This window comes from Astatotilapia calliptera, chromosome 17, assembly GCF_900246225.1.
Source record: "Astatotilapia calliptera chromosome 17, fAstCal1.2, whole genome shotgun sequence".
NCBI lineage: Eukaryota > Metazoa > Chordata > Actinopteri > Cichliformes > Cichlidae > Astatotilapia > Astatotilapia calliptera.
This window is the reverse complement of record NC_039318.1, coordinates 30,137,357-30,209,445: the sequence shown is the minus strand read 5'-3', so window position 1 is coordinate 30,209,445 and position 72,089 is coordinate 30,137,357. Positions and strand designations below refer to the sequence as shown.

Sequence of the window (72,089 nt, the reverse complement as noted above, 5' to 3'; positions counted from 1 at the left end):
CTAAAAGGTTGCTGTGTTAAATGACTAGCTCGAAAGCAGTAAGGGCTACCATACTGCTAACATCTTAATTATTTCAGCAAGACAATGGAAAACAATAGGCACATGAGTGCCAGTGTAGTGCACTGAGTGGAGCAGGTGATCTATATATTGAAAGGCTACTGCAGGGGCCAGGGTTCAAGTCTCCTTTGAGTTTATTGCCTACTCCATCTCCTTGCTTTCCTGTCAAATTAAAGGCTAAAAAGCTGGAAATATCCTTCCACTTAATAAATAAATAAATAAGGGCTTGGTTGAGCAGGTGACCTATATTCTGCCCAAGATCATTTGCTGCATGTCATTCCCCCTAACTATTTTCCCATTTTCCTGTCTGCTCTCTACTGTGACTGTCTAATAAAGCCCCAAAATGACCAAAAAATGTTGATAAACCACACCATGAACTGCCAGGCATCCAGATGACATCCTATATCAAACAGGAATTGGAAAACATTTTGCTTTCAAATCTACATGAGTTGGTCTCAACTGCTAAAAAGTAATAATGAAGAGGTGAATACAGTGAAAAATTTGCTCGTGGCACAGGTTTTTTCAACTTGATGCTGAAAACAAATCTGAAGTAAAAGTATGTTGGAGATTTTTAGTTTCTACATTTCATGTCTTGATGCCTGCTAAATCATCCAGGTAAGTAAATCAAAGGTCGATTCTGAACATCTGGATGTAGCGTTTTCAATAGGAGAAACGTTTCGTTACTCATCCAAGTGACTTCTTCAATCTTAGCTGACTGCAGGTTTGCCCAACATTATAAACAGTACATTGCACAATAACTGAAACAAGCCGACTCATCAATGGTCTTTGATCAATAGGCTTTGATCAGTGGTTGTTGATCAGTGGTCATGACAATTTGCATATTAATGATCAAGGAACTAGCCTCACAGCCCACTGTTCATTCGCGAATTTGCAAATTTTGAAAATGGAGATTGACATTCATAGAGAAAGATGACTTCACTTCCATTTTTTTTAAATCCTCCACTATTCCTGCTCTGGAAGCTACACAACAAGGCCTATCCACTAACCCTAACCAGTTATGCATAACCCAGTGTGCATATCAGGCCTACAGCAGAGTGCCTTTATCGTGGAGCACCTGGGCAACCTGCATATTGACAGAGACAGATTTCTCTCTCTTTCTTTCTGTGAGCATCTTTCTCTGCTGGCTGTCAAAATGAATTATATGCATGGGAAACAGTGGTGGTGTGTGTGTGATATATGTGCCGGAGAGCTTCTGGGGGTGGTGAATGTTCTTTATTCAACTGTGTTTCAAACAGTTCTAAGACTTTTCCTTAGCTTTGCTCTTTTTTTATTATTATTAAAATGTAAAAGTTGTTGTCTCTCTAACCAAGTGTCAGAACAGGTATGGACATAAAGTATACTGGATTTTCCATTGTGGATTGTCTCCATGATACTTGGTACTTGAGGTTGACAGCTCAGTAGAATATAGAATCTAACATCTAGAATGTCAAAAAAGCAGTAAAGAAGGTTGTTGAAGGTAAAATGTGTGAATAATATAATCTAAGGATGAGCTCTGTAATTTTTTTTATCTGGATATTTTGTGGTTCCCCCCGTGAGTTAGAAACTTTTACAAAGCATACTTTGAAGGACACACAAAAATTCTAAAACCTTAAGCGCAAAAATAGCAATACACCTTTTCAGTGCGTGAGCTAGTTACTGTGTATATATGTACAATCATGTGAAAGTTTTCATTGGACTTTGTGCGAACATCTTGCAAAGACTGCATTGTAATAAACAAAATAACTCTCTGGGAATTCCTTAAGAGGCTTCTTGAACATTCACTAAAACATTACTTTTCCAAAGTTCCACCTGAACAAAGCGCAAGTCTTCAGAAACAATATCTTTTGGACAAATAAGACCAAAAGTGTGGATGTTTTGCCATAATGCAAAGCACAAACACCTAAAGGCAACTGTCAAGCATGGTGGTGGAAGGGTGATGATTTCGGCTTGTTCTGAATCTAGTGTCTAGCAGACAGTTAAAGCTTATTTAAACTGTGTCATGGAACAGAAGAATGATTCCCAAGCAAAGCATCAAATCTACAACACAATGGGTGAAAAAGAAAAGAATGAAGGTAGTGCAATGGTCTAGTCAAAGTTTGGACGTCAACCTGATAAAAATGCTGTGACGGGACTTTAAGAGAGCTGTACATAAAAGAATGCCTGCAAATCTCAATATTCTGAAGCAATGTAAGAGACTGATAAAATCATACAGAGACTGTTACTTCAGGTTATTGCTTCTCAAGGTGGCTCTAAGAACTATTGAATCTTTCTGGAAGCTTTCTGTTTTACAGATCTGTAGCCTTGGATATGTTTTTAACTGGGGAAGAAGAAGGGAGTATTGGAATGGAGACTACAGTAGATATCAGAGTGCAGTGAATTTCTGGTTTTCCAAACATGTATATCTTAAACATAGAAAGCAAAATAACAGGAGAGAAAAACTGAGCTGACAAAGGGATTGAATGAGGTTCTCAGTAGTCAAGTAGGTTCTCAATCATCCACGTCATGGAAATTTAAGGAGCTTGGAAAGAAAAGTTAGCCATAGTGGGAGTTGTCCCACTATTGATCATCTGCCTCATGTACCTCATGATCAATAGTGGTTTGGCTCATCACATAAGATCACATAAGGGACAGCTCCCACTAAGGCTTAAGTACCTGGGACTCTCCACCATTTGGTCTTAGAATGGAAGAAGCTTCTCTGACGAGAGGTGAAACGTCTTCCAGAAACTTAAAGAAGTCCAGTCGCTTTTCTTTCCAAGCTCCTTCAATAACACAAAAATAGAGCCTGCATCACAAAAACAAGAGTTCCATCTTGACACAAGACCAAAAGGCAAGGAGGGGATGTCCTAGTTATGCAATCCAAAGTCTGAGCCCCTGAAATATACTGTTATTACGTCTAAGTGTGTGTTTGTCTGTAAAAACAGTCATCTGATGATGCTCCAACGTATGATTCCAATCTACTAATTTCAAAATGCAGCAAAGTGGGAGGCAACTGAAGAACCACAGCACCATCTGTTGGCTGTCAGCGGTAACAGAAGTTGACTGCAGCAACAGTGTTGGGTAAAGCACCATACCTACAAAAAACAAGAAACCCCTCCCCCAGTTGAGTAATAGTAAAGCTGCTCTTATTCTGTCTCATTTGAATAATCCTTTTATATCAGCTAAATGGGTTTATATACATTGTAGTTTTATGGTGAAATTAATAGTCTATAGCTTCATCTTGGACTCTAAGCCTTCAAATTAGGACTTAAAGTTGCCTCTAGTCTTATAGGATTAGAGACAAATTCAGAACACTGTACAAATACCTGCAGAGTGCAGCTCATTGTAACTTAATAACGTGGTGGGGACAGTTGTGTAATTTTTTTAATCATTTCTGAAAATTTCTGCATGTGAATCAATTTCTCACATTTGTATTTTACTGCCATAATGAATTTTGTTGTATTTAATACGCAGGTATATTGCCACAAGTGTCTCAATCTCAATTTGACTGCTCTCTCTACTGATATTGCTTGTATCCACATTTCCTCATTCATCCAGCTCTCTTCCAGCTCCTACCTCCAAACTTAAGTTCAATTCTCATTTTCTCGTTTCCTGTTTCTAGTGTTGCGAGATCGATCAACTTTAGACCAGACAACAAACTACGGAGGCTCCGGAAAAGTGCAATCAAACGATGAGTTTTATTATCACAGGAGAACAACCAACCGTCAGCATACGGATTGTTTTGCTCTGACAAGAATACATTGGGTTCTGGTTTTATAGGATAAAATATCACACCTACGTCAATACAGTTCAAAAATACATGGTGACAGACGGGCAAAAGTTCAACCTGTGCAGACAAGGGTACATCACGTACACTTCATACACCGACATATAACTTCTCCTTTCTACATTACTTGCCTTTTAAGGTAATAACTTCAGGTCTTAGCATCTCTGAGAGCTAATAATGGACCCTCGTCATTAATCACTAAGTAGAGTACTTTGCAGCCAGTCTCAAACTGAAGCAGAAGACGCTTAGGCCTTCGCTCAGACCTGCTACTAGATTAATATGTGTATCGTAAGCGTGCATGCAATTAACCTGCTATGTTCTCATCTCCCCTCAGCATGTATCATCTGGACACTCTCACCAGTGAAGCTTAAAACCTTCTAGAATGGAACATCAACTCTAACCAAGCACATTTATGCATTGTGTATAAAATGAACTCAACCTATAAAAATAGAAAGGTCAATGTGATGACAGACATATGCAATGCAATATAAACCCTGTAGGAAATATTACTGATAAATGATACTGTGAAACATGTTATTAATACATTCTTCATAAGGCAAATTATATGGTAGCAATAAAAGAATCTCTGAATCCCAACACTAGCCTTCCCCCTTTTAATCTTCATCATTACATCATTTATGTGGAGGCTTCGTGGTGTAGGGGTAAGCATATTTACCTTTCATGCAAAAGATTTTTGGTTTGAGACCAGAAGGTGATGCAAACCTAGTCTCAGAGGAAACAATCTAGTGTACTCCTAGTGCCGGTCCCAAGCCTGGTATAACATCTGTGTCAATTCAAACGTGTGCATCTATCTGCAGTGGTAAATCTCTTGGGAGTGTGGGGGTGGTGAGCAGTCTGAGGACGAGCACGTATACTGCACTGTGCAAAAATCCTGAGCCACTCCTTTCTTTATATTTTTCTAGTAAAATAGGTGCAGTCATTTACTATAATGTGCAAACATGGAAGTGTCATACATGAAGTATAAACAGCGTTTGTACAATTCTAACAAACTTGAAAGTCAATATTTGCTCTGACCACCTTGATTCTTTAACACAGCCCGAACTCTTTCAGCCTGACAAGCTTTCAGGTCATTTAAAGGAGCTTACAAAGATAAGCGTCTGGACTTCTTTAAGTACTTCCAGATGCTTTTCCAGACGCTTTTCTTTGTAAGCTCCTTTGACTACAATGACCTGGATGACTGAGAACCTTCACAGACATATTTCAGGTCGTTTGTTAGGTACTGTAGTCTTCAGGAATAGTTCTCCAGGCATTTGAAGCTCGTCTTTGGATGCCCTCTGTTCTGCTCCTACACTTTAATCATGTTGAATTCCAAGCTCCAGGAAAGCCAGTCCATGACTGATAGTGTTCCATTGTGTGCTAATCTATCCAGGTAAGCTTTGACTGCACTGGCAGTGTGTTTGGGGTCAGTGTCATGAGGAACAAATGAAACTGTTGTTAATCAGATCCTTTGCTATTCAAAGGGTATTGCCGCTGATTTTTACTTCTTGTGTAATTTGGCATACCTCATTCTTTTCTTCCCAATTCCCTTTTTTAACAACAACTTCTTTACAGCCACCTGACGAGGACCATTTATGATAAGACTTTAACAAACAGTAAATAGATCAACAGAAGAACCAGATGCATCTCGCCTGTCTTGTGTCAGGTCTTTGCTTCATTTTTTCGTATTTCTTAAAGACATTATTTTTTACAGACGCTGTTCATCTGCTGTAGGTAGTGTTGTAGGCTTGCCATGTCTTCTTTTATTCTCCACTTGTCCAGATTCTTCAAATTTTGCTTTCAGCAACCCCAAGTTAGATGTTGGCTTTTCAGAAAATACCTTCCTCAAATTTTACAGATGCCTTCATGTTGAAGCGCCTTGAGGCGACTTTTGTTGTGATTTGGCGCTATATAAATAAAATTGAATTGAATTGAATTGAATGTTGAAGCACAGTGTACTCCCGTATTTCTACACATGTTGAATTCATAAAAGAGGAAGTCTGACTCAGTTTCTTCCACTTAAGCTTGTGGAGCCACAGTCCAAATGCAAACAAGCACATTCACATTGTTCAGACGGAAGTGCAGTTTTGACATTTTGATTAATAGCAGGATTTGTTCGAAGCGTCATGAGACATTTCTTTCCTGCCCAGTTTGGCAAAAAAAGTTTTATTTGACGATGAGGCTCCTACAAAGCTGACACACGTGCGCTCAACCACACTGGCTGATTGCAGAGGGAGTGACTCATTCCCTCGCTGGCCAGTTACAGCATGAGCACGGTAATGTGCTGGAATTATTGATCAGACAAAAGGACCCGACAGCCCTGGCTGGACTGAAACAAAAAAGAAATCAATGGTTATTTTACCCACTGGACCACACACAAAAGCACTCACACTAATACTTACATTTCTCACAATACAGAACCTTTATCCACCTGCTGCACTTCATCAGCATTCATGCTCACATATACAGGTATCTTACTCAGTAAAGACAAAAGTGCAGCAGGTGTTCAGCTTCGAAATGAGGCAAATATTCTAGTTTTAGAATGTGCTTTAGAAAGAATGAAAATCCCCATTGACAGATCACAATAAATACTTATTCAAGATCTCCAGATACACACAAAGGTCTTTGGAAAGCAATTGAGAGGATTTAGGTTATTATTCAGTTCATTTAGTTTATAAAAGGCCCCTCTGCTTTTAGCTTTTCTGCTTCACTGCTCTCTGCACTGTTACTTCACCATCCAGTTCCCACTTCCTCTGCAGCTTAACTATGAAAAAGTGTTTCTCCTTTCCAGTTTCTGATATGTACCAAATTAAAATGAAAGGCTCCTCTTTGTTTCCTCTCCTCACCGTAGTAAATATAGATAAGAAGTAAATCATTTCTTAGATTTAACAATCAATTTTTTTTTCTTTCCCCATCATCTACTCTTCCGTTATTGCATTTTGTTTCACGATCTTCCAGCGCTCCACACACCGAATGTGTTATCTTCTGAATGGGTTTAGGCTGTATCCATCTAGTTTTGTTCTTGAGGCTTATTCTCTTGTCCCTCTGTTTTCTTCTTATTTCTGCTCCTTTTCTCAAGATTAATTAAACAACAAAAGCACACAAACAGATGATATATACACACATACAGTGCTTTAAACATGACTAGACCACTACCTAATGTAAGGCTTATGCCACCAACTGGTTTAAATAAACAGTACTGGTAATTGCCAAAATCATTTTTTTTATGTCTCTGTAATAATCCAGCAGTATCCATACAAGCTCTTTAATCATATTTTAATCCTAAGATATAACTGTTGTGATCAATTAATTTTCACATGTACTATTTTAAATAAAACAAAATAGTGAAGCACAGTATTATTTTTTTATTAGGATGGGAAGTTAAAGTTATTTACTTATTGTGGGCGACCGTGGCTCAGGGGGTTGGGAATCGCATCTGTAACCGGAAGGTCGCCGGTTCGATCCCTGGGCTCTCTGCCCTGGTCGTTGTGTCCTTGGGCAAGACACTTTACCCTACTTGCCCACTGGTGTTGGCCAGAGGGGCCGATGGCGCGATATGGCAGCCTGGCTTCTGTCAGTCTGCTCCAGGGCAGCTGTGGCTACAACTGTAGCTTGCCTCCACCAGTGTGTGAGAGTGAATGAATAGTGGTATTGTAAAGCGCTTTGGGTGCCTTGAAAAAGCGCTAAATAAATCCAATCCATTATTATTGTGTATTATTACTGAACAGAAAAACCTGTTTTTATTGGTTGTTTTCTTGTTTTTATTGTCAATTCTGTCATCAGTTTGTTAATTCCAGTAGATACAGTGTCCGTATTGCATGTAAATGCTTTCAAAGATGACATGACATATAAACAATATTGTGTAACACTATAAATCTAACATACAAATAACCACAGACATATATGGGCATGGAGGTTTGAATGTAAACACACAATACAGTTACACACGCACACACAGAAACACCCGGGTGATGAATGCAGCCTGATAATTGGCAGTAGGTATCAATCGACCTTTTCTAGCTAGGAGTGTATTGAATTTCTGTCGTTCCCTTATTAAGAAGGGGATTGAAGCCAGCAAAGATATCAAGGCTGAGACAGATTCTCTGATGGTCTCTGCCACTTAATAGGAGCTTTACTCCCCACCCTTTCTCTTTAAAGGATTTTTCTTCTTCTGAGAGAGTAGGCAGGTCTAAGGACCAAGGCTGAGATGGGACCAGAATCGAGATTATTAAAATCTTCTTTGCACATTTTAGAAGTGTTTACAAGTACATGTTTAAGCTCATTTTGCTTTGTCTGAAAACCAAAATGATTGTAACAGCATTATTGTGGGATTATGTTTTTCCACCTAATAAAAAAGTAAATCTCTGAAAGTGGTTGGGTTTAAGTTCCAATTAAATGGAGAGTTTGGGATTTATTTATTTATTTATAACATTTTTACATTACATTACGTAGAATAGCAATACAAGGTGTTGTTTTCTTAAGAAATACACACAATAGCAGTGCATATGTATTTATATATCTGCATGACCCACACAGCAAGTGATAATCCTTTCTGACCCAAATGTCACATGGTCACAAGTCTGCAGCTTGATAGGGTAATGCCTTCCTTTTGTCCTTGTGGTGTAAGTACACACACCAACACCCACTCACAAACACATATGAACCATTTGGTTGGTGTTCTTTCAAATGTCAAAGAATAGAATAGAATAGAATAGAATAGAATAGAATAGAATAGAATTCAACTTTATTGTCATTGCACATGCACAGGTACAGGGCAACGAAATGCAGTTTGCATCCATCCAGAAGTGCTTTAGTGATATAGATATATTACAATATATATTAGCAATAATATAGATATGTGAGTATATTACAGAAATGGGTCTATTATGGTATGTTATAATGTACACGGTATGAAGTAAGTTGTGAATATTCTATAACTATAAGTATGTACAGGCTGTAGTGAGTACAAGCTATGTACAGGATATGAACAGGATATAAATATGAAAAACTATACAGAATATGAAATAAATAACTTTACAGAATCTGGGATATACAGCTATACAGAAATGGGAACTATGCAAGTTGTAAACAGTTGTAGGATTAAAGATTATCAAATGTACAGAATGATTATTTACACAGAGCTATACATTAGTGCAGTTAAGATAAGTGAGGGTGTAGATAGTTTCTACAGAGGCTATATAAAGTGCTAGTGGTTGTGAGTGGTGGTTCAGTCCATGTTATTATTGTGTTTGAGGGTACAGTTGTCCATTGTGGGTGTGTGTATGTTCAGTCCATGAGTTTAACGTGGGTCAGATGTCAGGAGGCAGAGTTCAGGAGTCTGACAGCTGTGGGGAAGAAGCTGTTCTGGTACCTGGTGGTTTTAGTCCGGAGGCTCCTGTGGCGCCTCCCAGAGGGCAGGAGGGTGAAGAGTCCATGTGATGGGTGACTGGGGTCTTTGATGATTTTCCCAGCCCTTTTCAGACACTGCTTCCTGTAGATGTCTTTTATGGCAGGAAGTGGTGCTCCGGCGATGCGCTGGGCAGTTTTCACGACCCTCTGCAACGCCTTCCGGTCCGAGGCAGAGCAGTTCCCGTACCAGACTGTTATACAGTTGGTCAGGATGCTCTCGATGGTGCAGCGATAGAAGTTCACCAGGATGTCTGAGGACAGGTGGTTCTTCCTCAGAGTCCTCAAGAAGAAGAGGAGCTGGTGAGCCTTCTTGACCAGCTTGGAGCAGTTGGTCGTCCAGGTGAGATCCTCGGAGATGTGGACTCCCAGGAACTTGAAGCTGCTCACACGCTCCACAGCCGTCCCCTTAATGTGGATGGGTGGATGTGGGTCAGCATTCCTCCTGTAGTCCACGATGAGCTCCTTGGCCTTCTCGGTGTTAAGCAGCAGGTTGTTTCTGTCGCACCACTCAGCCAGACGATCCACCTCCTCCCTGTAGGCGGCCTCATCGTTGTCACTGATGAGGCCAATCACCGTGGTGTCATCTGCAAACTTAATGATGGTGTTGGAACCATCAGCAGGTCTGCAGTCGTGGGTGAAGAGGGAGTAGAGGAAAGGGCTCATCACACAGCCTTGTGGTACACCGGTGTTCATTGTGATGGTAGATGAGCAGCGGTTATCCAGCCGGACATGTTGGGGGCGGTTGGTCAGGAAGTCCAGTAACCATTTGCAGATGAGGGAACTGATACCCAGGTCTGTCAGTTTCCTGATGAGTTGTGAGGGGTGGATTGTATTGAATGCTGAACTGAAGTCTATAAACAGCATTCTGGTGTAGGTGTTGTTGTTGTCCAGGTGTGAGAGGACAGAGTGCATTGCGATGGAGACTGCATCCTCTGTGCTCCTGTTCCGGCGGTATGCGAATTGGTGGGGGTCCAGGGTGGGGGGGAGACAGGATTTGAAGTGTGCTAGGACCAGTCGCTCTAAGCACTTAGTGATGATGGGGGTGAGTGCTACTGGGCGGTAATCATTGAGGCAAGATGGGTTGGAGTTTTTGGGTATCGGGACGATGGAGGTGGATTTGAAGCAGGCCGGTACCACAGCGTGGGCCAAGGACAGATTGAATATGTCTGTGAGCACTCCTGCAAGCTCCCCAGAACACGCTCTGAGAACACGCCCGGGGATGCCATCAGGGCCTGCAGCCTTGTGGACATTGATCCTGCTCAGCACCGCTCCTACATCGGTGGGGGAGAGAATCATAGGTTGGTGGTCTGGCGTCATGTCTGCTTTGGTTGTGGGGTTCCCTCGCTCAAAACGAGCATAAAAGTTGTTGAGCTCGTTGAGGAAGGAGACATCAGAGGATGCGGGAGAGGGTTTGGTGGTCCTGTAGTCTGTGATGGTCTGGAGTCCTTGCCACATGCGTCGGGGGTTGGAGTTGGAGAAGTGTTCTTCTACCTTCTTTTTGTAATGGTGTTTGGCTTTTTTGATGCCCTTCTTTAGATTAGCCCTGGCTGTACTGTAGGCGTGTGCATCTCCTGACCTAAAGTACAGCCAGGGCTAATCTACGAAATCTACGTTATATCAGGACAACCATTACCGAATACCAATACTTTCAACCCTCAAAGGCTTATGGAGAGGTGAGCATTGTGTCAAATCCTGAACACATTTTAATGACCCCTATATCACCTTTTTAAGGGGCGATCGTGGCTCAAGAGTTGGGAGGTCGCCTTGTAATCGGAAGGTTGCCGGTTCGAGCCCCGGCTTGGACAGTCTCGGTCATTGTGTCCTTGAGCAAGACACTTCACCCGTTGGTGGTGGTCAGAGGGCCTGGTGGAGCCAGTGTACGGCAGCCTCGCCTCTGTCAGTGCGCCCCAGGGTGGCTGTGGCTACAATGTAGCTTGCCATCACCAGTGTGTGAACGGGTGGATGACTGGTTGTGTAAAGCACTTTGGGGTCCTTAAGGACTAGTAAAAGCGCTATACAAATACAGGCCTTTTACCATTTAAACATTTTTTTTTAACTTTTGACAATAAGTAATTAATACAATAAAGAAAATCTATCAGCTTTTTGTGTATTTTTAAACTTTTTTTTGAATGTGCATGTCTTTAAAACCCTTTGGGTCAACAATCAACACAAAAGGTTTCCTAAAAATAATTAATTTAACACGTTTAGGATGGCTGCATACTTAGACTTAGAGGAAAGAAACAAAGTATCAATACTATCACGCTAGTATTAATCCTATACCAGTACCGACGTTGGTATTTGGATCTGTCTACCCACCTCTACTGCATGGGCAATGCAGTCTCATGGCAGTTTGTGACTCAACCTTTAATCTATTAATCCATGTTCTGGACAGAAATGTAAAAAATATATTTCCGAGTCTGTCACTGTGAACAGTTCCTTATTAAAGTTTTTTTTTTCATGTCCCTGAACGCAACTTTTCAAAAGTCTGCTCTCATATGTCCATGTACACAAAATTAATATTTTCCATTTGTAAAGGCAAAAAGCTCTGCAGCTGAAAGCTGGATGGATTTCTGTTGGACTGAATCACTTTGCCATTCATGCCGTGGATCCAAGTTTGAGTCATGAACTTTACACATTTTTACAAATAGTCTTTATTCATTTTAAAGCATGTTGTAATTAAATTTGCTATCCCAATGGCTTCCTGCCAGAGGCCGAAGCCAGGAAGGCTTTTAAGTACACGAATGACATTGTGAAAATATCTATTTAAAATAAATAAATAAATAAAAAACTCAGTCGTTTTTTTCCCCGGTCCATGTTTTCTTTTGGTTTCATTTGCTATTAATAAAATGGGGTGTTTGGTCTGAAAAGTTTTTCTACATTTTTCAATTTCCAAAGGGAAACCGGATTTGTGTAAAAGCCAGTATCACAGTATTTATATGAATGTGTCCCCCTGTGCCTAATCATATCAAAAATGTACCTTATATTGAAGTGAACAGTTTGACATACATGAAGTATGCTTATTTGTTCTCTGGAGGAGACTAAAAGGTGACAAATCAGGATTACAGGATCCGAGGGGACAGGAGACCTTTAGTATTATTATTACAAGAGTCATGCACAGAATATCAGTCAGCATGAAGACGCATACTGAGTGGCTTACTGAACACAGGTGAGGGGAAAAAACTAGCAGGGAAAAAAGATAATAAGAGTAGCTGAACTCTATGAAGATGGTTGATACAACAGATGACTTAACAGAGATTTAAAATGTGTTGGTTGACATAACACTTATATTCGCACTAAATAAGAAGATTAAAGCAGAACAAACGGCTCCTGGCACTATTTCATTTTTGCTCTGATATGCCATTCAGCACAACACTTTTTTGTCTAATCTCATACAGTAAATTCAATAAAAGGCATTTCCAATATCCAAACAGGAACCCTAATTAAATACTAAAAAGAATTGCTCAAGCTGGCCGATTAATACAGTCAATTATACAGTTAATTTAACAAGTGCGAGACAAAAAACCATACAAATTCACAGCAAACTTTTGAGCATGTGCAATTCAGGCAAAAATGTTGCTATAATGTGTGGCCAAACTCCAGCCTCAGATTAACAGTAATAAGCTCTAACTATCAGTTAATAATGATGAGATGTTCTCCAGCTGCATTAGATCAACAAATCTAATGTAAAGTAGCCAAAATTGCCATTAATGTGAAACATCCATAACCATGTGAGAAAAGGCTAAATGTTATCCTCGCTGTAATTTAAAACTATCTGCTTTTCAGTACACACACAGGGCATAATTAACATAGCCCTTGGCAGGCACTCAACCAATCTGGGAATGATAAAATTACAGCAAGCCACACTGAAGCTAACATCACTTTTTCCATATCATGAAGCTGCTGAAACAAATGCATTGTTTTTAAAGTGTTTAACAGACCCAAGTCTTGGACCTTGTTCACTCATTCACTGTAGAGGCACTCAGCCATTTTATAAAAAATTGAAATTTCAACTCTCAGTTTTGTGTATTTTATGGACCACTTCGAATGATCATTCAAAGTAACCCAAGGATTTGTGGACTAGTGCCAGCAGAACTACGTCCAGATCAACACAAGTAAAACCAAGGAGCGGGTGGTAGACTCCTGCAGGCACAAACATCCTCCACTGCAACCAATAAACATCCAAGGTATGGACATTGAGGCTGTGGATAGCTACAGGTACCTTGGTGTTCACCTGAACAATAAACTACATTGGACTCACAATTCAGATGCCCTCTACAGAAAAGGGCAGAGCAGGCTGTACCTGCTGCAAGATCTTCTATGACTCTGTGGTGGCCTCAGCCATCTTTTACGGCATGGTCTGCTGGGGCAGCGGCATCTCTGCTGGGGACAGGAAGAGACTAAACAGGCAGATCGAGAGGGCCAGCTCTGTTCTAGGATGCCCTCTGGACCCAGTGGAGGTCGTGAGTAACAGGACAATAGTGGCTAAGCTGTCATCTCTGTTGAACAACATCTCCCACCCCATGCAGGAGACTCTGACAGCGCTGAGTAGCTCCTTCAGTGGTAGGCTGCGGCACCCACAATGCGGGGCGGAGAAGTCTTTCCTTACTGCTGTCAGACTCTACATCTTCATCTATCTTATAGATTGTTTATGGTTTGCTATCTTGTAGCAAACCAAAAGGCAGATTTTGTGGCTTTTCACTAGGACTGACCACATTCTGTAGTTTGCGATAATCTTTTATAAGTTTTATCTTGCGATATCAATGATATAGCAATGCTTACTAGTGTGCAAAACAGTGACACAAGTCCAAACATGTCTGAAAGCGAGAGCAGCATGTCAGCCTCAAATGACAGTTAAGTACCTAAAAGGGAAACTACTTCACCAACTTCCAACAAAGAGCAATACTAAATAAAACAATCAGTGGGAGAAATCACTAGAATTTCAGTTTTATTATCATTAAAGTTATAAAAGTGAAATGTTAAAGCATTAAGCAGTTATTTCATACTTCTATTTAAATGCACAGTGTATACAATCTCATCACTAAATGTAAGTAGATTGCAAAAAAAAAAAAAAAAAAAGTAGATTGCAGATTGCAGTCAACTGAATTCTGTTTTCCTACCCCTTAATTTTTTATTTTTTTATTTATTTTTTTGCCTGTCCCGTTTGGCTCTTTTTTTTTTAATCAGAATTATTGTCTAAAGGTGAAGAAAGATGCCCAACGGATTTACTTTACCAAATGTACCATCCCAGCCTTGCCGTAATGGTCTATTTGATTCACCTTTTATTGTTTATTTGATTTTTTATTTTCACTTGCTAAATACAGGACAGACTTGACTGAGGAAAAGAAAGGGGAGAAAGAAAGAGGGAAAGAAAAACAGCGGAGAAGAGGGACGGGGATAAAGGGCTAAAAACAAAAACCAACAAAATAAGCAGACAAAAAATACATATATCAATCACCTGGATCACCTGTTGAGAAAGAAAAAAGAAAACAAGCAGAAGAAAAAGACAGCAATAGAATAAACAACATCATGATGATATATGGGAATATAACAGTAAATACTAAATATTAAACATCATTGTGACAGCATCATTGTACACCTGTGAGCATGAACGCACTTGTCTTTAAAAGGTTCCTTCATGTAATGATCTGCTAGAGGGTGTGGGGAGCCACAGCCCCATCCACCAGGCATGAAGCAGGTATGGAGGAGATCAAAACTCCAGACATCCAGAGGCCCTCAGATACCCCTTAAATTTAAGTGCAAAATACTAGCTATGGTAGGACAAATATAGAGTACAAACATGTAATTTTTTACTGTACATCATAACGACCATGGCCTGCCAATTTGCATTTCCACCATAATGGCTGTGGCTGACCAATGTGTCTCTACTAGTTTTTGTATAAAACACTTAACACTAAGCAAAAAATAAGTAGTAAAACATGGATATGTGTCAAAGAATTTTGCAGTATTAGCCACCCCAGTCTATCAGTCCACTGTCAATGATAAAACATTCTGCTTTTTTTCTTGTATATCATCATAAATATCACCACCAATTTACTTATAATAGTGTGACCCCATATTGCCTGCCCCTGCTGTACATTACCTCTGTTTGCCTAAAAGACCACACATTGCCAGTGATACTTTCTGTGTAGCCTCTCAAACCTTTATGTTAAAGAGTCATCAGATACAAAGCTAATGTGATTTCCTTACCCACTCGGAGTGTTTTGTGACCATAATCATCCACACTCAAACCACCAAATGATTCAGGAGCTTATCTTCTCCTCTGCCTTAACAACAGCCAAGACTATTAAAGCTATTCCAACTCTATTTGAGATTTAGTTATTGCTTTGCGTAACCCGTAAATATGTTAGCAATATATTGATAACTGCTTGCTTATGAAACGATAGAAACATTTTCTTAAAAATAACAGCAATGAGGTGCATTTTGCCTCAAGTATGGTGCAAATGTCCTGCTGGTGTTTGAGCGACAGGCATAATTAGGAACTCTCAGAAACAACACTCTTTGTAGTGTCACAAATCCATCAATAGCTGTCTGCACTTGGGTCCACTATGTAGCCAATAGTATAGCAGTGATTAATATTTGAGTTGTTAAACTCAGTCATAAATTTCAGACACAACTGTACTGTGGCATTTCGGTAACACTGTAGGTGTTTCTTTAAACCTTGCAAGCATATCGTAATCAAAAATACTGCCTAAGGATACCTGCTCTAAAGAATTATTTGTGGGTATGAAAGCATGCGCTTGTGGGGGGGAACACAAAATGATGTCAGTTAGACTTTCTGGGAAGTTTTATAGGTTCTCATTTGTACAGCTTTTGAGATGCCTCTAAACAAGATAAACAGCAGAGAGGTGGACAGACAAACTGAGTAATTCAGCTTGATTGTGCTTCGTACTTACTCATCCTGCAGCTGCTTTTCACAAAAAGCCATAACGTGAATGTGTTTAATTTCGTTTCGGTCATACTGGCATCAACATCTATGATATATTCTTGATGAGTCATTACTACAAAGGACGTAAATGCCGTACACAGAGAACGGTGTGGGTCATTTCAATAATGACTCCTCCTTCAGGTGAGGGATGAAGCTACGGAGAGGAAATGCATTCAGCACAATGACTACTTACACCCAATTTGCATGCATCAAACTCTCAGGGGGATTTGAGTCAGTCACACTGTAGGTAACATTTTCCTCCTCACATCTTTTGTGAAGCCTTTGTTAGGAATGACAAATGGTAATGTGTGATAAAAGTCGTCCTCATTTAGTGGCATTGCGAAATTGTCTCTGTGGCAGACAGGATTAAATGTTGGATGACAAACACCTCTAAAGCGCCTACAGGCAGTAAAGACCTGAACTAGCACTACCCACTTATCCCTAAATGCTTTACCACGAATCTGACCTTTTAGAAAACCACTTCACATCCTGTTCCAGATGTTACGAGCTATCATCATGTTTTCCACTCTAATCCCCTGCCGCTGTCGTGTCTTTACTGTCACCCGATTCCATTTTGTTGTTTCTCCCTTTTTACTCACGCACTTCTTTTTCCCTTCCTTATTTCCCTTCCTTTCATCTCTTCACACTTCATCTAGTGCTTCAAGCATTTCTCTTTATTTCACCAACATTCAATTGTTAGACAAGGACTCCTCCTAAATAACCCAGTTTAACCTTATTTTGGTGAGAGGAAAAGATCGCTTATTCTGTCACTTGTTCCTTTGTATTACCTTAGATATCTTTATTTGTCCCATAAGGCTTTGTGTAGGTGTGCAGTCTTAAAAACAGACTGTACACAGTCATTTTACATGGTATGTGTCTTATCTATAACTTTGCGTTTCCGGGTGCATTTGAAATTTCTAGCAGGGTCTGGAGTAGGGGTGGGTATTGATAAGATTCCGATTCCATTTTCGATTCTGTTTAACGATTCGATTCTTTATCGATTCTCTTATCGATTCTTTTTTAAAAAGGAGAACACTAAGGTGTTTAGCTTAGAACTTTGTTTTATATCTTCTCTTTGAACAAGATATAAATTTAGGAGTAACATGGCCTTACAAACACAGCAGTGAGATCTTAAGAGATCCAGCCTACGGCTTTTCAATGGGGCGTCACAGGGTCCCCAGGAAAAAAAATTGTAAATGTAAAATAACAAAATAAATATTATTCTGTAGCAATAACAAAGTATAACATAAATTAATCTGTAGCAATTACACAAGAATATCCAGTATAATGTCCCTGCCTACAATTAAACACATTCACTTGCCGAAAATCGGGCGCATCTGCTGTGGCAAATGGGTGCAAACCTTTTACCACAAACTTAGTCACTGCTTCGTCTATCCTGGCCTGAAAGGACACCGTTAGACTGCAGCAACAACTGCCAGCATCTGAGCCAGCCAGACTCTGTCTGTCTCTCTCATCATGGTCACCTAAATGCACAGTAATGGCAGGTTTTGTAATAAGACAGATCGCGCTAACATGATATGCACTGTTAGTTGATTATTTACCTGCCGCATTAACGGGAGAGGACATGCAAACGTTACCGCTGCTGCTGGGTTGAGATTCACGAGTCCGGAGCGGAATTAAAAACATGACATTCATTTAAGGTCATCGCGTGTTTTGTGAGCAAATGCTTTTGCATATTCGTAGTGTTTCCTCCCTTAAATGAAATATCCACTTTGCAAGTATTGCAAGTTGCCCTGTTGTCATCCGTTCTCGTAAAGTATAATCAAACTTTTGAGCGTTTGAGCCGCTTAGGCGCCGTGTTTCCTGCCAGGTAAATGACGCTCCGCAATGTGGTGACATCATTCGGGGCGACTGGAATCGATAAGGGAATCGTTTGCAAAAATGACAAACAATTCAAAGGAATTGAAACAGTGGGAACTGGTTCTCAACAAGAACCGGTTTTCGATACCCATCCCTAGTCTGGAGGTATTTTAGCAATCATTCATTAAATTGTTTTAAAGCCAACATAAAAATGAAACTTTTCACGGTAGTCTATGCAAATACATGACACGATTTAGCAACTTGTAGAACCCCTTTAGCAGAAATAACTTGAAAGTAACTTATATCTGTATCACTATCATTCTGCTGTAGATTACCAACACTTCGTACCATGATTGACAGCCAGTATGAGGTGTTGGTCCTATGTTTGGTTTTCACTAATTATGATGCCATGTTCTATGGACAAACATCTCCCCTCTGTCCGAAGGACAATGATCCAGATGTTTTGAGGTTTGTTTGTGTCTAACGTTTCAACCCTAAGCTGTGCTGCTATGTTCTTAGAGAAGAAGAGGTTTTCTCCTGGCAACCCTTCAAAACAAATTATCCTTGTTTAGTCTTTTTTCTAATTGTACTGTTATGAACTTTAACATTGAATGTGAATTTGCTGGAACATCCACTCCTGCAAATACAAATCTTGAATATTCCAGACCAGCAAAATGCCAAAAAGTTTTTAAACAAACAGAATTACATTTGCTGATGATCTATTAATCAAGGGCATGAGGTTAGCAGCAACTGGCTGCTGCTTACCTTTTTAATTTCTGTGAAAGCAGCAAGGTTGTATTCAGGTATTCAGGTTTTTCCACAGGAACAGTACACAATATTGTGTATCCTTCAGGAGGTTGGCTACAATAATGAAATCAAAAATGGAGCATACATCATTTTGCTTTCACGATATATTAACATTCATATTAAAAATGAGATTGATGCTTGATGCTTACTTTTTACATTTTGAATTGCCTTTAAGATCATTGGTTGGGGTGGAGTGGGGGGGGGGGGGGTCGTAAGTTTGTCTGTTTATAGCTTCTGCCATATGCCTTGTTTAAAAAACAAAACAAAAACATAAATATTATTGTATTTAATGGGTTTCAGCTGAGTATATCTTGCACAAGTATAACTTTTGAGCATCCGCAGCATCACAGAGGATTGGGGTTTTGTGCTGTTTGCATGAGAAATATCAAGTAACTGTACTTATTGTCATCTTTGTCAAAGTGCTTTTGTCCTCCTGATGATGTACTTTGTCAAGGACTGAAAATGAATAAAATTGTGCCTGAACTGAATTCCGGAAACCATGCTGTGTTCTCTCTACTGTATTAAGAAGCCGGTTCATCTCCTTCAATTTTCTTTCCTACAGAGATGTATTAAAAAAACATTAAAGAGCCCGTGCCAGATTGTATTTCTGTGTAGAATTTGATGAGTTTTCTTGGGAAGAAAGTTCTCCATCCTCCAAACTTCTCTCAATCCAACATCGCCTCTCTTCACATATCGCCGCCTGTGTGTTTGTGTGTGTGTTCTCTATACATTTCATGACCTGTGAATCTGAGCACGACACATCTGTCAAAGCTCCCCACCGCAGCACCTCTGTTTCAGCACAATTTATCTAAACAACATCGCTTCTGTGTATGTAGACAGACAAAAATGCTCTGTTTCTTGCTGCAAAAGCCTCTGCAATGCAGCAACAGATGCTTCACAGAAGGGTGAAGGTTACCCACAGCTGAAGTACATTCAGGTATTCAGACTATTCTCTGTTTACGTGTGTATGTGTGTGTGTGCGTGTGTACTGACTGCTCAGAGGGGGAATTAACAAATTGATTAAGTGTCTTCTACTAAATTTTTAAAAGAGGAAGCACTTTCCCTTTAAATACTTTTCTAAGAAGTCTTTTTAATAATGGGCCTTCTGTTGTATTTTGTACATTTCTTCTTCATAATTGTGTGTCCTTGTAATATGATTTTATAATTTTCTTTACTTATTTTTTGCTTTCTTCTTTTTTCTCCCTTTCTTTTTTCCTGTCTGTCATAACAACTACCCAATTGTAAATACTGATTTACCTCTTTATGAATGCCTTTGCGGTCAAAAAGATGTGACTGCATCCATACTAGCAGCCCAGTAAGGTCATAATTACCCCAGTATGCATTGGACAAAAATTCTATCTAGAATTTTGCATCACCACATTGTATCTTTGGAGCCAGAAGCAACCTTATTAAGACCAGAGGTTGGCCTGCTAGGTTAGCAAGCCTGATTAGATGATGTATCTCACAGACTCAAACATCTGCTAATCAGTGACAGGATGGGCTAAAGTTAACAACAGAACAACATATAATTTGTTAGATTATTATTTTCACAATACATTAAAAGCCACCAACAGCTGCTGAGGAAAAGCCTAGTAAAAGGCAGGGTTCACCTTAGACAGGTCTCCAGTTCTTTGCAATGTTGCACAGAGAGACAGACAACAACACGCTCTCAGAGCCACGTCTGTTTAGACAGTTTTAGAAACACTAGTTAATGCACAGGGACAACACACAAGCTCCACACAGAGGCGCAAACAAGGAGGTATGAACTAAGAACATTCTTTGCAGGAAGCTGATTCTGTTCATCTGGAGCTAGCGTTTTCATTGGGAAAAATGTTTCATCACTCATCCATGTGACTCGTTCAGTTTCAGTTATGTGAAGGTTTCCTATCCTTTTAAACGATACAGTTGCATAGATAGCACCATGCCTAATGAAGAGGCCTGTGATCAGTTTCATGAGTGTTAATATGCAAATTGCGTCTCACCATTGATCAGTGGCCATGAGTACTAATCATAGAAAAGGGCGGAATGACACAGCATTGAAAATTGTGTAAGCACTGTGTCTACTCTTAGGCCCCATGTAGGTTTAGAGAAGGTCATTTCCTTTTTACATAAATGCCCTCCTTCACTACCCACTCAAACTGTTGTTCCTCTCTGTCTAGGATGTGCACCTCCTCATCATTTAAAGAGTGGCCACTGACTGCAAGAGTAAATAAACTGCAGTGTCCTGGCTTGACAAGGTAGTGTTTCTGTGCTGTGCCATCTGCTTAGCTTATGAGTGTTTGCTTTCCCTTCTGTGTAATTCACTGCAGTCCTCTTGGCACTCAACCATGTACATTTTATTGCTCTTTTTATGCTGTGGGATCCAATCCTTGGGATGGACCAATTTTTGGCATTTACGCAACTGTACTGTTTATAAGACTGGGGAAGCCTGGAGTCACCCGAGACTGAAAAAGTCACATAATAATTTATTTTATTCGTAATAAAATAAATTATTCAACTTTATTGAATTCCTACAAACCGCAGTTAAGTTACAGGATCTTTTCTCACTTACCCAACTCTTGAAATAAAGTTCTCTGCTACTAAGAAAGAGGTACAAATAAAATGAGATGCTACTCATCCACCTTTACCTGACTTTTTTTTTTAACCTTACTAAACAAAAGCAAGTGGAATGGATTTATGTAACAGTCCGTAGATGGTGTATCCCATCTCCGGCCCACTGTCAACCATTATATGCTATAGCTCCTCAACAACCATGGCATGGTTTTTGCATTTTGCTGTTGGCTTTGACTTTATGGCCCAGAGGTTAATACTTGACTAAGTAAATTGTATGACCAAATATGATTTTAAAAAATATTTGGGTTTTTTTGATAGTTTTGATATTTTGGAATGCTACTTAACCCAGGGTGTTTGTTTGTTTGTTTGTTTGTTTGTTTGTTTGTTTGTTTGTTTTGGTTGGTTGGTTGGCTGGTTGATTGGTTTTAAGATAACCCAAACACTGGCTAAATTTGTGAGCATTTTGGTGGTGAGAAAAATCAGCAATCTTCTAAGTTGTCACATGTTCATCCATTTATTGAAACATTTCATGCCAGAAGTGCAAATGTCAACCTCATGGTGGCACTAGAGGTAAAAGTCAGGAGATCACTCAGTCATATAGATATATTGTCTGAGTGCCTTCAAATGTCTGTAAGAAATTAAGGCTACGTTCACACTGCAGGTGAAAGCGCATCAAATCTGACTTTTTTGACCCTATGCGACCCATCATGGTATGACAGTATGAACAGCACAAAGCCTATATTTTCAAATCCGACCTGGGTCACTTTCGTATGTGGTACTGAATCCGATACATATCTGATGTTTTAGAAAGCGACTGCTGTTTGAATGGTCATGTCACATTAAATCCATCTTTTACGTCACTGATACAAGACAGACTCCAATTATCAGCGCTGGAGAAGCGCCCGAGAAGACATCGCGAGCGCTTCCTGGCCATCCAGCGTAGATGTTAGTGAAACTGTTGGGAAGACAACATTGGAGAAACATGAACATTTTATTTGTACTGTATAATCTGCAGATTCTGACAGAAATCTGCAACTATCCTTTGAAGCACTGCTCCTCTCTAAAAAAGCAATAAGGATAATTATTAGGCCATATGTAAATAACAAAATAACTTTATAACTTAAAGCAAAATTGGGAAACGTAAAGTCTGAAACAAGTCTTTATATTAAGGGCCGTCAGTCAAACAATATTGTTTGCTCTGGGTCTAAACACAGCGCGTTGTGTGTGACGTCTTCTTTTGCACATGCGGGCCGCTTTGAGGGTTCACACTAGAGTGCGTTTGCTGTCACATTTTATTTGTAGTGTGAACAAGCAGACAAAAAAAATCAGATTTGATCAAAAAAATCTGAATTGAGCATTAAGACCTGTAGTGTGAACGTAGCCTTAGTTGCATTCCATGAGGTGTGTTTTACAACAGTTGGACCTGCAGGTAGAAATAGCAGAAAGGTGATTAAAACTGGTCCTGTGGGCACCATGGGTATCTGTTCCACACTTAATGGCAGCTCATCAGGCCCACCACTTTGAACTTTCTGACAGAAAAGCATTGCCCCGCAATGCCGCCAGCATGGGCGAAAACAGTTGCATCTAATGTGCTTTCCACATTTCTCCAGATGTTCATATGTTCCTGTGCATTCAGGGGAGCATTGTGCAGCAATGTGTGAGGCTGCGTCAGAAGTGAGTTGGTCACTCATTCATCATTCCACCGATTGCTGCCTGCTACGATCTATACACAGTATAAGACAAAGCTATCCACAGAGCCATCTGAATCTCTTGCTGCAGTTGGATTTAGATCCCACACTCAACAATATAACACAAAAGTGCCCTGTATATTGCTTAGACATTTGTTTTGACATAATTAATCATTAAAGTGCTTAAATAGTTTACACACCCCCGACCCCCAGCTGCGATTCAAGTTCAACCAGAAATGATTTGCATTTTGGTCGGTGCAGGCTGACATGTTTTTGTTATCGATGTAGAGCTGTGGAAGGAAACAGCTTCACATGGCGCCGATTTCCTCAGGCTTCAGCGCAGACAGATCAGTGATCTGAGAGAGAGGGCCAAACAAAATCGCAGCTAAAGTAAAGGGAGATAGAAGGAGAAAGATAGAAGGAGATAATGAGAAAAGTTGGAGAAGGCCTGTAGATACTGGGAGGGGGGGGGGGGGGGGGGTGATGAAACAGAAAGAAGAGAAGGAAGCACAGATAACAGTACAGGGGAACAAAGGAGTGATAAAAAAAAAAGGAGCAGGAGATAGAATGGGCAAAACAGATAGAAATAAATGGCTTGGTTATTTAGAACTGTTCCCAGAACCATCACTGTTTTGCTTTAATCACATCAGTTTCATTAGAAATGTTTTCATTTCACTTCAGAAGACAGCAAACACGCTGACAAGACTACAAATACAGATCTATAAATATGAAGTATATTCACTAAAGCTCCTGTCAATAATGGATTTTTTGTACTCCACAGAAACTTCACCTTGGATGGTTTGGGTAGATATCAGACATTGCTGGTTAGTTAATATCTGCTACAGAATAAAGTAGTCTACAGCCATGCTAACAGCTGAAACGTGTCATAAATAGTGTGCTCACAAGACAATGTGCACCCATAACTTAAAGTACACCTAAAAAAGCTCAAGTGCAAGCCTTAGTAAATATTCAAATGGTAAGGTAAATATTCACTGCTCATACAGCTGTTAGGAAAGTGGAGTTTAGTTTTCTAGCAGTCTGGAATCGAACACTTTATAGCCTTATTTTTGGAGCAAGCCTCAAGTGTCCATTTAAGGAACTGCCCAGTTAAGAAGGTACCGTGGAAACTTGCTATATGTGGCGCATCAATAGAAGTCCCTGCTGACAGAGCAGGAAAAAAAGTGGAACAAATGTCATGCAAAAGTTTGGAAACAGTAAGACACAAGACAAACGAGCACAAAGAAGTAGACTCAGTACTGAAGTAGGTTGAGTAATAAAACTGGAGAGCAATTTAGAGCCTGCCAAGGTAAGTCCTTGGACAATAAAACACACAAACATACATTGCAGGTTGGAAAATGAAATGCTGAAGTCCTTTAAACCTGCATTTTATCTGACGGCCACCAGATGTCAATAGCTGTTGTTGCAAAATGACTATAGAAGTCGATGGTAAAATGGCTTTCTGTTCAGGCCACTGTAAACCCCTGCCCATTGAGTTTATGGGCCCAGTCTCTCATTTTGGGACATACTCAATAAAAAATAACGTGTATTTTGAAAATCCTGCACATATTATATTTCAAGATGATTATCTGTGAAAGATTATCCTTAGGATGATTCCTCGTGGTTGATAAGTATCTCATTAGGTTTGTTGTTACAAACATTTTTGTAGTGGTTCCCCCACTACAAAAATGTGTCTTCCTCACTCACAGGGAAAAACTTGCTAACACTCTAACAGCGACAGCTACATGCTAATGATGTGTGGCTGTGGAATGCAGGCTCCGCCTCTGCCCCTCGCACCTGCAACTGATCATTCTTCACTCAAGCTCACTACTTAAGGCAGCAAGTGGATGCACCTCATTGCTGGATTACTGTGTAACCATCAGTGTCAGTGTTACTTCAGTTTTACACCCCTCTTCAAGTTTCTCCTGACATTGATTCTCCTGTCCTTGTGCTAGATTCTGCATGCCAGCCAAAGGATTTGTTGCTGTGGCCCTGTTGTGAGTGTGGTGACTCGGTGCGGCATCAGCATGGAAAACAATCCTTGGGGAGGACAAGGTTAGCTGTGTGAAGTTCCCCTGTGTTTTCCAGACCCCTTCGTGAACCCTGGTGACCTCGAACCCCTCTTCCCTCACTTATGTATATCACACAGAGTAGAATGGAGAGTAAAATAAAGGAACTAATCTTTGTGACTTCAGTCTGAGTCCTTCGTGCAGCTCATGACATTTACATGTTACTCTTGTTTGCAGAATTGTTGGAATTCAGCCATATTTCAAGTTTTTCAGCATGAATGGCCTGTTTAAGAACACGCCAAAGCATCTCAAGCTGTTCCAAAACCTTTATTAATTTTTTTAGCCATTCAGAGAGGGAACAGATCGATTTCTGATCAGTGTCCTGTTGCATAACCTAAGTGTGACATTCCTGGTTTGATTCCTGATTCCCAGTTATGACAAGTCATCTAGTTTCTGAAGCAGCCTCATACTACCACCACCATGCTTCACTGATGGTATGACATTCTTTTTTTAAAATGCTGTGTTAGTTTTATGCCAGACGCAATGAGACGCAGACCTTGACTCACTGAAAACGGACCTTAACTGAGACAAGTCAGGCCTGCAATTCTGCAGATGTTGTTTTTTGTGGTCTTATCTGACCTCCCGGATGGGTTCTCGATGTACTCTCGGAGTGATTTTTGGTAGGTAAGTCAATCCTGTCAAACCATTGTTCGAATTTTTCGCCAGTAAGAAAACTCTGTACTGTTTATGGAAAAGACTGCAACCAGAGAAGCCAACTTTGGATACCTTTACAAATCAGATGGCTGAAAAGGTGATTTTTGAGGTAAGACAGCTCCCTAGACACAGCTACTGGACAGTTGGGGAATAACATAAATGGAAATGACAGAAATAAAATAGAAGCTGAAGTCAGGAACAAGGATTTTGACTTGCACATTTCTCTGTGCACTCCTGACTGCTGTTTTGATGTTGTCAGATTTAAAGAGGCTGTTTTTGCTGTAGGATATTGACACTCAAAACAACCTCCAGTGGTTTTATTTCTAAACAAACTTTGGACAGTTTCATTTCATTTTTCAAGAAAGGCAACATTTTATGGCTGAATAGGCAACAAAAGACGTTAAAGAGAGACATGTGTAGTCAACATTTGCAGGCAAAAAAAATAAAGCAGTCCCTTGAATGCTAGGATCTGTTTGGATATGGTTGAAATGGTTTTCACTGTTTTGTCTGCAAGTCTCATGAGGCAACACCTCCTCCATATCTCAAACTGCCAAAAGTGCATAAAATCATTCTGGAGAGACATTGACAGGTTAGAGCTGTGTTTGTGAGTCGACAGCCTGCCGCAAGCATTTTGTATGAGGTAAATAATTGGGCTTCGTCTCTGGGAATTTGAATGTCATTATATCTTTTGAATTCTTTAAATGTGTATGTGTCTGTTTAAAAGCATGCCTTTGTTACTGTTGTTGCTCTTTGGCAATCTGTGTCTGTGTGTGTGCATTTGTGCTTTTGGGCTGTGTATATCCACCTGTCATCTTAAAATACAGCCAATGCTTGTACATATAATCTCCTCCCTGTCGTGAACATGATGACACTTTTACTTCTTTGTTCACCCATCACTTACTTTTCCTTACACAGACGTGTATGTATGCATTGGCATACTTTTGTATAGTGTGAGAATTTGTAGCCTTGTTTGTGCATCATTGTGAGTCCGTGTCCTTGTTTAAAAGATGTTCTATGCTTTGGTGCAGTTTCGATTTTTCATTTGCCTGTGTTTGCGTGTGTCTTTCAATTCAATTCAATTTTATTTATATAGCGCCAAATCACAACAAAAGTTGCCTCAAGGCGCTTCATAGATACAGAGAAAAACCCAACAATCATATGACCCCCTATGAGCAAGCACTTTGGCGACAGTGGGAAGGAAAAACTCCCTTTTAACAGGAAGAAACCTCTGGCAGAACCAGACTCAGGGAGGGGCGGGGCCATCTGCTGCGACCGGTTGGGGTGAGAGAAGGAAGACAGGATAAAGACATGCTGTGGAAGAGAGACAGAGGTTAATAACAGATATGATTCAATGCAGAGAGGTCTGTTAACACATAGTGAGTGAGAAAGGTGACTGGAAAGGAAAAACTCAATGCATCATGGGAATCCCCGGCAGCCTACGTCTATTGCAGCATAACTAAGGGAGGATTCAGGGTCACCTGGTCCAGCCCTAACTATATGCTTTAGCAAAAAGGAAAGTTTCAAGAATAATCTTGAAAGTAGAGAGAGTGTCTGTCTCCCGAATCCAAACTGGAAGCTGGTTCCACAGAAGAGGGGCCTGAAAACTGAAGGCTCTGCCTCCCATTCTACTTTTAAATACTCTAGGAACAACAAGTAGGCCTGCAGTGCAAGAGCGAAGTGCTCTAATAGGGTGATATGGTACTACAAGGTCATTAAGATAAGATGGGGCCTGATTATTTAAGACCTTGTATGTGAGGAGCAGGATTTTGAATTCAATTCTGGATTTAACAGGAATTAAACAGTCTTGACTCCTACAGTGCTTCTTGCCCTGTGCGCTTTGTCTGTTTTGTGTCAAATAGATGTGGTGATTGGTGTCTTTCATGTAACTTTTTTTTTCTCTCATTCTCCCCCCATCATTACATTCAACTACGGTGACAAATTCGTCACATTCTTTCGAGCCATGCGCTGACGTGTTTGGCGCTGGCAAAAAATGCTTTCTTACAGTTTTGCCGAGAAGGGTTCTGTTATGACAATTCTGACAGTCTGACTGAGCATGTGAGTGGTTTGCCAACTATTTGTCTGTCATTTGATTGGGTGAGTGACTGATTTGTGGACAGCTGAATCACTGGCTAGTTTTCAGACTTGGTAACTGAATGATTGACTCTGTTTCTTGACAGGATGATTGACTGGACGCAATCTGACTGCGTGGCTGTGTAAGTGTTTGTGTAGTAGAGCCTTGTTAGAAAGAGTTCTACTTTTCTGGCCAGCTGGAAGTGTGACCCAACTGGTTTGGGGATTATTACTGCCTGTAGCTGTCCTTTGCACTTGATTCGGATGCATAAAGCTCTTGACCACAAAACCAAAGGGTAGATACTGCACACTTTCATATATCACTTTTACATGCCAAACTGCTTTCCAGCATTCTCATTCAACTTGGGGTTAGCGTCTTTGCCACAGATACTTCATGATGTAGACTGGAAGACTCAGGGACAGTGTTGGGAAGGTTACTTTTAAAATGTATTCCGTTACAGAATACAGAATACATGCCCCAAAATGTATTCTGTAACGTATTCCGTTACGTTACTCAATGAGAGTAACGTATTCTGAATACTTTGGATTACTTAATATATTATCGTGCTTTTTACAACAACGTGAATGTACTATTGCTGTGTGATTTATTACTATTACTGAAGGTCCGCGACTCCGAACTGTAGTAAAGGGACCTCTGACTAATACGGCGGGGTCCCTGTCGGCTCATAGCCGAAAAATAGCTTTACTTTGTTGTGTGGGTCAATTTTTCTTGCGAGAGACAGAGAGAGGCGTTGAAAGGCTGCTCCAATGGAACTTATTGTTTTCGGAGGAAAACACGAACACGGTGTACAGTCGAGTCTTAATAGCTTACTTACAACTGGGCTCATCAGGCACTCTTCTTGGCTGCAGTGGTTATTATTATTATATTTACATGCTTCCAGCTCCCGTTTTTCCTCGACGACAACTCGTACCTTTCCACTCGCCTTTTTCTCCCTCCTCGCGCTCACAGACACATAACGTGTATGGCAGTCCATTCTCCCTGCAACACGGACTATACTGCCCATGATGCTACATTCTTTAGAGCTATGCTTGTAGCATTCTGCCTGTTAGCTTAGCACAACAACAACAACGAAAAGGCGCTCTCTCACCTAGGAAACACACAGTCGCAGAGAGAGAGAGAGAGCGTCGCCCTGTAACCATGGCAACCGTAGCGCTGCCGCCTGGAACAACAGAACAGCTGTCAAACAAAACCCAAACAGTCCTGACCCGCGACAAAATGAAACAGGAAAGTACCGCTGTGTAATCCATTTATTTCAACAAAGTAACTGTATTCTGAATACCACCTTTTTAAACGGTAACTGTAACGGAATACAGTTACTCATATTTTGTATTCTAAATACGTAACGGCGGTACATGTATTCCGTTACTCCCCAACACTGCTCAGGGATCAGTCCACACAGCTTCTAATTGGCAGGCAACAGCTCCACCATCTGAGCCACAGGTTTCTGCCAACAAAGCTTAACTTTACTGTTGTTTATGTGGGAAACAAAGTTAAGTTTAATGATCCCAGGTGATGGCTCAGCTTTTTATACACTGAATCATAAAATCTCATATTTAAGCTCCTATTTAAGCTCCTTTAGCCTGCTCTCAGTTGCTGAATATCTGTAGCGCTTCTTTGCAACCCATCTTCTCCCCAGCTTCTCCTTCCATAACATATATAAATGAATCAATGTCATGTCTGGTGTCCTTGAAGCCTACTCTGTTTTGATAATACAGGGACAGTTCTGTTTCACGTTTCACTAGCAGAAGTGGTGGCCTTTTTTCTAGTACAATCTAGCCACATGAAAACTGTGAGAAGAGGACAGTAAAAACCAGTAATGCGCTGTCAAGCAAACATATATTTTCTTTCTTCATGGTAACATCTTTACTGACTGATGAGGTACAAAAACAGCATAAAATTAGATCAAATTTCAGAGAGGAATCACCATCATCATCTCTTCACAACTGTACTATCAAAGCCAAAGTGCTATGCTCCCTGTGCTCCCTTTATCCTTCCTTCCCTTTCTATCTTCATGTGCTTTTATTCTCTTGAGCTTGTTTATTTTTTTACATTCTCTTTTTTTTTTAAATCCAGTTCAATCTTTTATTCATGGATCAGTCACTCCCATTGTCTATTTTTATCTTCCTACTCTCTCCAGTTTACAGACTTATTTTTCAGCAAAATTCTGTATGCTGTCTTTTTCTCACATGCAGACTGTTGCTTTTAATGGAGGAGGAGGAGAGGCAGAGAAGGTCACTGTCGAGATAAGTGGAGCTTGTATCAGTCTGGCATCTTATTTCCTTCGGATTGGTTTCCTCCATGCCCTCCATTCACACCAATACATAATTCATCTCTACCTCCATCCCTCTCTTTAATTGTTGTTGGGTTTTTTGGGGTGTTTTTTGAGTAGTGTATTCACTTTCTTTCACTAACCACCTTCAATCGCATGTAAGGAGTACATACAGGTTGCCAGTTCATAAGTTTTCTTAATTACCTTTTTTTTCCAACTGTAGATAACAGTGATACAATAATTTCTGATCATTTTCGATCTAGAAATTTTCTCCACTCATGGCACCCAGAGGTACACATTTAATGTGTTGAATATTTTAAACAAAATACCTTTAAAAATCATGATATTTGTAAATAGTAATAGACAGAACATTTATATTCTCTTCCACTAGAGGGCAGTACAACTACCTGCCCTAATTAAATGGGTTGCCAACTGCCAGTAAAACAGAAGAAGTCTGCAGTCACGCTGTGAGTGAGAAAACATAGTGCGTAATAGCAATAGATAAACATTTGAAAAGAAAAAGTAGTCAATCTGACCCAGATGAAGACCCTAGCATGTGTAGTGGTCAGAAGAAAGCAAAACTGGTATACTGGGGACAAATCGAACCAATTCCACTATCTGCTGCGCTTTTTAAAAATTATCAATATCCTTTTTGTGAAATTTTTGTTTGGTGGTGTGCTAATGTTAAACATGCTTTCAAAAGGTTGGGAAACGCTGTTGTAGCATAACTGGGAAATGGAGAACATTCACGTTCAAAGAAAAAGTTGCAACTTAGTCCTTAAGCCAAAATGTTTTACAGGTTTTACTGAAGTTTTGCTAGTAGCTAGAAAGTATTTAAGATAAGATAAAATAAGATAACCTTTATTAGTCCCACTCGTGGGAAATTTGTTTTGTTACAGGAGAAAGTGAACAGTGCAAAGTTACATAGCAAAAATTAGAAAAACACTAGAATAGGATAAGAATAAGATACTGTACAAAATAGAATCAAATATGCTATATACAATAAAATAGAATATAAATACTATATACAACTGAGTAAAATACAATGTTGTCAGAAAAAGAGTATTGCACTTAGTGTTATTGCTATTGCACGTGTGGATGTGTGTGTTTGGTCAGTTGCAAAGTCTTTGTTGTGGAGTCTGACAGCAGTGGGGAGGAAAGAGCTGCAAAATCTCTCCGTCCCACATCGTGGGTGCTGTAGCCTGCCACTGAAGGAGCTGCTCAGGGCTGTCAGAGTCTCCTGCATGGGGTGGGAGACGTTGTCCAACAGGGATGACAGCTTAGCCACCATTCTCCTGTTACTCACGACCTCCACTGGGTCCAGAGGGCATCCTAGAACAGAGCTGGCCCTTCTGATCAGCCTGTTCAGTCTCTTCCTGTCCCCAGCAGAGATGCTGCCACCCAAGCAGATCACACCTTAAAAGATGGCCGAGGCCACCACAGAGTCATAGAAGGTCTTCAGGAGTGGGCTCTTCACTCCAAAAGCAGGTACAGCCTGCTCTGCCCTTTTCTGCAGAGGGTGTCTGAATTATGAGTCCAGTCCAAGGTACCTGTAGCTATCCACAGCCTCAATGTCCACACCTTGGATGTTTATTGGTTGCAGTGGAGGATGTTTGTGCCTGCAGAAGTCTACCACCAGCTCCTTGGTTTTACTAGTGTTGAACTGGAGCTAGTTCTGCTGGCACCAGTCCACAAAGCCTTGGGTCAGTTCTCTGTACTGTCGTCCCCATCAGTGATGAGGCCGACTATTGCCGAGTCGTCAGAGAACTTCTGCAGGAAGCACTGGGTGGAGTCGTGGGAGAAGTCTGCAGTACTGCAGACGACCCAGTCCGACACACAGCCCTGAGTTCTCACATACTGGTCTCAGTCAGTGAGGTAGTCCAATATCCATGAATTAAGGGGGTTGCTGGACTCCTGTGCTCTCCAGCTTGTCCTTGAGGACTGTGGATAGAACAGTGTTGAAGGCACTTGCAGCCAAACCTGAAAAACTGTGGCAATCAAAGAAACCAAAACAATCACTAGGAGGTTTTTGGTGCAGCACCTTCTTTGCAACCAAGTTCATCAGTTCATTGTAGTCACCACAGTTTCAAACCTTAAGAAAGCATGTTGACATCTTCTGATGGCTGCTTCCAGAAGGGCAAGTCAGTGCACGAGTAGTAGCACTGAGAATTAATTCATCAAATACCACTTGATCAGATTATCATCAAAACAATTAAAATGAAAAAAAAAAAAACCTTTAACACTGAAGAAGTCACTTGGATGAGTGACGAAACGTTTCTCCCACTGAAAACACTACAAAAATCGACCTTTTGGGATTTACTTATCTGGATGAGCTTCACGTCATGCAGTAAAAAACATTTTAACCTATAATTCTTTTTAACAAACCCCTGTGTTTGTGTTTAATGTAAAACAATTATTAATAGAAATTTCTTATAGGGCCACAGCACTATATAGATAAATGAGACCTAAAAAATTGAAACTGCATCGCCAAGATGATGTCCTCAGTAAGAAATTGCCAACACTCACATTATTTAATAATAAGGTCCTCCTTGTGCACCTTGTGTAACCATACCTGTCACTACCAATGCGCTCAAAACAGAGGGTGTAAGTATGGAAGTATCCCATTTCAGACACAAGATTGATCTTGGTTTTTTTCGGTTTGTGGTCTGTTTTCAGATTTAGTCTCTATTGCAACACCCTCATAACTCCCAAAAACTTAGTAAACTAATTTTGAGCTGTACTCAGTTTATTGCAACCCTAATGTTGGCTCTTGCCATAAAAAATGAGGCAGAGGCACTTTCTCTTTGGCAGAAGCTGTAGTTGTACAGTACACACACATTACACACACTACGTCTTGAAATATTTCACCTCCTGAATTGCTTCTAACAAATGAGGGTAAATAAGGCTGTTTAGGTGTAAGTGTGGTTCTTCGTCATTTTTCCTTCACAATAATTATTAGCCTCCATTTCTTTTTTTTAACTCATTCACAATCAGTGCAGAACGCCTGGCTGGCTGAATTATGCATGTTTGTTTGTTGGTTTCATTATAGAAACAGATGCCTCAAACAGAATAATAGGGGATTTTTTTTTTTTTTTTTTTGAGTGTTATTATGTTTTCTCTTTCTCTCTCTTGCTCTTGTGCACTCTGCTTAGAGGGACGATGGGTCCTTCGGGCCTTTAGGTTCAGTATGAATGAAATCTGCAGACACTGCTGCATATGTTGATTACAGATCTCAAATCTAAGAAGTAGTGAAGTAGTCAGGGATTGGTTTGTTGCTGTGCTCGCAATATGAACCCAGCCCTTTTTCTATATCCCCGCTCACTGTTGCTCGGGCATAAAATCTATTAGCTTTCAGCCATAAGGTTATTTAATCCAGACTTTATTATACACACTGTAGTTCACATTTCTCTACCCTAACATGCAATTTTCCAATGTTAAATAGTCAGGGGAAAAAATGGATGAAACACAATTACTGTACATCATACGCATCTAATTCCAACACACCGTTTGATGTCACATAAGAGCTTTGCAAAAGCAAACTCCTATCATACACATAAATAATACATATCTCCGTATTCAGCAGCAGAAATGAACACCAGAACAGTCTTTTTTAGTGAGCAGCTTTGGCAGTTGTAAACTACTATGCTCCAAAAAGGTAATCTACATGATAGTTTACAATCCCTGTGGGCTATTTTGCACTCACTTTCCTCAAACTGATGCAGTAAGGCTTTGGTGACCTTTTAAACCTCACTCTTACTCCAAACAACTGTGTTTTTGCCATTTGGAGACCTGGGGATATTTGTACACTGCAGTACAAATAAATAGCCCCTACTGAGAATGTATAGAATAACTCCACAATTCAAGTAGATCAAAATATCCTGCCATAACATGTCTGCTTCTATTATCTCAGTTTGCGCTGTGGTGAGTTCCACCTCATTCTCTAAGTTGCCTCGAGCTTTTAAAGACTTTCTTCTTCTTGAGTCTTCTTCATCAGCATCATCATTCCCCTGAGGCTATGTCAATGCCCCAAAATCTGTGAATTTTGCATCATGCATAAACTTGTAAACATTTTGAAGTTTGCTCCAGTAGATAATAATTTGCTTTAGGCAGCAGCGCTGCAGATACCTGATTGAAGTCAAATATCTGATTTTGAAAGATATCTAAAATAGGTTAGAAGTTGAACATAAGAACAAATGATACTCTTAACTTGAAACCCTTAAGGGATGAGTTACTAAAGAAAAATCTGACATTTGCTTTGCTGCAATTCTCAACACAGCTGCAATCTGCTAGTCTGTAAAACAAAATGATGCATATATTCAATTTAACTCAACATTTGCCTCAAGGCACGTCATACTGCAAGGAAAAAACCATACAGTATTCAGGAGAAAACCCCAACAATCAAGGAACTCCCTATGAGCATGCACTTTGCAACAATGGGAAGGAAAAACACCCTTTTAACAGGAAGAAACCTCCAGCAGAGCCAGGCTCAGACAGGCATAACTAGCAGCATAATAAAGGGATGGTTCAGGGGTCACCTGATCCAGCCTTTACGGAAATAAATGTGGTGTAATTAAAAAACATTTGCGCTCTTCTTGATTTAATATTTTTTACATATTTGTCACACTTAACTCATTCACTGCCATTGACGTCTATAGCCGTCAATGGCAGTGAATGAGTCAATGGGTTTGACTCATTCACTGCCAATGGCTGGCAGTGAATGAGTTAAATGTTTCAAATCAAATTCTTATATAATTTAGAGATTTTAGAGAGCTGAGTTCAGTTTCACTAACTACACCCACAACTCATTACTGGCAGATCTGCTGAATCAAGAAATTAATTAAATAGAACCTGTCTGACAAAAGGAAGTAGGCTAAAAGGCCTTAAAAAGCAACACATCAAACTAAATTAACTGAAGTCACTGACATCTGCCAGTCTGGAAAAGGTTACAAAGCCCTTTCTGAGGCTTTGGGACTCCAGTGAACCACAGAGAGAGCCATTATCCACAAATAGAGAAAACCGGGAGCAGTGATGAACCTTCCCAGAATCAGCCACCATACCAAAATTCCATTAAGAGTGCATCGATGATGTATCCAGAAGGCCATAAAAGAAGCCAGAACAACATCTAAAGAACTGCAGGCCTCACTTACTTTGGTTAAAGTCAGTGTTCATGATTTAAGGCCATACGTGGTCAAATACCATGTAGTGTGGCTCAATTACAACAAGAAGAAGCCCACATTCCCCCACAGCGATGTGAAAGCCTCATTACCGGTTATCATGAATGCTTGATTGCAGTTTTTGCTGCCAAGACTGGCACAGCCAGTTATTGTGATTAAGGAGGTAAACTATTTTTTCACACATGGCCAACTTGATTTGGATAGTTTTGTTCAAACTCCAGAAAGAACAGAGAACTGCTGATCAAGACCACTACAAAAATGATAAGAAAGTCTGGCTCCTTGGACGTTACAACACAAGCATTTGCTGCTAACTGTTACACACTGAAAACCAATTAATAGCTTTAATTCATTAAGCCTTAAGTATAACTATCACTTAAAGCCAATTTAAACACAAAGAGTGGCAGAACTGCAGAATCAGCTTTTTAAGGCTGTCAGCAAGTGGACACTGTGCCCAGCGGGACCTGGACACAGTCAGCCTCGCTATCCCAGAGTCTTCCTTCATGGTTGGGTCACAGAGTTCTCCTTCTCCTCACTAGTTCAAGGCCACAGGACTCCCTGGTGGTCTGTAATGAGCTGTAGAGTCAGCACCTAGTACATACAGAATGGCACACAGACGTGTGCATACACAATGACATGCCCATGTCAGAGTATTCATTCATTCATTCATTCATTTATTTATTCATTTTCAGGCACAACAAATACCTATATTGAACATAAAATACACAAAACAAAAAACAAAACTTGCCTGAAAAAGGAGTGGGACGAAGAAAACTTATGAACAAACACGTACAGACACATACAGAGATGGTTACCAGCAACACAGCATGTTGGTGTGCTGTAAACACACGTGCGTGATGAAGAGCAGCCCTTTGGAAGCAAGATTAATGAAGCACCAAACAAGGCTACACTGAGCCGCTGTCTCCTCCAGGTCTTTTCTACTGTCCTTTCTCTTTTCTCTTATTCTGTCTTTTCTTTTTCTTTTTTTTTGACTCCACGTTTTTTACTTTTTACTGCCACACAATAGTAAGAGATTCTTAAGGACAACTGATATTGCTGTGATGGAATAGCCTTGCAGCTTAGGAGAAACCCCCCCCAAAAAATATTACTAAAGGATGTCTCAGTGTTAAGATTTCTTGCCTGTCCATTAAATTTAGGTAAAATTGTGACCACAGACTTTTTATGGCTGTAATATTCAAATAAATAAAAACATGAATAAAGTACCAAAGTATATCCAGATGCAAAGTCCTGAAAAACAGCAATGATTTCACATCACCGATTAATCAGCTGCAGTGAGGGTCCTGCCACAAAATCAGCAGAGTAGAATCAGATTATCAGATACACCCTGTTGCAGTTTAGAAAGAGGAATTGTATAGAGTTTATTACGCTTCAGCATCTAATATTAGGCTTCTTTTCTTTTTGTTTTTTTACACATGCACACTGAGTGAGACCCCCAACTGTTACCCTATCAAAATTTATTTTTAATTTGCACAGCTAGGCGGCTTGATAACTAACTATAAGGAAACAGTAGATAAGTAGGACAAGATGGATATACAGTACAAGTGGATAAGTCTCCCCCTTTTCCACCATGCACAGTACAGTGTCTCAGAATGAGTATGGTGCTTATTAGCAGATCCCCTAAGGCCAAGCAATATTACGTTTCTTTCCACCAAGCCGAATACTGGTAATGATGAAACTATAGGGAACACACACACACACACATACAGACGCACACACAGACGCCTACATGCATACAGTCATTAGAGTGAGATGATGAAAATGAACACACAGAAAGGAGCCAGATTTGAAATACACACACACACACACACACACACACACACACACACAGACACACACACAGACACTTGTATTCAACAGCCTGTAAAGAGCTGTGGCAAATGTGGAACTTATTTCACTTAATACACCATAACATCATGTAACACCTCACTGATTTTGCCTGCAGTCAGGACTGCACTTTCTGTCCCCAGCAAGGAAGAGCAGTAAAATGGGTTGTTGGCATGACGTGACAGTTTTTCCATCTTGCAAGAAAATGGATTTAGTTGAATGAAAATGTATTTGATTTACATGAACCTGTTGTTACTTTGACTTGACTTCTTTTATTGAAACTAGTGATGGGATTTCTGGCTCTTTTTAGAGAACCGGCTCTTTCAGCTCCGAACCGGCTCTTCAGATTGTTTTGTTGCTTTAATTAATTTATTATTAACAATAATATAAAATTATGCACAAAAGGAATTACTAATGTAAAAAAAAAGTGGTTTTATTTATATATGTTTATTAGGGGTGCAACGATACACAAAATTCACGGTTCGGTTTGATACTTTGGTGTCACGGTTCGATATTTTTTCGATACAAAAAAAATGTTCATGTCTTTTTAATTTGTCATTTATTAAACTTATAAATATATATTTTAACTCAAAAGTACAGTTTTTAAATTTAACCCTAACCCTTGTGTGTGTTTTTTATTTTGACAGCGAATACGCACCATTTTCTTGCAAGATGGAAAAACACTTATGTGCAGCCCTGGTTATTTAGCTCGTCATATTGCAGCCACAGAAATTATTTTGTCCATGAAACGATGAAGCTGCACTTTCTTTTTGCCTTATAGTCTGATTTGTCATAACTTCTCCTTTTTTTGGTAAGCTTTTCTTTGGCTGTCACTTCTTCACCCTGACCTGTCTTATTTGGCTCAGCAGAACTAAAATAAATATCCTGCTCCTTTTACACACGGACTCACATAAGCTCAGCGATTCTCTGCGCGATCAACCTCTCACATGTTTAAGCTTGCTGCGGGAGATTTCACTTGTCATGTTTGCATAGTAAGCTAACGATTAATAAGACGATGTCAGAGGAATTGGTGCACAAATTATCATCACTCACAGATCAGTGCTGTCGCTCTCTATGCACAGTTCGCACGCTTGCAAAGTGAAAGCAAAAAAACAAGCGCAAATTCAAACGCGATTTCAATATGTCACATATTGACAGTGGCTCACCGATGCCAATGACATAATTACCCAGCTACATTTCCGAAAGAATGCAAAAGCATTGACATATATTTTTCCTTCCTACAATAGCCCGACAGGCAGGGAAGAGATAGATTTTGGTAGCCCGACTGAAAAAAATCGCTAGCCCCAGGACGTCGGGCTAGCGATATTGCAAGCCCTGTATCTGATTGAGGAATCACTCATCTTTGGAAAAGAGAGTTTATTACAGAGAAATGGCTCTTTCCAAAATAAAAGCTATACTATCCGCTTCTTCTGGGCTATATTCTCAGCAGCATATTAAACATATCAGGTCCCCATAAGGAGAATCATGTGCTAACAGCTGTCTAAATGACTCGGCTAAAGTTAGTAGCATGCTTGTTGTTTTTGTCTTTGCACTAGGATGATGTCGGTGTAAATGTGCAGTCATATTCGTTGTGTTCCCACTAGTGCTTTCAGGTTAATCTCGTTGAAATAACCTTAACGCCACAACACGGCAAATCTCCGTTAACGAGCTACCGCCGATCGCCCCGTGCATGGGGCTAGACGGCCAACACGTTAACGAGCTAACTGCGCTAACACATTAGCTCCCACCCATGTAATTGAGCATTGCATGGCACATCCAACATACTGTTTTACTTTAGTCCATGACTCGCTTACCTTCAGGGTCATACATCACATGAAAACCAAAATAATTCCAAATGCCAGATCTGAATGAGGGTGGGGGAGGTCCATGTTGCAAGGAGAGCTTAACTTCTGTCTTGCTAGCTTGCCCTGCGCTCTTCCTTCTGACAATGCTGTCTGTGTTGAGCACTCAGTGGATCTGCGCTCGACAGTGCAGCCTAGGCGGAGTAGTCGAACGCAGATTCACTGAGCGCTCAACACACTGTTCCAACTTCTGCAATCTGGTAGAAGGTTCCGCATCTTCCGGGCAAGGACAGAGAGACTCAAGAGGAGCTTCTATCCCCAAGCCATCCGTGCCCTAAACACACACACCCGCCCTCTCACATCATCTATAATTGACTGAGACAGGACTCTTCCAGACACTAAACCAAGGCACAATGTACATTTCAATTCCTTTAATTTTAAATATGTTTATATTGTCTATCCTGTAAAATAGTCAGATATCTATTCATATTAATGTACAGAATTCACCTGCTTGCTGCTACTACTGCACATTCACCCAGTGTATATACTATATGTGTGTATATATATATATATATATATATATATATATATATATAATGTTGACAAATAATAAAGAACCTTGAACCTTGAACAGACAGCATCGTCAGAAGGAAAGTTGATAAAATAAATTACGAATGTTGTATTGTTCGATACATATGCGTACCGAACCGAAAGCACTGTATCGAACGGTTCAATTTCGATACGAATATCGTTGCACCCCTACTGAAAACCACAGCTTTATTGCTGGCAATGAACAGAACAATGAACGCTGAGACCGGAAACACACAGGCACAATCTGAGGGTACAATGCAACATTAACACAAAGAAACACGGGGCTTAAATACACTGAGGAAGTCATCAAGGAATTAGAGGCAGAAGGGGAACACCTGGCAGAAATGAGACCTAACGAGACAGAGGAAGTGAAACTAGAAACACTGATGTGAGACATAAACCTTCAAAATAAAGTGAGAACAATTCACAAAGACACAGACTTGACACTGAACTAAACCTACACCAAACATGAGACACAAAACCTAAGAACTAATCCCGTAACAAGAATAAACTGAAACATAAATCTATGTTTCAGTTTATTCTTAATCAACAAAGCACAACATCAGAAAACAATCCATAATGCAAAATTAAACCAAAACATAAGAACTCAAAATGCTGGGTCAAAATGACACAGAACCATGACAACAAGAGTTTTAAATGTACTCCAAGAACCCTGGAGAACAATTCCTGAAGACTACTTAAAGAAATTACAAGAAAGCTTGCCTAGGAGAGTTCAGGGTTTGTTGAAGAATAAAGGTGGTCATACCAAATATGAACTTTGAGGACTCTCAGAACTATACAAAGGTTTTTGACCTGTATACTCTATTTCCATGTATGTTTCAATCGCTGCACCCATTTCCCATGTAACTAGGTGAATATGCAGAAATGAAGGGTGGCTTAAAGACTTGTCAGTACCTTCATCGTACACAATCTCAGTACACCCATTGTGATTCGTTATAGTTTTGAAACAATTATGCAGAAAACAGCTGATCAGTCTTTCACAATCACTCCCTCATCTTCTGTCATTGCTTTTCTTTCTGTAGCACAGTGACATCTGCTGAGCAGGCGTGAAACAACACGTTGAGGAAAATATCAAAATTTGCACCTTTCATGTAGCTGGACACATAAAGCAACTTTGCTTTCTTCAGTGCCAGGCGGACCAGCAGGTGACAGAGCAGGAAGGATGGCGAGAGGAAGAAGAGCACCAGGTGTGTGGCATGGTGACCTGAGCCACATGAAAGATCACCTCTGAAAAACATGAATAATGAGAAAAATACAGGAATTCAAAGCATGACTGAACTGTGAAGGAAAAGACACTGGCTGCATGTACACACACATATTTGCAGGACACAAGGGAATGCACCAGTCTTTCAGTGAAACCTCTCATTTCATACTGCAATTTTGGCTCCAAAAGGGCATCAAGGAGAGGTGGCGATGGGGACACTGATTATGGCTACATTAGATTATATGACATATAAGACAGCAAACTGTACCCAAGTAATAAAGGCAGGGACATGTGAGATGAATAAGAATTTCACTTTCAATTTGGTTTCAATTTGAATTCTAATTTCCGAAGAATCACATTCAGATGCACTCGCGGACAGCAAAAGTGAAGTTTAAACTCAAAGACGTGGTTTCTTCATTACCAAAGAAAAGATCAGTTTAGATATTTTTTACATTATTTTAGCATTTATCCCCCAGCAAACTGAATTAAAAACAACAACAACAACAACAAAACAATTGCTCTATCACATCACTGCTAAATCAAAACACAACAAATAGGTTAAGTGTCTGCTTTAAAATGCTGCTGGAAAATGTGGGAATGCATTTAACGCTTTAAAGTCTAAATCATGAAATAACTGCCAAAAAATTCCTTTTTTATAACTGGACTGCTCTTTGAACTTTCTGATACACACACACACACGTATATGTGTGTGTGTATATGTATATGACATTATCTGTGTGATTTTTTTTTTCACCCCATGAGTTGCAAAAAAAAGAAAAAGCCATAAGTAGAAAATATAATGCAAATTAAAATTAATATGCAAATTAAATTAAAATGGTATATATTTGCATATCAATTTTAATTTGCATTATATTTTCTACATATGGCTTTTTCTTTCCTTTTTTTTTTTGCAACTCATGGGGGTGCAAAAGTTTGTATAAATCATATATGAAAGTGAATGAAGTTATATGGCTCATTATATATGCCATGCATGTATGGAAAACGTGGTTTAAAAAACATGGTCTAATTTTAAAAGATAGAATAGATTATAACTTAATTCTTATAACAAATCATAATTATATGAGTAGTTTGGCTCCAACATCACTGCAAAGCATATGCAGGGATAATACTACTGTGTAAATTTAAAGACATGTACAAAAGAGAGAGGACTGATGAAGATGACTGCAAAACCAACTTATCATCTAATTGATAGCGGTTTTGAGCATAATTCAACCACCTGTCACTAAACTCCCGCAAACCCTCCAGCGTATCCGCAGGAGAACAACGAAGACACAAATGATGTAGTGGCTTGCCTTCTGCATTCACTTATACAACTGTTAGACACTCCTCATAACAAACCACTTATCATTGATTTCTGCTTTGCTTTCAGTGCCATCAGGTGATTAAACTCCTTAAAGCACTTTAAGGATCTCAGAGGTTTTCTTCAGCAAACCTCAAGCACTAAATGTTGATAACATGTTGTCAACCACCAAAGCCGATGTCATTACCTCTTGTGGATTGTGTGCATAGCCCATTTCTTCATGCCCTCTATACAATATCCTCTGACAGTCCATATATCACTGCCTGAAATGTAATAACGCCTGTCAACAGTTGATACCTCACTTCAATAAAGATTTCATTTTCCTTTTCTAGTGTTTCAAGTATATTCTTGTTGAGCCAGGCCGTCTGTACTTGATAACAAAACTTCACCTGGACTCACATCACCAAAAAAGCCTGGCTCTAGCAACCCTGACTCTGACCATAGAGGAACCAGCTCCTAAAGAACACACTCCTTATTAATCCAACTGCAGCTTCAATTTCCATGACATGAAGTGGTGTTACTGTAAGAGTTTTCTACTTGCAAACCAGTCAACGGAGGCATTCTTTGAAAGAAGCATGTTTTAATGGCTCGAGATCAGTGTCGCTTTGACACACACACAAATACACACATCCAGGTTAGACAAGGGCATGGACCTTCTATTAAAGAAGGCTGTACCCATCACAGAGTCTGTGTCAAGTGAGTGGTTGCTTTGACTCAGAAAAAGAATAAAACTGAACAGCCATAGGTCCTTTTTACTTCAGCAAATTAGAAACAAATATTAGAAAATTATTGTTCATTCTAATTTAATAAGACTTGAAAATAGCAGGACCATAAACTTAACATGAAAGTGGAACTGTAGGTCATAGATAAAGTGAGTCACGAGCTGTTTTGCCCATCAGCTTTTACACTTGTTTTTTGCAACCTGAGAAGTTGCCCCCTGCTGGCTATTAAACAAAATGCATGCACAAGGATTCACTTAACTGAAGTTATTTCGATCCTTTGATTACAGTCTATGGTCTACTATATCTACAAAGCTGCATTTAGTAAATCTTGTTTTACTGTTTATTTAACACACAGCAGCCTTAAGAAACACATTTTGGTTTCATGATCAGTTTTTGAGCAACATGCATAAAAATTGTGAACATGTCATGTGTGTCAATTGTAGGTTGGAAGAATTGATTGCTGGACTTGATAATGATGTGGTAGAGTGAAACCACAAGGGGTCTAAAGTGTCATTATGACACAGTGAAAGCTGAAAATGAAATTGATTTCATCTCTTACTGGAAAAAAACATGCAGCAAGCAACAGGCATTCCTAAAAGACGCGGTTTCTACAACTTCAAATCAAATCATTGACAAAATAAAAAGAAATCTCTCGTATTTAGTGTCTAAAATGATTTCATGAATTTATTATGCAACCCTTCTCTAGAAAGTCATCGTCAATGGGGTGTTAGTTAATTAAATATTAGGTTCAAGAAGTCAATTGCTGCATCTTGCCTCCCTGTGAGGCTCATTCATCTACTTCCAGCGTATTAGGTACAGTACCAGTAAGAAGAGACAATTTACTGTAATTGTATCTCGGTATGGGGTCATTTACTGCAATCATATAGCAGAGTGTTTAGTTAATGTAGCCTGCAAACAATGGATATCCTGCAGCTACTGTGCTGCGAGAGGAACTTTTTGCTTTTTTTGCAGCTTGTGGCCTTATGTTTAAATGTTTGTGTGTAAATGGATGTGAAAGCACACTGGTTTATGTGGATAAAGTCTGAAGTTCTTTTTTTGATCCATCTGTTTTATCAAGATGCATTCAAAACTCATCCATATAAAAAATTTTCTCACTCTTTTGCTCTTTTTCCACAATGAAATAATCACTATGAATGCTTTATAAGATCACATTTCCACCTAATGGAGTCATAATGGAGTCAATTGTGTTCTCGGTCAGAAATAGAGGGAGAACGTGAGACTAATCACAAAGGTGAAAGAAAGAATGGAGCGAACTTTAGTCATAGGTAACAAAAAACACATTAAGATGAAATTATGAAAATGACTTGAAATACGCTAGGGTAATTTGTCTGCTCCTGCATTAGAAAGAGCAACTCTTGGATAAAAAGAAGAGGAAGACACGGCAGAAGAAGAAGTAAAAGAGACTCTGTCAAAAAAAAATGAGGACAAAAGAATATTGAAAGAGAGAAATGAGAGAATGAAAGAAAGCAGGCAAAATTAAATATAGCAGGGCAGGGAGAGGAAATGAGATGAGCTCTGAACACCAAAAGAAAAGGCACTCACACACACTAAGGCTGTTTTCACACATGAAAATGTAAGGTTGTCCTTTCTCACATGTAGCACACAGCAGGAGTCCCTGTCAGGTGCATTCTCACTACTGGAAAAACCAATTTCTGGCACAGGTGAGGGTGGAATGTACGCGAGGCAAGACGCAAGATGAAAACAAACAAGAAGAACGAGTTTCAGCTATGAGCGCTCACCCATGCCAGTCATCATAGCTGAAATGTGTTTGTCTCGCCCAGCTCATGAGATTTTACTCACATAACCACCAATCCATTTTATCCCCAGAGCAATGGCCTCACAGAGAAATCTGCACAGGCCGCCACAACACTGATGGAAAAGAAACCCTACCTGAGTCTCAAGCCAGCTTCAGATCACCAACTCAGCTGCTCATAAGTTGTCGATTGCACACAGTCATATCCAGCGCTCACTGGCAACTGAACTGAACTGAGCAGAAAGTGGCCAGTCACAGAGATGTTTACTCTAGGAGCATTTATCAGGTCTCCAAGAGCAAGGCTACTGGAAACCAGCTGAACTCATCAAATAAGCTGAAACTGACCAATCTTACTACATACAACTGCAGGACTGCAAGAATATTGAAGAAACAAACATCATCTTCCTTTTATTTTAGTCTAAAGCAACACAATTTACTTATTTACCTGCTTGGCAGAGAAAAAGGAGTGCCAGAGACGTGCTGATGAAAGTTCTGATGATTACCGTACACACAACATCACACTACTCTTCAAAGAAGACAAATAGGTCTCTTTTACCCCTCCTTAAAAGACAAGAGCAAGATGAGATGTTGAGTCTAGAGATATCTTGTAAGACCATGTAAAAAGGTGTAAATAAAAAAATAAATCATCACACTCAAAACATATTCATTCCCAAAATTCTAACATTAAAATAATTTGATTGCGAGTCAAATTTGAATGTTGTTTTTTTCTTTATATAAGTACAATGTAGAGTGTTAAATTTAATATAATAATACTATAACAGTGCTTCCTGCACACAGTGGTGGCATGGTGGTTAGCACTGTTACCTCACAGCAACATGTTCTGGGTTGAATCCACCAACTGTCTGGGTTCTTTCCAGGTACTCTGGCTTCCTCCCAGAGTCAAAAGAAACAAAGTTAGTGGGGTTTATATATTCAGACTTATTGCTTCATATTTATGAAGGCCGAAACTTTTTTGTTGTTGTTGTTGTTGTTGTTGTTGTTGTTGTTGTTGTTGTTGTTGTTGTTTTTTTAGTGCATTTCTGGTTCTGATTGCAATACTGTGATTTACCTGATGATAGACCTGGCTCTCCATCCCTGCCTGTAAGCAAGCTACGCTCCGGCTAAGTGGTTAAGAGACTCCACAGAAATAGCACATCAGTATGCTTGGTGTGTTGTTTGTTTGTTTTTTAAATATATAGTACAAAACAAGAGAAAATGATCTAAAGAACGTATTTACCAGTTACCTGTGTTTCTGCAATTCTGTTTAACACCACTAGATGGCAGCATTAAGCTATACATTAACACGTGCTGAGGGCCTCTTAGTTTATCATGATTACAGCCTGGCAGAAATCCTCACTAAGAGCATCCTGATGATGCGATGACACAATGAGAAGCTAATGTTATTCATCAGAATGAGACTAAGCTTAAAGCACAATAATGACTTTAGTGAAAAGCTCTCGAAACAACAGCCTATCGAGTTATGCTCTAATCAGCATGATAAAAGCCTTACCTTGCTCAAGAGCAAATCACGATTCAGAGGAGCAGAAACATAAGTATGCAAAGTCAAATGTTGTTAAAAAGCAATTTCCTTGAATGGCACTCCACCCTCCTACAGCTTGAGTTCATAAAGATAATTTCACAGCAGTGTGGTTTTACATATTAAAGCTAAAGACTTCTAGCCTAATAAAGTCTTCCAACATCTTACTGACTCACTGAGCTGCTCATTTAGAACAATGGCTCTTCCAAAGTGCTCTACACAGAAGTGGAGGTGTAACTTATTCAGATTAGTATGTAAGTATGGAACCTGTTTACACTCTCCTTCACTCTAATCAAACCAAATCAAACTAAATGCTTCTATAATTCATTGGAGGGTCAATGCACTGTGGGATTTGTCCATGTGTTCTACTTTTTACATTTGTATGTGAGTGGATTTTGTAATTAACTCCATGAAATCTTCATGGCCCTCGCATGTTCGTCTGACTGACTTCATGCCCTACTAAACTCCAGACTCCCCTCTGTGCATGAGTGCATGGCTCCCGCTGCTAATGTGCGCACTGAAGCCTTCATTTGTATTTCATGTGTGTACAGGCACGCTGTGTGCCCTTTAATGTCCCTCTGCGTCTGAACCATTGATCGTTTCCATGCATGACTACATCTGTGAGAGAACCTCTCGTCTTTATCTCCACCCACACACGGCATCTTGCGGAGTCTCCGTGGACCTGCACAGCAGATATGAAGCGTTGCTTTCCAGCTTATTAAAATAGTTGTGACGTTGTGGTGTTCTCAAGGTCGCGCACACTGCTTAATTTGAAGTATTTAACTCGTGAAGCCTGACAGATGCTGAGCATTTACTGTGTTATTAACTTTGTGCACATTTTAACTGAAAACGCTTCAATTAATCCTAATAAACCCATGTGTTAAAAAGCGAATAAGAAATCCTGTCCTCCTCTTCACTGCATGTCTTTGAGCAAACAGCATTACTCCCAGCTGATTTAATACAGTATCATATTTGACTCACTTTTGCTACACGGATTATTAAACAACCAAAACTTTTTTTTTTATAAATCCAACTCAATGTCAAATGAGGACTCTGGCATCAGCAACTCAAGTGATCAATCCTGAGCATTCTACCCCCCGAGTGAAACTTGGACGAGTGTGCGATTATGTGTGCGTGCATGCTCCCCTGGATGGAATTGGCTCCACTCACCTATTTGATGTAGAAGGTCACCTGCTAGAGTCTGCTGTGTTTGCCAATTTGCTTTCCACTCTCTCAGATCCTCTCGAAAACAACATATGTTTTTTGGGGAAAACACAAACAGAGAGTAAGCATGACTGTAGATATGTAAATATTCAGAACCATATGCTTGTTTGGGAACTGGACAACACCGGCTCCGAAAAAAGTTGGGAAGCTGTGTAAAATGTAAATAAAAAACAGGATGCAATGATTTGCAAACCTCATCAATCCATATTTTATTCACAATAGAAAGGAGAAAACATATCGAAGGAAAAAGGGAAAAATAAGGCCAAATTAGTTGGGACTGCAATCACTGTATTGTGTTTTTATTTTAATTTTACACACCATCTTAACTTTTTTGGGGGGATAGTACATTTGCATACACTTTCTTATCTAAAATCTCTAAATGTGCCATTTATTTCCATGCTTACATATGTGCGTGTACTCATGTGAGCATTCTTAAGTTTGCCCATGTGTTCTGCATCTTTCTCTTTTCCTACAAGGCTGCAATATGCAGTCAGTGTCTGCAGCAGGGTGAGTCCATTAACAGTACTTAGGGTACTTGAGACATAATAGGCTCATTTCATTTAGCTCTAAAGGCTCTTGAATTATTGACTGAGCTACTGGACATGCTTAATGAAAGGTCATGCTTTTGTGCATGTGTTTGTTTATCAGGGTGTATTTACTTGCCATAGCCGCATAACCCTCAATATTCTGTGACAGACATTTTTTTAAATCAGAAATTGTGATCAAACCCTGAATATAAAAGATGGACGTAGCCAGCATGACGTCACACATTGGTTTGTCAGCTCCCCTTCTGAAGCCTTAGATATGAGCCATCAGCATCTTTGAAACAAAAAGCAAGAAAAAAAAGCATGATTGTGATTGAGAAATTAAGGAAACCATACTGTAGAAGCTAGTCATTTATCTTCTAATTAAATATGGGCGTAATTTACAACATAAACGTTATGCTGCAATAAATAAGATATGTACAGTATGTAGTGACCATGAACTCATTAGGTAAATGATTACTGAAGTAAACTTTTTTGTTTTCATTGATTTTCAAGGTTCAAGGTTCAAGGTTCTTTATTTGTCACATGCATAGTTATACAAGTATAACACACAGTGAAATGTAGCCTGACACGCTCCTCGACATGTGCAAAAATGGGGGGGGGGGGGGGGGGGTGTAGAGGAAGAACATTATATATATATACAGACATATAGTATATACACTGGGTGAATGTGCAGTAGTAGCAGCAAGCAGGTGAATTCTGTACATTAATATGAATAGACATCTGACTATTTTACAGGATAGACAATATAAACATATTTAAAATTAAAGGAATTGAAATGTACATTGTGCCTTGGTTTAGAGTGTCTGGAAGAGAGTCCTGTCTCAGTCAATTATAGATGATGTGAGAGGGCGGGTGTGTGTGTTTAGGGCCCGGGTGGCTTGGGGATAGAAGCTCCTCTTGAGTCTCTCTGTCCTTGCCCGGATGATGTGGAACCTTCTACCAGATTGCAGAAGTTGGAACAGTTTGTTGCCAGGATGGGACGGGTCCTTCAGTATCTGCGCTGCTCTAGTCCGGCATCTCCTGGTGAAGGTGTCCTGAAGCGGGGGGAGAGCAATCCTGCAGCAGCGTTCTGCTGTACGGATCACTCTCTGGAGAGCTTTTTGGTCCTTCACACAGCTGTTCCCAAACCACGATGTCATGTTCTGTGTGAGGATGCTCTCCACAGCGCCTGTATAGAAAATCCTGAGGATCTTTGGAGAGACCCTGAACTTCCTCAGTTGTCGTAGGTGATACAGGCGCTGCCTAGCCTTTTTGGTCTGGACCTGAATGTGGGCAGCCCATGTCAGGTCTGAGGAGATGTGGACACCAAGATACTTGAAGGACTGCACCCTCTCCACTGGAGCTCCATTGATGATAATGGGCTTGTAGTCTCTGTGCTGACCCCTTCTGAAGTCCACCACCAGCTCCTTGGTCTTGCTGACGTTCAGCTGGAGGTGGTTGTCCTGGCAACACGATGCCAGATTCTTCACTTCATCCATGTAGGCCGCCTCATCGTTGTTGGAGATGGCACCCAACACCACTGTGTCGTCAGCAAACTTCACAATGGTGTTGGAGCTATGGGTGGCCACACAGTCTGAAGTGTAGAGGGAGTAGAGCAGTGGCGAGAGGACACATCCCTGAGGTGCTCCTGTGTTGATGGTGATGCTGTTGGAGAAGCACCTGCCCACCCTCACCACCTGAGTTCTGCCAGTGAGGAAGTCCAACACCCATGCACACAGACGGCTGTTAAGTCCCAGATCCCTCAGCTTTGTGAACAGTCTGCAGGGCACTATTGTGTTAAACGCTGAACTGTAATCAACAAACAGCATTCTCACATAGTTACCCTGTTTCTTGTCCACGTGGCTGAGAGTGGTGTGTAGGACGTGGGCGATGGCATCCTCTGTGGATCTGTTGGATCTGTAGGCGAACTGCAGCGGATCTGTGGTGTCTGGGATGGCGGAGGAGATGATGTTCTTTTATCCATTTATCCATTTAACTAGTGGAGTCGCCCCCTGTTTGCCATCAGAAAGATTCCTACTTTTGCCTTTTTTGGTTTGGTTTCAATCAACAACACTGTTATATGACCACAAACATTTCAGATTACTATAAAAACAGGTATTTTCTCGTTATCATTTGAAAGGTTTATCCGTTAGCCTATTTTTAATTATTTAAACTGGGTTTCCATTACTTGCAACACCTTGCTAATTATTAGAGATGGGTGGGGGGAATTTAATTCAAATATCGTTAGTATCGATACCAGAGTTGGTATCGGTATCACATCGATACTAGTTTGATAGGTTTAATACTTTATTTCAATCCTCAAAGATCAGTATGCAGCTTACTTAACTGTGTTAAATAAACGACTTTTTGGAAATGAAAAAATATACTGCAAACAGATTTATAGCCTTTTAATAGCCATTAATATATTTACATTTATTTATAACCATTGAAACAACAGCACTGGCCCAAAGTGATTTAGAGACAGACACATTCACATTCCAACGCTCCACCAAATCAATTTCAAAATACAGGAAAAGATGAAAGGTGTGTTTTGTTGTATGACTAATTATTGCAGAAATTCAAAAGCGATTTAGTTGTCATTAAAATGTGTTCAGAATTTGCAAACTAATGATGATCCTTTGAAATCATGAGGTATTGGTATAGCACAAGTATACTAAGGGGTTTTCCCTACATTTTCTATGTATTTTCTCCCAAAAATGATGCTGCAGAAGCATACTGCAGCTCATAATACACTGATTTTGGAGTCACTGCTCTTTATACCTGTTATGGTCACAATAGCAGTTTAAGTAGTTAACTCAAAATGAAGAAATTGCTAGAGAAGACAGACATATAAGAACAGTCAAGTCGAAGTGGAATTAGAGTGCATTAACATAACAAGTGGGCTCAAGAAATGTTCCATTAATTAACACTGCAATCCACGAGGGAAACGTTTCCTCTCGGTTAAGCCACTTCTTACAATATCCGAGTGTTTGGAGTGCTTCTTAAAGCTTCTGAGTAAAGCTTAGGGTCAGAGTCAAATATCATTTTAAAGGTATATTGAATGATTTGTGGTACAGTCGTAAAACAAGTGGCAATCAATGTTTACTGTATATATTGTCCACAGTGATCCGTTCAGGCTTTAGATGAAAGTGAAGTTTGCAGCCCGGTGCACTGAAATTGTGAAGGTTGAATCCGAATGACCCAACGGGCCAAGGTGGAGAGGTGACGATACTGACTGTGAGAGCTGCTTTTAACGGGTAGCAACTTTTACAAGTGAAATTATTTAAAGCATGAATCATTAATCTTCATAAAGTAGTAGGCCTAGTCTGAAAGTGTTTCTTTTTTAACATAACTAAAAAATGCCTCGGGGAGGCGCTTCAGATAAATTGAGCTGGGCGGATCAAATCAAGATATCTTAGATGAAAGGGATTTTTCTCTAAAAGTTGCTTTTCTTCTTGAAATAAGTATAGATATTTTACCCAGCGGCAATTTGCTTCCTATTTGAGTCTAAACAAATTAGACTGGAAGGCATCTACTTAAATGTGCGTTGATATCACAGCGCCGCCTATGCGTAAAAATTAAAAACTGGGAAATATATTTATTAGCACGTCTTGTCGGGCGTGGCAGGCTTCTCTGCCGGGGGGTTGCTGTAACCGTAGCCTGCTCCGGGGCTGCTAGATGCTCTATGATGGATGGAGAGTGACAGATCGGGGTTAGCCGCCAGGGGAGTGCATTTTTCTTCCAGCGCACGGTCCTACCCAAGGAGAAAGCGAAGAAGGAAAGATACTGGACGCAAAGGAGGAAAGGAAGAGATACAGAGAGAGAAGAGACCGATTTCTACCCCTCCTCTTTCCTTCTCTCTCTCTTCTCTACTCCCGTGCATCACAGCCTGGTGGGCTTTACCCGGACTGCACCGCATTGACGCTGCTGCTGCTGCCGACCCAACCCAATGAATTAACATCATTCACATACTCGCAGAGGATCTGGGTTTTCGCACAGCTAGAAACTGGATGCTGTGCTGATTTGTGCGTGCATATGCAACAATTCCCTCTCTCTGGATCCGGACACTGACTCGCTGTCCTGCTAATGCCAAGACTTTGAAAACGAGGAGGAGGGGGCGTTTTGGAGATTATTGCAGCTGCAGTGCAAATAGTGCAGAAGAAGACAGTGGGATACTTTCAAGTTTGCAGAGCGAATGTAACCCTGTGCTATTTATTGTACGGTTTCCAACATGGGTGTTGACTAAAAAGAAGATTATCCCCCGAGCTCCATAGAGGTGTGATGATCATGCACTCGTGAAGATTTAAACTGCGCTCAGTAATTTCCTGGATCATGCAGATTCTGCCGCCTAGGACGTTATTCGTGTTACTGGCCCATATACATGTATTGCTATCTTTGAGAAATAATGGAGGAGTTCGGATTAAAGATGAGAGCAACAGCAGCGCGTACTCTGGCAAGACTTTCCAGGGGTCTCTCCGGGAGAGTCATCAAAACAAAGCCCGGGACCGTGCGCTCTTGCCCGAGTACGCCACAGGTGCGTCTTCGGCAGAGCTGCAGGCACAGCGGGCAATTATCAGAGGGACCCTTAACTCCACTCACCCCTGGAAGAGGGTAATTGCAGAAGAAATTCGGCGAAATGGACACAGCAAACGCGACTACAATAGGACTCTGACACCCGTGGAGGATCCCAACGCCGTCTCACATTGGGACTCGACGCGCCACCATAATAGGAGGATAAAGTTGAATGGCGGGTTTAGTAGTACGGGGACGCCAGCAGGTGGACACTACAATGCGGCTAAGCCATCTTCAATGGGTTGGGGAGACGGAGGAGGGGGACCCGAGGAGGGCGAGAGGCACAAGAGAGGCACAAAAGATGAACAGAAGAAAGCGTGGAAGAGGGGGAGAAACCGGTTGAACAAAAGCTCTGTAGTTTTGGCTCAACCTCACGCGTCACCGTGGGAACCCATGCCCAAACCGGTGGCCCTCACCTCCACCGAACTGCCCTTTGACCTCTTCACCAGGAGGAGTGAGTTTTTCACTTTCCGAGAGGAGAACCCCTGGGACGCCACGCCGATCACCCCTCCCAGCTCGCAGGATTTCGAGAACGAGATCAAGAACCCCTTTTACCCAGTGACGAGTGAGACTTACGGCGCTTACGCGATCACGTGCGTCTCCGGGGTCATTTTCCTGGTGGGCATAGCGGGAAACATTGCCATCCTGTGCATCGTGTGCCAGAACTACTACATGAAGAGTATCTCCAACTCTCTGCTGGCAAATTTAGCTGTGTGGGATTTTGTGCTCATCTTCTTCTGCCTGCCCATGGTGGTGTTCCACGAACTGACGAAGTCATGGCTGCTGGGAGAATTTGCCTGCAAAGTGGTGCCCTATGTGGAGGTAATTCTGCCCAGCTTTCATTTGTGTCTTTTTTCTGCTTTAGATTTCTCACATGCGTAGGTGAAATGTTTTGAATTGATCACTTCAGTGATATCAGATGATGAAGGGGCTCAGTCAATGTCATTTAGGTGTCATGCTCTTCGTTGCCTGCCTATATAGAGATTTAATTTAAGAGTTTGGTTTCACTTTCAAAGCACTGACAGACCTGAAAGTACACACAGTCACAGGATGACACCTCACCCAATAACAAGGCAATCTGTTTGGCACTTGTGCACCTGCTGCAACTAGACAGGAATCTCACTTAGCCCTGGAGGCATCAAACACACAAACAAGCACAGATACGCACCAGCATGTTTGACAGCCACTCGCTATCTGCCATTTACTTTGGCTCATAAACCGCTGCTTTCATCATACATACACCTGAGGAAGGCATTGCACACGCACATATACTCAGTCAGCCTCTTTCCTTGCCTTTTTTGTACCCTCCCCTTCCCACGCACCAGCATTCATAAGCAGTAGTAGTATGCTGATACCTTTCCTTTGTGTTTTTACTGCAATTACACCAGTGTCAGATTCACCCACAAGCGCAATGTCTTTTGTGTAAAACAGGGGATTCCAGCTCAGGCACAGCTTAAGCTTGCTTTGAATGGCTGTTGGCATGACCCGCCTCAAGTGAACATGAAGGGGGGAGGTTACATATGTGTTTAAAGATGCTTGATTTGAAGACGGAGAAATTGTGGGCAACCCGTCTGAGTCATGACTATGTAAGAATTATTTTGTTTGCAGCCAAAGGTAGAAAGAAAGATAAGAGTAAATGTCAGATTGTGTAACCGGGCAAGAAGCCAGAGTCAGTGATCAGAATTTAACTTCAACTCCTCCCTCCAGATGCTACAGAGCCTGCAAACAGGAAGAGCTGTTATCTAATAATATCTTACCAGCCATACAGCAAAAACCTGTTGAGATGTTAAAGATACCTATGCCTGATGTATAATCTACACTAGGGGTTTGGTTGAAAGGCCATCTGTTCAGGCCATTGAAACGGTGTCCCTTTATGTCTAAATTTGGTTTAAAAGTGAAGGTCACTCTTTTTCAACAACTACAAACTCCTCACATAATTGGCAGATTTAAACCTAGACCTAGTCCCCTTTGCTTCCTAAACTTTCACTTTTAAACAAAAAATAAGCCCTAAGAAGATAAATTTTCACCTTTTACATTTAAACCAAATGTATAGATAGAGGGGTCGCCTTTTTAAAGTGGTCAGATTTAGCCCAGGAAGATATGTTCATGGGCTTGTGGTGCATGTCGGGTATTGGTATTGGTGAATCTTATATTAGCTTTCTGAAGAGTTTCCGTTGCTTTCATGAAGTTTCCATGCAACTGTAATTAAGGGTGTTGAGACAGAGCTGAGGGCCAATTTCTAGGGCAATGCTCGAGTGTACAATGGGCTTCTAAATCAAAGACCAGTCGGTGCTTTTTCTTCATTTTAGCTCAATTGTCAGCTTATGGTCACATATGCTCACTGGCTATTATTTGTTCAGTGAAGTTATAAAGGTAAAGGTCCACTCACACTTTCCTAGAGTCTGACTGATGGAATTTTTAAAGCTGATACCGATATTTGGTGATTTAAAAAATCCGATATTTTGATATATCAGCTGGTATTTTGTTTTTTTATATTCAGACACACAAACATAAGCAGATTTTTTAAAGTCCTTTATAAGATAATATGATAATGGAGTTTAAAAAAACCTGTGAGTCTGCAGAGTGCTCCTTGGTGGAAAAATTTGTAATTTCAACACTCAAAACATAATACCATATTGTAAATACTATTATATATTTTTTTTATTTACTGTGCTAAGTGCCTTCTTTTTACTTTATATTTTATACTTTTACTACGTTTACTATGGTTATTATGTTACTGTGCTGCTTCTTGTTTTATTGCTGCTGGCCTCTGTGAACTACCAAACAAATTTCGTTGTATAACTACAATGACAATAAAGTTCTTTATCTTTATCTTATCTCATCTATAATAATAAATGCCGATACCAGTATATATCAGCAAAAGGCTAATATAGGCTGATGTATCGGTCAGGCTCTGCACTTTACTAGGCCTACATTTTTTGCAGAAGCTGCAAAAAAATGATCAATAATAAGTAGAGATTATATTTAGCATTGCATACTTACTCTTTAGTGTATAATAACATCCTCATATTTAATATCAGTCCACTGTGCACCGTGTTGCAAACACCTTGTGACTGCATATGTTTTAATTATTGGGGGATCAAAGAGAAACAGGCCCCCTACCTGTGTTATTGCATATGAGCTTCCCAGGGACCACGGGATAATATTTAATAACCTGACTAACACATATCCACCGCACAGACCAAATGGTTATTTTTAATACAGAATATGTTGTTGTGAAGTAGCTGTACACACCTGTCTCCATGTCTTAATTGCTTCATTTCAAGATGTGTTTTAATATACATATGTATCAGGACATGTGCACAGGGCGCTGTCTGTGTTCCGTGTGTGTATTTGTGCATGCATGTATCAAACAGGCTGTGAGTAATGCAGCCCAGGGCTCAATCTTTCCCTGTGGAACATTCAGCGAAACACACACACTCACCCTATGGAGTGACTTCTTTCTTCACTTAACCCAAATTGAGTCACAGGGGATATTATCATTTGAAATAAGGACACAGTCTCAGTCACACTTAGCCTGCATAAATACACAACACAGACAGACACAGAACCCCATTCAGGTATGTATTCAAATCAGGAGATTCTATAGATAATGCATGAGTGTCTGTGCAAAGAGAGCAGCTTCCCGTGGAGCTGCTTTAAGTAAATCTTGTTTTATTCAGTGCTTAGTCGAGTGTGGAATTTCTAAACCTCAAAGAGAAAGCAATTTTGGTGTGAGATGTGAGCAAACACGGAGGGAAATACTGCACAAAATAAAAATGTGAGCCAGTCTGCCAGCCCACATCATTTCAGATACAGTGCCTGTTCACACCGCACACTGCCCCTCTTGGCAGTAAGGGGACAGAGCCCCCAAAAAAGGCAAAACTAATGGACAATAATTGGGTCTTTGCACCTGGCAGTTTATTAGAATAAGACCTGAAACTAGAGTAAAATAACAAATAAATGGAGCAGTAAGCATTGTATAAGCCAGAAGGAAAAAGAAGTCATTTGTCAAGGTTGATTTAAAGCTATGCTTTTGTAAAAGAGTGATTTATATACATCTTATTAACCCCAATTAAAGAAATGCTTGTAAATCATTACAGAAAAAGGCATCTGAGATATTACAATGTCACAGAAACATTGATTGAATGTCCATCTTTTTCTGATAATATTGTGTTACTTTTTAGCATTAGGCACATGGTTTGATGGACAAAATTCAACCAAAATGCAAAATCCTACTAACTGGATCTCACACAAAATTTGTACACTTATATTTAAGCAGTCATGCAAGTATTGTACAACTGAACCCATATGCAACAGCCTAATGACTTCTCCCATTAGTAGACAGATAGATGATTGGTAAACATCATCATGGGATATACATCTCCCTAAAGATGCATTGTAATTAGTGTGATACTGGCAATCTCAATACTAGTGTAGCCATATAGCATCTGCTTAGAGCCATTAGAACCTGAACTGATTATATTTGCTATGTACAACTTGTGCTTTTATTTACTATATACATTTCTAAGTGTTTTTATGTGAGAACTTTGAGTGTGACAACAGTAACAGGACTTTAGCTCATAAAAAAAAGAATCCTTTATGATCCGTCTGTTTATTGCCTGTCTCTACTGCCGTTCATCCAACCTGTTTTCAGTCTTTCATATTTTGACCAAAACTGATTCTCTGACTATCATGAATTTCCTAACTTTTGGGATACATTAAGTATGTTCTAGCTTATCTAATTCATTGAAAGTTCCTTCTTTCTAACTCTAAGCAGAGTATATAAAAATCTATAAGGCCAATATCATCCTTCAGTTTAGGCTTAGTTTAGTTTGTGCCTTGTGTATTTGGCCTTGTTGGTATTTTCTGTAGTCGGGGCTTCAACAGGCAGACATAGACCGTTGAAGAGGCTGGAGGAAAAGAGAGTGCAAGAGAAAGCTTGAGTATGAGGAGAGAGTGAACAGGGCTGCACGGACCCACCGAGGGCCACAATGCACAGTGTCGAAATTGGCGATAATGGCAGGACATACATCAGCTTGACATATACACACTCACCGTGCACAGACTGAGCCGCAGACCCTCAGGAAACTGAATTAGAATTTGGTCTGCTCTTTATGTCTGCTGTATGAAGTACAGTAGTGGAATATAGGAAGGAATATAAAGTCAGTTGCAATTATGATTTTCTTTCTAAAGAAAGAATCCAAAATGATAGCCTTGCTAATGAAATCAAAAATATTTATCTTCATTTACCATACCGTTATGTTTCGATCTTTAGAGGTCTACCAGAGGTCATGAAATAGGAATGTCTTACTATTTACAGTTATATGTGTCCAAGCCTATGTCGGTTTAAAATCTAGGTAACCATCTAGCCTGTAGACACACACACACACACACATTCACAAAGTCAGTAGGGTGTGGTGTTTCGCCATATGGGTGGAATGGCCTTCTCCCTACTGATCACTGCCTGCGGCTGTTCTCCCCCCTCTCCTCTTCGCATCAGCTATCTGTGATTAGAAACAAGCCTTGGGACATGCACACTCACATACACTTAGAGACAGAATGAATATTACATTAATATAAACTGAAATGCAGATGTACACTTACAACGCGTAGACACTGACAAACACAAATTAAGTACACAAACACAAACTAGATCTCGCGCCCTTTGCATTCTCAGCCTGTCAGGCATGCGAGTAATTGTTAATTGGAGTATACGTATTTGAATTATTCAGAGTATGTGATTAGAAGCTCTTCATTATGCATAATGGTGAGTCCATTCAGCCAGCTCTTTGTCCATGGATGAGTAGATTTGGTGTTTTGTATGTTCAGACAAGTTCAAATAACAGCATGAAGCAAAGATCGGGGTTGCCGTTGGACGCAGTTGCCTAAATTGGTAATTACTCATGTAAATGAAATATTCATTGGGTGATTATCATTATGAATTATGTGGAGTGAAAACAAGCAGCATATCAGCTTTACATCAACATAGAATAGGTCAGCACAAAATCAGGCTTCATAGAAGAGAATAGAACATGAAAGCTGTTCTGTTTTGTATTGCTTTCAGTGTAACACTTCCAGGCAGGAATCAATGACCTGGAACAGGACTTTTCCAGTCGCCACTGTAGAATGAGAGCATTCTTTTTTTTCTTTTTTTTTTGCGTCCAGGGTAAATCTGCCACACGTCAGGATATAATTCAATGAAAGAGAAATTTATTGTCTGGAAGAAACAGACAGAAAAAAAAAAAGAAAGCAATGACATAGATCACTGTTGCTCTTAATGTAATTAAAAAAAATACAAAGCAGCCCATTAAGTACTCATTCCCGTTCTTTGTGCATGTGTAATGCACAATGTAGTGTATTGCACATACACACTTTTTATATATTTGTTTCCGAAGCTTTTGAACACATGTTCTTTCATCACAAGAGCAAAATCGTGTAAGCCACAACTACTGAGCAACGTCATCCACAGACGACAGCTTTGGAAACATAAATGGACCACATGTTTTTTTGTTGTTGTTGTTTTAATAAACCATTGGAAGTATGTTTTTTTATTCTGTTTTTAAAGATTACTTTATTGAAACTGAGATTACCAGTACCAGTCATACAGTCTGTAGGAAATGGCAGTAGAGGGCATTGGAGGATGGGCTGCTGTCCTCCTTAATGCAGGGCCTTTTACATCAAATTAATGCCTTATTTTTCCACGCTAATGTGCTATTATTCAAAACATGTCTCTGCAACAACCTGAAATGCCATTGCAATATTCAGTGATAATTGGCAAAATGAACTGCTCCTTCTCCACCACTCTATTTTACATAAGAGTGAGATACACAGCATAGTGTATTGGAAAAAACATAACGTGCTAATTGCTCGCTACTTTTAAAAGGATGACTTAAACACAGTACGAAATAATTATCTTTGTTAATATTTCCTCTTTTTTTCTAAATGAAGAAGTGACTAGTTACTTGTCTTTTTCAGCACAGTTAGCTTGTTTTAACATCAACTCTATAGCAGAACACCACTGAGTAGCAGCTTGAGAGCTCCAGCAGAGCCTTACTGCCTCAGCTGACTACGGCAGCCTGCAGCACCCAATGTGCCGCTGAACTCCATTTACCCAAGATGGATTTCAACATGAATAGTGGACTCCTGCAGCATTCTCAGTGCTGAATATCATGGATGATGTTTGAATTTCTGTTGATATAACTTCTACCCTTAATAAAGAATAAGTAGACGTCCAGCCTTTAGTTGCACTATATGGACAGAAGTGCTGGAACATCTGCAAGTTAAATCTACAGTAGCTACTCTGTTGAAACCGTAAAGTTTTCAGTGCACACTTTTATCATTCTTGATGAATCCTGATGATTTATTGTCGTCACCCCACCGGGCAGCTGGGGAGTGGCGTGACAGCACGGCCACACTGGTCCTGACAGACTAGGCAGTCATTAGAACAGCTTTGTAAATAATCTACTAATATGTAGTGTGTTGAATCCTATCAAAGACAAAAGAACTCATAAAACCAATATTTTGTTTTTGCTATTATATTTATTGCATTTCCTCCTCCAAACTGTGTTACCCCTTTGGTTTGAGAGGCTAGCAACACATTACCTGGTAACAGTAGCGTCACCGGCCTCTGCCTGTGTGTTTACAATGATTTTGTCAAGTTAGGGCTAGTTAGGTTTTTTCCTATAATTCAGTTCAGTTCAGTTTTATTTGTATATCGCCAGATCACAACAACAGTCAAGGCACTATAGTCCAAAGACGTGCATATTAGATGAAGTGATGATTCTACATTAGCATTACATTAGTGTGCCTGAATGATTGTCTCTCTCTTTTTATGTGCCCCGTGATAGGGTACACCCAACGCAAGTTACCAGTCTGTCTGCCAAAGTCAGCTGGGATAGCTTTCAGTCACCTATAACTTAAGAAAATGGATGGACTCACGGAAGATAACAGAAAATAAGCAATAGATATTTAACAGCAGAAGCTGTTTTTGTTTTGCTAGCATGAGCAGGTCCACAAGGTTGGATTTTGTCTGCTATTACCCTCCATATACATCAACCATATAGAAAGATAATTTCAAAAATTCAGCATAAACATGGGCATGAGCAGAGGACCTGCCTTCTAACCCTGATCTATCCACTGTCTCTGTTGCTCATGCAGCCCACCTGATGGATGGTTGCTGTCATTGGCAGGGTCTCTCTGGTTAGAGTTATGGTCTTCTGGAGCCTGCACTGGGTCACACACTCCTGTAAGAGAAAAGCAATGCAGGTGGAATAACCCTTTGGCTCATTACTACCAGACTGGTTGTCTATGTGTGTGGTTGTGTTTGCGCATTGTTGTGTTTCGACATTAGCCCATTCATCACTTGATAACACCCATTACCCTCTGACAGTGGCTGTAGTCACAGTATGGCCCCAAATGCTCCACCAGTCCTTGTTAAGAGCCAATTAATAACTTGAGCCTTTGTACCACCAGCTCACAAGACCTTTAATCAGCAACTTAATGGGCCGTTATTAAAAAACAGCACCAGGGGAAAATGTCTTTCTCACCTGCTGTGCAGATGGACTGCCAGAATTTTAAAAACACGTGTTGTAGATGAAAGGCCTTTTCATGGCTTTGTTTTTTGTTTTTTTTTCTGAGCTCTTGAAGTCCAAGGTTGAGAAGCAATTCGTCATATAAAGTGGAAAAACTGCATTGACCTCTTTTGCAAATTGTCTAGATTAGATTAGATTAGATAGAACTTTATTAATCCCTCGGGTGGGTTCCTCTGGGAAATTCGATAAAATCAGGTCTATCATCAGGTGGTAACAGGTGGTTTTGATATTATTTGATATTTGGTATTATTTGGTAGTTAGGGGTTCCAATCACAGAACTAAAGGGAATCATAAAGTCAATTTTTGTTTCTATTATTAAATACAGTTGTGGTCAGAAGTCTACATACTCCCATCATGTGCATTAAAATGCTAATTTGGGGCTTTTAATAATTTCTTTGAACTGCTCTTTTCCAGGGTGAAGATGGTTCAGCATGCATCTTTAATGACTTACACAATAAGAACAGAATGTATAAGTTTGAATTTATTTTGGATTTTCTCCTGGATTTTTCTCTAATCCGCACAGGGCAAAAGTATACAGATGTGTGGTTCATTCTCATGGGAATACCCAACTCTGTGCAAGTTTTCTAGCTGATATGAACTTGAAGAATTTGGAAGTAGTCGTCCTTTATCATTCCATCCACTTTGTGCAATGTACCAGTACCACTGGCAGCAAAACAGCGCTACCACCACCGTGCTTAACAATTTGTACAGTGTTTTGAGGACTGAATGCCTCATCTTTACTCCTCCAAACAAACCTTTTCTCATTGTGACCAAACAGCTTGTTGTTCTCAATTGACTGTAAAGCTTTTCTCCAGACAGCATTTGGCTTGTTTGTTTGAGCAGCTGCAAATTTTTGTCGAGCTTGAAGGTGTCAGTTTTGGAGTAGGGGCTTCTTTCTTGCTTGGCACCCTCTTAGTCCATGACCATGTACAACTCACTTCACTATGGACAGTGACGCTGGTGTTCCAGCAGTTTCCAGGTTATGGTTCCTGGGTTGTTCCTGATTATCCTAAATTTTGTCTCATTTGAGGTCGACGGTTTGTGCAAAGTGGTTAAACATCTGTAACTTGTACTTGCTTACAATTGTTTGAACTATAATCTTGGAATCTCCAATTATTTATAAATGTATCTAAGAAACTTTTTCAACTTGTGATTTGTCCTTCTTAGATCTTTATTGAGTTCCTCTGCTTGACTGATACTCGGTATCGGAAAGAAAAGAAAAAAAAAATAACTATGATTCTAAAAATCTCAAGCTATTCCTTTAGAAAGAGACAGGAGGTATAAAATCAATAGGAGTGTACATATATTATTTATTTGGGTTTTTTTTATTTCAGAGCATTACTGTTGCAGGATTTCTGTCCCTGAAGCTAACAGACCTGTTGTCTTGCCTGCAGGTAAACTGAACATGACAAGGTCAATGCTGCTGGTTGGGATAAATGCCACATTAACATTGTTAATCATTCTGAGGATGTCGTGGGTTATTTCTTTCTTTCTGTCACTCAGTGAGTTAGACTCACTGACGTGTTTCTCTGCTATTGTTCAGCTCTCATTCTCTCTCTTTCCCTTTCATTCTCTGACTCCCTCTTTACTTTCCATTCCTCTTCTGCCTCTGTTTCTCATTCTCTCATTTGCATTTCCCCCCTTCCACAAACACACTGACAGCTTCACCCCCCTAAACCCTCCACCCCCACCCGCCCTGAAAGAATAAAGTTACGTTGAAACCAAGCACACCATTGTTTTTCTTGTCACATTACCAATAAGTTTGAAGTGTCACATGGCCCTCTTCCTATTGAAAAAACAAAAGTTGTATCCAAGATGGCCAACTTCTAAATGGCCATCATGGTCACCACCCATCTTGAGGAGTTTGCCCCCTCACATATACTAATGTGCTACAAACAGGACTTTAATATCACCAACCATTCCCATTTTATTACGGTGTATCCATATAAATGGCCCACCCTGTACATCAAACATCGTGTTTTATGCCTAACATGCATCCCTGCATAGTATGTACACTCAAGAGTGCAGTAGGGCAATAGCAGAATGCAATTTCAGTAAGTGGCATCCACAGTGACGCATGAATCAAACGAGCAGAGTCGCTCTGTGCCTGTACTGCAGCAACATTTGAAGGGTGTGCTTTTTTTTTTTTTGCATTTTGTTCATGCTGTAGATGAACAGCATGGGGCTGTCAAATCCTGCTTAAATTTCACTGCTATAACAGCTCCAGACTGACGCTCGTCTCTATTACAAGAAGCAGACAGTTGTGCTGTATAAAAACTTGCAGGACTAAGTGTAAGATGACATCTGCCAAGTGTGCTCAAAATTTGACAAACCAAACCAACTAATGGATTAATCGGTTCAGAGTTTGACAAGAAATCATACACAAGATGCTCTAAAAGGAACACGTCTTTCACTACATCCTAAATACACTCAGAAACAAACCAGTGGCAGTTGCAATATTTTGGCACAACAAGTAATAAAACCCCCAGCTCCCAAATGCAGTCACATTCATCACAGCTACTGTTCAGAAAGCATACACCTCCCTCATGGTTATGACCCTTTATGAGCCTGCTTAGACCTCCATGTGTATCAGGGTCAGCGTGTGTGCGTGTTCCTGTTTGAACATCTATATCTATCCAGGAAATATGTGTTTAGAACATTAAAGTCAGCTCAAAGGGGCCATCTGGGAAGCTGGCTGTTATAATTAAATTGGATATGAAGGGGCAGGAGTGGAAGCAGTGTTGTATGAGGAAGGACAGAGGGTCAGGGGATGTTAAGGCTGCACATGCTCCAGCTGCAGAGGACCATTTTGCAGGGTCCACACTGTGCCAAAACGATGGCTAATCCAACAGATGCTTTCAGGTGTTGGCGAAATTTGACAATTCTCATATCTAAAAGGCAGACGTAGTGCCAAATAATTAGCTGTTGTGTGCAGATTTTGAATGAGAAATGAACAGGAAAGCATAATATTTTTGGAAGTTTGCTAATTAGATTGTTATTAAACACTAGGTGTAAAGATTCTTTTGAACGAGTGACTCCAGCAACAACAGCTTTTTTCGAAATCCTCCCTTGATATGTAGGTGTGGTGTCTAACTGTCTGCTTTCAGTTCACACACACACACGCATCAAGGGATACTACAGTGTTAATCACAGCTTAGAGCCTTCCACTGTGCCTCTGCTGCCCCACTGCATGTAATTGTGCCACTGTCAGGTGTACCTAACAGCCGGTACCATTACACTTTGTCCTGCTGTCTTTCTATTGGTGGCGGCTGATTTTTCAGCTGGTGAAAGTTGATGTGTTTGTGTGCGATGCAGAGAAACACATTTGTTTACTCTACACGAAGCAGCCCTTCTTCAAGATTCTGAAATATAATTTCTCCATTTAAGATAATTTAGTATCTTTTCTTTGTTATGCTCGATAGCCTGGCAGCCGGGAGTATAACTTTGCAGAGTGTCACAGGCGAATTAGAATTGAAAACAGATAAGCCCATCCGCCTGTTGAAATGACTTTAGATAATCACTTGTGTAAGGCCAGTGTTAGCACAAGCTCTTTTATCCTAATTTCCCCCTCATGCATTCTGTGCTGATGCACAATTTCAAGATATGAGCAACGCTCCTGAGGCAATGCATTTTAGTCAGCTAAGGCCTCTGGATATACGCAGTGTTACGTGTCATGTTAATTTCTGAATAATGTTTAAAGGGCTTCTCTTTGTCTGTTTGCTCAGGTGGCCTCCCTGGGTGTGACCACCTTCACCCTGTGTGCTCTGTGCATCGACCGCTTCCGTGCAGCCACCAATGTCCAGATGTACTACGAGATGATAGAGAACTGCACATCTACTACTGCCAAGCTAGCCGTCATCTGGATCGGCGCCCTCCTCTTGGCACTCCCGGAACTCCTCATTCGACAGCTTGTGGCAGAGGACACGGGAATCCCAGATGAGCCCCCTGTGGAACGCTGCATTATCAGGATATCCACTTCACTGCCTGACATGCTCTATGTGCTGGGCCTGACGTACGAGGGTGCTCGGCTGTGGTGGTGCTTTGGCTGCTACTTTTGTCTCCCCACTCTCTTTACAATCGGGTGCTCATTAGTGACGGCGCGCAAGATTCGGCATGCAGAACAGGCCAGCGTGCGCAGCAACAAGAAGCAGATCCGGTTAGAGAGCCAGATGAACTGCACAGTCGTCGCGTTGGCGATCGTCTACGGCGCGTGCGTGGTGCCTGAGAACATCTGCAACATAGTTTCTGCCTACATGGCGGCCGGAGTTCCTGAGCATACCATGTCCGTGCTCCATCTCCTCTCCCAGCTGCTGCTCTTTTGTCGGGCCGCCGTGACGCCGGCACTGCTGCTCCTCTTGTGTCGTCCGCTAGGCAGGGCATTCCTGGACTGCTGCTGTTGCTGCTGCTGCTGTAACCACGCCCCCTCCTCAGCCACAGCGAGTGACGACAATGAACACGAGTGCACTACTGAGCTGGAGCTGTCGCCGTTCAGCACCATCCGCAGGGAGCTGAGTAACTACACACCTGCTGGGTCCAACTGCTAGACTGACATTACCATCAGGGAAGGTGATGTCACTAGCCTGATATCTGCCTGTGGCTAGTATTTCTCAAGACTCGGCTAGGAGAGATTTGCCTTACCTAGTCCACTTACATCTCTAAATGGGTGCATGAAGGAAGTTGGGTGCTCTAAATATGTTCATCCTGTTATTCAAGATCATCAACTTTACAATATTTGTATAACTGTTTTTCCAGGACATTTAAGAAAAGGCAAAGTTGTCTTTCCACTCTTGCCATGGGGTGCTTCTAAAATTTGGTCAGTACTTATTTTTAGCAGTCCTGCCTGAAACCTTTAAGACTTACTCACTCCCCTTTTGTAGGCCCTGTTTAGCTAAATGTTTTGGGACAGTTGTAATGACCTCCTAACCAGTTGAGGCCTGGTTCTTCACAAGTTAAAGAAATAATCTAATTTGGAGTATTTACACTGTAAATACGTCACAACAAGTAGGGTCTTTCAGTTGTTTGTGATAACAAATGTGGATTTGGCAACCACGAAACAAAAACACGTCCAAGAAAATAATCAATGCTAATCACCTCCCAAATATGTCATAAGATAAGATAAGATAAGATAACCTTTATTAGTCCCACACGTGGGAAATTTGTTTTGTCACAGCAGGAAGTGGACAGTGCAAAAGTTATGAGGCAAAAATTAGAATACAATAAGAATAAATACAGTACACAACTGTACAGTCATAGTTGAAATTATAGAGAATTAGCTAATTACTCATGAAGTGCACCTTGTATAGTAACTCAGACACAACATCTAAGCAGTATCACCTAAACATGTAGGCTCACACTGCCCATAAGAAGTACAGCTAAGTTTACAACCTACATCAGGTGTCAGTTTATGCTTCGTGTAATGGTGCACATATGGGAACAAGGCTTATGATAATTAAACTAGGAAAGGCCATCTCAGCAGTAATGGTAGTTTGCGAAAGGAAAACACAGGGAGGAGGTTTCACTGGAGAATCCAAATGTACACAGCCACACTTACATTGTATATTGAAAAATATCCGCTTGACTCGAGCGAAGCTGGGCTGGTCTCAGAGTACAACAAACACGGACGTGTGGGAGTGGACTAATTGAAATCAAATTAGCGTTGCATGAAGTGGAATGGGATTGAATGAAACAATGCAGACTGAATTGAATACGAATAGACCGGAAATTAATGGAACGTAACACCGTGAAATGTAACTGAAAGGGACGGACTCGGCACGAAGTGGACTGAGATAGAAGTATCTGCACTACACTGTTGTATGATGTTACGCCTTACACGTTGGGCTGTATATATACTGTACACTTTCTTTGGTGCTCTTATGATGAATGCGCTGTAAACAACAGATCCATAGGTTCGACTTAGAATCACAAGAAATTTAGCTGCATACTTTGTTTCAGGTCAAGAAGACGGATTACAGTTACCTGGGACTCTTGAATAATGTAAAAGATGAACAAAATCAACAAAGAGTATCACCGAGCTGCTACATTCAGTTACTACCTTTATTCAGAGTGACACAACTAAGAATATAGTGGCACTTTCTTTTACAGTGTAGCCCTTACTGGTGTTTACAGATGAATCAAAATATTAGTTACTTAACACTGTACAGTTCGGTAGATACAATAAATAACTAGTGCACACATTTTATCATTGTTGTTTTATAACACATAACTAATTATGTAAGATATTAAAAAAGGCAATAATTTTCTGTCAATAATTCAATACTTAAACCATATAACACCATATTATTTTAAAAAAAAAATAAGTGAAACATTGTAAATACTAGGGAACTGTTGTTGAAGCAAGTATACATTTGCACCAACAACTACAAAGGTCATAGTAAATACAAAGCAGCTCTTATTTTTGTTATTTATCCATCCATCCATCTTCATCCGCTTTATCCAGGGCCGGGTCGCGGGGTCAGCAGCCTAAGCAGAGAAGCCCAGACCTCCCTCTCCCCAGCCATCTCCTCCAGCTTATCCGGGGGAACACCAAGGAGTTCCCAGGCCAGCCGAGAAATATAATCTCTCCAGCGTGTCCTGGGTCTGCCCCGGGGCCTTTTGTTATTTATTTACAGGTTATTTATTTACTATTTCTGAACTGTAAAACAAAGTGCTACTATTAACCCTATGGCAGGACCAGGACCACTGGCTAAACCCCCTACCCTGACTGGTAATTGTCCAGTCATACTTCTGCATCTGTAAATAGACACATTTTGAGCTTTGGCAACAGATAAAAGATGGGTGTAGCTACTGTAGTATCACCTGTTGGTTTCTGAATGTTTCTGCCATCGTTACCTTGGTTGCAAAAATCCAGATGTGACAAAGAGGGCAGAAGGCTCACTGGGCTAATTACTTGTGATTGGCAGCTCATTAGCTAATGGTTGTTCAGTTTCATACCACAGATAACCCCCCATTTTTAAACATAGTATGACCAAGATAAAGAAAAATATAGGGTTAATTTTTCACTCAGTATCACTCAGAATGAGTGACTGAGCCCATAAATTCAACAGGAAAGTGTTACAGAGGTCAAGGCACACAGCTCTTTTCCCCCACACTTTTGTAGGACTGTAAATTTGCTTTTTTGTTTTCACAGATTTATCCCTCTGATGGCCTTCAGACAGGGTTTCAGCCATTTACGTATTAGCTTAATTGTTCTGATATGAAAGCTACGTCCATGTTTTATACTATTTATAGTCATGCTCATTATTTAAATGCACTTAAGATAATAAAAAAAAGATTTATTTGCCTGCAGTGTGTGTTTTTGGGTTTAGTCTTTTAGCAAGAGCAAGATCAGCTAATAGTTAGGACAGCAGTTTTTCATTAAAATGATCAGGAAGGAAGCTGAAGACAGCATTTTCAACCAATTAGTGCTACTTACAATAACATCTTAGTTAAGCTAGCTGAGCTAGCTAGCTGCACCAGTTTTAATCTGCTAATTACAGTAGCAGTTGTAAATGGTGAGCCCTGTTACCGTTTCTAACTTGTGATCCATTTGGTGTGACATTTTGTCACACTGGCTACCGTTTAGCAGTAGTATACAACGAAAGATTGTAAAGAGACATATTTGAACCCAAACCATGAAATTTTCCTAAATTAGGGATGTTTGTGGCTAATTGACAGGTTGCTAAAACATATTATTAATATCTTTTTAGTGAACAACGACAATTATATTAATAAAATGATGCACTTTGAGTGGAAGCTGTAAAGGAGGAAAGGGGAAAGTAAATAAATGACAGCCATGCTAACCTGCGCTGTCCTGCAACACTGCAAAAAGGTGCGGGGAGATAGTTGTATGTAAACCTTGTCAGAATAAACTGAAACTATAATCAAGCAACTGAAGCCAGATGTATCCATATGGAAGAAACCAAGTCTACTACTGCTAGCGCTGCTAAGGTTAGCCAAACTAAGCAAAGTAATCTGAGTGTGCATGCTGCACAGCTTAGGAACATTCAAAACATGATTTGATTAACTAGGAACGTCATTTTTATATATGATTTCTAAAACACACAAATTTTTTGTTTTTGGCTCACGTTCAACTTCATGTGCTCAGTTTAAATGTTTTTAAACATTAGTTGAATAGTCTAATAGGTAGCAAGTCAGTCACTAGAAATATCCCTATCCCAAACCTCCATCCATCCATCCATCTTCATCCGCTTTGTCCGGGGCCGGGTCTCCGGGGCAGCAGCCTAAGCAAAGAGGCCCAGACCTCCCTCTCCCCAGCCACCTCCTCCAGCTTGTCCGGGGGAATACCAAGGCGTTCCCAGGCCAGCCGAGAGATATAATCTCTCCAGCGTGTCCTGGGTCTGCCCCGGGGCCTCCTCCCGGTGGGACATGCCTGGAACACCTCACCCAGGAGGCGCCCAGGGGGCATCCTTGTCAAATGCCCGAACCACCTCAGCTGGCTCCTTTCGATGTGGAGCAGCAGCTGCTCTACTCTGAGCCCCTCCCGGATGGCCGAACTTCTCACCCTATCTCTAAGGGAGAGGCCAGCCACCCTTCGGAGGAAGCTCATTTCTGCCGCTTGTATCCGCGATCTCGTTCTTTCGGTCACTACCCACAGCTCGTGGCCATAGGTGAGGGTAGGGACGTAGATCGACCGGTAAATTGAGAGCTTCGCTTTTACACTCAGCTCCCTCTTCACCACGACGGACCGGTGCAGCGTCCGCATTACTGCAGCTGCAGCCCCAATCCGTCTGTCGATCTCCGGCTCCCTTCTCCCATCACTCGCGAACAAGACCCCGAGATACTTGATCTCCTCCACTTGGGGCAGGAACTCATCCCCGACCCGGAGTGGGCACTCCACCCTTTTCCGGCTGAGAACCATGGCCTCAGATTTGGAGGTGCTGATCCTCATTCCCGCTATCCCAAACCTAAACTAACATATATACAAGACACAAACCACAGTGTCCTGGATGGCTTGTAATGTGTTTTTATAGTTCAGACACACAGTGACATTTGCTCTCTGCCACTTTGTACAATCTCAGAGACGCCAGCAACTTTGACAAATAGTTAGTATTTATTGCCAGTAGAAGGTGAAAGCTTGGTAGCAGCTGGTTAAAGAAAATATGAGAAGCATGTTTATCTCTACCTCTGAAATCAAGAACTCAGTAAACATTTTGATGGTAAATGCCAGTATTGTTGCAAATGTAATGGGAACCACCAGTAACGTCACAACCGTAAGGAGGGCGGGGCCTAGCAACCAGTCAAATAAAGTGTCATGACCTCGAATACATTTTGCAGTTTCATTACTTGAGCTTTTAAGGAGAACCAATGAAATGTTTTTCACAGTGTGTAATTTCAAGTGTATTGTACTGTATATCCGTTTTCTTAATCCTACTAATCAGACCTGGGTCAAAACAAGGTTCGAACATCAATCTCATTTATTACTCCTGTCAAATTTATGAATGACTTAATACATAAAACCCTAAATATATCCTATATTATTGAAAGTGTATGCTTTAGAAGTTTAGAAGTTGGAATGGCATCCAGAGGGTGGGAGATGACCAAATAATGTTTGTATCTGTAAAACATCAAAAGTTCCATTTATTTAAATACTGAAAGCTAACATTAACCTATGTGACCTGTGTGATGACCCAGGTGTGATGGTCATTGGTATACTGTATATTGCGATGACTTTTTTGCATACGACTGCACTGCCAAACACCTTCTCTTTCTCTCTGTCTGTCTTTTGTGCTCTTGTGGTAGTAGCACTCTATCTCTGGATGTCTCTTTCAGCATGGGGGCCAGTTTACTTTAAGCGCCATCACTACAGGAAGATGAATATTACTAGAAAATTGAAATCAGTTCAGGCCCTTTGTCTGTAATGAACAGTTTATGAGTTCCTAGGGATGCTGCCTGCAAATCAACACCCTACAGCCTGTTTGAGAGTTTTTATTATTACATCACTATTATGTATTGTAGGTCAGTGTGTGACCCTTTTTTACAGCTTTCCACCATCCAGTTTTTCCCTTTCAAATCAATTTAAAAGCACGTTGGAGCATGGTTTGGTATCTCGTTTAATGACTGAAAGTTCCCATTTATCTCCTGCTATCTGATGGCACTTAGATTTAAACTGGCTCCTAAACCTGACTCTCTTTTTTCTGCATATTTCTGGAAGTATAGCTCATAAGTGGGTCAGTGTGTAGTGATGTGGTTGAAACTTGATGAAGTAAGTCTTGTAAATCAGTCAGTGAGACGTTTATTCCGAAGTTTGTGAGTATCCTCTTCACTCTGAGCAAAACGTGTCTGTATTTGATACCTGAAAATGTAAGCACACAACCACTTTTGTCTCAAAGTCTAGTCACTCGTTTCTAATAGCTTTTTATATAGCCAAAAAAAACCTGTCCCTTTGTTTATCAAAGAACTTTATCTTGAGAACTATATTAAATTGCTAAATGTACTATTACAGTGGTGTTGATGTATTTTGTTTGTTTTTACAATAGCTGTGAGTGCTGGGAGAGATGTGAAAGCTATAACAAAGCAACAAAGGCTGAAAGGTCCTGTCATTTAATGCGTATAAGATCAAAACACTGAATCCCCATAAAGCAACCTAATACATTCAGGATAAGTAGTATTATAAATTCCCCAGGGGCTTCAAGAGAGCCTTTTTTGACAGCTGAATTAACATTCTGTAATAATGCGTTCCCTTTAAAGTACATATTCTGACTCAGAGTATTAACCAGCCAAAAGAAAAGCTTTTGAGTAAAATAAACTTATTTGCTTCCCTCAAGTTGCTCAGAAAATATACATGCATGATATGAGTTTTCAAAAATAAAGCTCAAATAATAATTTGCTTTTGATTAATTTCTTGAATGTTTCAGTTCCAGTGTACAACATTTTGTATGTACAGTTTGATACTGGATGGATGTTTTCACATGCATTTTAAACTTCAGTTTATGCTGTGTACATTCAAGTGGCACACTTTTGTGGCGTTTAGCTTGGAACACATGGTCCAGTGCAGGACTGTCAAACATAAGGCCAGAGTTATCCCAGCAAGGACCACCAGAAG

General features: G+C 40.4%; 1 protein-coding gene and 1 long non-coding RNA gene across 2 annotated transcripts; both read left to right on the top strand.

The window, feature by feature from the left end:
* The first annotated feature begins 26,212 nt into the window (after window positions 1-26,212).
* LOC113009245 (uncharacterized) lies at window positions 26,213-42,367 on the top strand. The gene is made up of 3 exons (XR_003270139.1): window positions 26,213-26,401; window positions 40,575-40,739; window positions 42,147-42,367. It is a non-coding gene; the product is annotated as an uncharacterized LOC113009245 (long non-coding RNA).
* Window positions 42,368-51,482: 9,115 nt separating this feature from the next.
* Window positions 51,483-66,181, top strand: gpr37b (G protein-coupled receptor 37b). The gene is made up of 2 exons (XM_026147924.1): window positions 51,483-53,255; window positions 64,753-66,181. The coding sequence occupies exons 1-2, from the start codon at window positions 52,194-52,196 to the stop codon at window positions 65,569-65,571; spliced, it is 1,881 nt and encodes a 626-aa protein (XP_026003709.1). The 5' UTR covers window positions 51,483-52,193; the 3' UTR covers window positions 65,572-66,181.
* Window positions 66,182-72,089: the final 5,908 nt, after the last annotated feature.

What these genes read in the sequence shown, in the direction of transcription:
- gpr37b (XM_026147924.1), top strand. Translation starts at nt 52,194, where the DNA reads ATGCAGATTCTGCCGCCTAGGACGTTATTCGTGTTACTGGCCCATATA. An exon ending in AAGTGGTGCCCTATGTGGAG is followed by an intron (nt 53,256 to 64,752) that starts GTAATTCTGCCC and finishes CTGTTTGCTCAG; the next exon opens with GTGGCCTCCCTGGGTGTGAC.